Source organism: Ambystoma mexicanum, chromosome 6p (genome assembly GCF_040938575.1).
Source record: "Ambystoma mexicanum isolate Mex_15411 chromosome 6p, UKY_AmexF1_1, whole genome shotgun sequence".
Classification (NCBI taxonomy): Eukaryota; Metazoa; Chordata; class Amphibia; order Caudata; family Ambystomatidae; genus Ambystoma; species Ambystoma mexicanum.
In genome coordinates this window covers 861070715-861141425 of record NC_090935.1, presented here as the reverse complement: position 1 = coordinate 861141425, position 70711 = coordinate 861070715, and positions in this window count along the sequence as shown.

The following is a 70711-nucleotide window of genomic DNA, read 5'->3' as shown; positions in this document are numbered from 1 at the left end:
ATGCCCCATGTCTCCCTGCTGTTGCCCCTCACCCCCCGCTCATGCCCCGTGTCTCCCTGCTGTTGCCCCCCACCCCTGCTCATGCCCCGTGTCTCTCTCATTTTACCCCCAACCCCCGCTCAAGCCCCGTGTCTCTCTCCTGTTGCCCCCCACCCCCCGCTCATGCCCCGTATCTCTCTCCTGTTGTCCCCACCCCCGCTCATGCCCCGTGTCTCTCTCCTGTTACCCCCACCCCCTCTCATGCCCCGTGTCTCCCTGCTGTTGCCCCCACCCTCTGCTCATGCCCCGTGTCTCCCTGCTGTTGACCCCCACCCCCGCTCATGCCCCGTGTCTCCCTGCTGTTGCCCCCCACCCCCTACTCATGCCCAAGTCTCTCTCCTGTTACCCCCCACCCCCCGGTCATGCCGCGTGTCTCCCTGCTGTTGCACTTCACCCCGCGCTCATGCCCCGTGTCTCTCTCCTGTTACCCCCACCCCATTCTCTTGCCCCGTGTCTCTCTCCTGTTGCCCCCCACCCCCCGCTCATGCCCCATGTCTCTCTCCTGTTACCACCCACCCCCTCTCATGCCCTGTGTCTCTCTCCTGTTGCCCCACACCCCCCGGTCTTGCCCCGTGTCTCCCTGCTGTTGCCCTCCAACCCCCGCTCATGCCCCGTGTCTCTCTCCTGTTACCCTCCACCCCCCGGTCATGCCCCGTGTCTCCCTGCTGTTGCCCCCCACCCCCGCTCATGCCCCGTGTCTCTCTCCTGTTGCCCCCACCCCCGCTCATGCCCTGTGTCTCCCTGCTGTTGCACCCCACCCCCGCTCATGCCCGTGTCTCTCTCCTGTTACACCCCACCCCCCTCTCATGCCCCGTGTCTCTCTGCTGTTGCCCCCCACCCCGGTCATGACTCGTGTCTCCCTGCTGTTGCCCCCCACCCCCGCTCATGCCCCGTGTCTCTCTACTGTTGCCCCCACCCCCGCTCATGCCCTGTGTCTCCCTGCTGTTGCCCTACACCCTCCCGCTCATGCCCAGTGTCTCTCTCCTGTTACACCCCACCCCCCGGTCATGCCCCATGTCTCCCTGCTATTGCCCCTCACCCCCCGCTCATGCCCCGTGTCTCCCTGCTGTTGCCCCCACCCCCGCTCATGCCCCGTGTCTCTCTCATTTTCCCCCCAACCCCCGCTCAAGCCCCGTGTCTCTCGCCTGTTGCCCCCCACCCCCCGCTCATGCCCGTGTCTCTCCTCTAACCCCTCACCCCCCTCTCATGACCCGTGTCTCTCTCCTGATACTCCCCCACCCCCCTCTCATGCCCCGTGTCTCTCTCCTGTTGCCCCCCACCCCCTGGTCATGCCCCGTGTCTCCCTGCTGTTGGCCCCACCCCCCGCTCATGCCCCGTGTCTCCCTGCTGTTGCCCCCCACCCCCCACTCATGCCCCGTGTCTCCCTGCTGTTGCCCCCCACCCCCGGCTCATGCCCCGTGTCTCCCTGCTGTTGCCCCCCACCCCCTGGTCATGCCCTGTGTCTCCCTGCTGTTGCCCCCCGCTCATGCCCCGTGTCTCTCTCCTGTTCCCCCCACCCCCCGCTCATGCCTCGTGTCTCCCCTGTTCCCCCCCACCCCCCACTCATGCCCCGTGTCTCCCTGATGTTGCCCCCACCCCCGCTCATGCCTGTCTCTCTCCTGTTACCCCCCACCCCCCTCTCATGCCCCGTGTCTCTCTCCTGTTTCCCCCCACCCCCTCTCATGCCCCGTGTCTCCCTGCTGTTGCCCCCACCCCCCGCTCATGCCCTGTGTCTCTCTCCTGTTACCCCCCACCCCCCTGTCATGCCCCGTGTCTCCCTGCTGTTGCCCCCCACACCCTGCTCATGCCCCGTGTCTCTCTCCTGTTACTCCCACCCCCTCTCATGCCCCGTGTCTCTCTCCTGTTGCCCCCCACCCCCCGCTCATGCCCCGTGTCTTTCTCCTGTTACCCCCCACCCCCCTCTCATGCCCCGTGTCTCTCTCCTGTTACCCCCCACTCCCCTCTCATGCCCCGTGTCTCTCTCCTGTTGCCCCCCACCCCCCGGTCATGGCCCGTGTCTCCCTGCTGTTGCCCCCCACCCCCCGCTCATGCCCCGTGTCTATGTGCTGTTGCCCCCCACCCCCTGCTCATGCCCCATGTCTCCCTGCTGTTGCCCCCCACCCCCCGCTCATGCCCCGCGTCTCCCTGCTGTTCTCCCCACCCCCGGTCATGCCCCTTGTCTCCCTGCTGTTGCCCCCCACCCCCGCTCATGCCCCGTGTCTCTCTCCTGTTACCCCCCCACCCCCGGTCATGCCCCTTGTCTCCCTGCTGTTACCCCCCCACCCCCGGTCATGCCCCGTGTCTCCCTGCTGTTGCCCCCCACCCCCCGCTCATGCCCCGTGTCTCTCCCCTGTTACCCCTGCACATGCCACGTGTCTCCCTGCTGTTGCCACCCACTACCCGGTCATGCCCCGTGCCTCCCTGCTGTTGCCCCCACCCCCGCTCATGCCTGTGTCTCCCTGCTGTAGCCCCCACCCCCCTCTCATGCCCCGTGTCTCTCTCCTGTTACCCCCCACCCCCGCTCATGCCCCGTGTCTCCCTCGTGTGCCCCCCACCCTCTGTTCATGCCCCGTGTCTCCCTGCTGTTGCCCCCCACTCATGCGCCGTGTCTCTCTCCTGTTACCCCCCCCACGCCCCCTCTCATGCCCTGTGTCTCTCTCCTGTTACCCCCCACCCCCCTCTCATGCCCTGTGTCTCTCTCCTGTTGCCCCTCACCCCCCGGTCATGCCCTGTGTCTCCCTGCTGTTGCCCCCCACCCACCACTCATGCCCCGTGTCTCTCTCCTGTTACCCCCAGCCCCCTCTCATGCCCCGTTTCTCTCTCCTGTTGCCCCACAACCCCTGGTCATGCCCCGTGTCTCCCTGCTGTTGCCCCCCAACCCCCGGTCACACCCCATGTCTCTATCCTGTTACCCCCCACCCCGGTCATGCCCTGTGTCTCCCTGCTGTTGCCCACCACCCCCCTCTCATGCCCCGTGTCTCTCTCCTGTTGCCCCCACCCCCGTGTCTCTCTCCTGTTGCCCCCACCCCCCTGGTCATGCCCCGTGTCTCCCTGCTGTTGCCCCCCACCCCCCGCTCATGCCCCGTGTCTCTCTCCTGTTCCCCCACCCCCGGTCATGCCCGTGTCTCCCTGCTGTTGGCCCTCACCCCCCGCTCATGCCCCATGTCTCCCTGCTGTTGCCCCCCACCCCCCGCTCATGCCCCTTGCCTCTCTCCTTTTACCCCCCACCCCCCGCTCATGCCCCGTGTCTCTCTCCTGTTGCCCCCCACCCCCCGCTCATGCCCCGTGTCTCTCTCCTGTATCCCCCACCCCCCGCTCATGCCCCGTGTCCCTCTCCTCTTACTCACCACCCCCCTCTCATGCCCCGTGTCTCCCTGCTTTTGCCCCCCATCCCCCGGTCATGCCCCGTGTCTCCCTGCTGTTGCCCCCCACCCCCGCTAATGCCCGTGTCTCCCTGCTGTTGCCCCCCACCCCCCGCTCATGCCCCGTGTCCCTCTCCTGTTACCCCCACCCCCCTCTCATGCCCCGTGTCTCTCTTCTGTTGCTCCCCACCCCCGGGTCATGCCCCGTGTCTCCCTGCTGTTGCCCCCCCACCCCCCTCTCATGCCCCGTGTCTCTCTCCTGTTACCCCCACCCCTCTCTCATGCCCCGTGTCTCTCTCCTGTTGCCCCCCACCCCTCGGTCATGCCCCCTTGTTCCCTGCTGTTGCCCCCCACCCCCCGCTCATGCCCCGTGTCTCCCTGCTGTTGCCCCCCAGCCCCCGGTCATGCCCCCTTGCCTCCCTGCTGTTGCCCCCACCCTCCGCTCAGGCCCGTGTCTCCCTGCTGTTGCCCCCACCCCCACTCATGCCCCGTGTCTCTCTCCTGTTACCCCCCACCCCCCTCTCATGCCCAGAGTCTCTCTCCTGTTACCCCCCACCCACCTCTCATGCCCCGTGTCTCTCTCCTGTTGCTCCCACCCCCCGCTAAATGCCCCGTGTCTCTCTCCTGTTACCCCCCACTCCCCTCTCATGCCCCGTGTCTCCCTGCTGTTGCCCCCCACCCCCGGTCATGCCCCGTGTCTCGTTGCTGTTGACTCCCACCCCCGCTCATGCCCTGTGTCTCCCTGCTGTTGCCCCCCACCCCCCGCTCATGCCCCGAGTCACCCTGCTGTTCCCCCCACCCCCCCGCTCATGCCCCGTGTCTCTCTCCTTTTACCCCACAGCCCCTCTCTCTTGCCCCGTGTCTCCCTCGTGTTCCCCCACCCCCGCTCATGCCCCATGTCTCCCTGCTGTTGCCCCCAACCCCCTCTCATGACCCGTGTCTCTCTCCTGTTACCCCCACCCCCCTCTTATGCCCCATGTCTCTCTCCTGTTCCCCCACCCCCTGGTCATGCCCCGTGTCTCCCTGCTGTTGCCCCCTACCCCCGCTCATGCCCTGTCTCTCTCTCCTCTTACCCCCACCCCCCTCTCATGCCCCTTTTCTCCCTGCTGTTGCCCCCCACCCCCTGCTCATGCCCCGAGTCACCCTGCTGTTTCCCCCCACCCCCCCGCTCATGCCCCGTGTCTCTCTCCTGTTACCCCACCGCCCCTCTCTCTTGCCCCGTGTCTCCCTGCTGTTGCCCCCCAACCCCCTCTCATGCCCCATATCTCCCTGCTGTTGCCCCCCAACCCCCTCTCATGCCCTGTGTCTCTCTCCTGTTACCCCCACCCCCCTTTATGCCCCGTGTCTCTCTCCTGTTCCCCCACCCCCTGGTCATGCCCCGTGTCTCCCTGCTGTTGCCCCCTACCCCCGCTCATGCCCTGTGTCTCTCTCCTGTTACCCCCACCCCCCTCTCATGCCCCGTGTCTCTCTCCTGTTACCCCCCACCCCCCTCTCATGCCCCGTGTCTCTCTCCTGTTCCCCCACTCCCCGGTCATGCCCCGTGTCTCTCTCCTGTTACCCCACACCGCCCTCTCATGCCCCGTGTCTCTCTCCTGTTGCCCCCCACCCCCTGCTCATGCCCCGTGTCTCTCTCCTGTTACCCCCACCCCCTCTCATGCCCCGTGTCTCTCTCCTGTTGCCCCCCACCCCCGGTCATGCCCTGTGTCTCCCTGCTGCTGCCCCCCAACCCCCGGTCATGCCCCGTGTCTCCCTGCTGTTGACTCCCACCCCCGCTCATGGCCCGTGTCTCCCTGCTGTTGCCCCCCACCCCCCGCTCATGCCCCGTGTCTCCCTGCTGTTGCCCCCACCCCCCGCTCATGCCCCGTGTCTCTCTCCTGTTACCCCCACCCCCCTCTCATGCCCTGTGTCTCCCTCGTGTTCCCCCCACCCCCGCTCATGCCCATGTCTCCCTGCTGTTGCCCCTCAAACCCCTCTCATGCCCCGTGTCTCTCTCCTGTTACCCCCCACTCCCCTCTTATGCCCCGTGTCTCTCTCCTGTTCCCCCACCCCTCGGTCATGCCCCGTGTCTCCCTGCTGTTGCCCCCCATCGCCGCTCATGCCCCGTGTCTCTCTCCTGTTACCCCCACCCCACTCATGCCCTGTGTCTCTCTACTGTTACCCCCCACCCCCTGTCATGCCCCGTGTCTCTCTCCTGTTCCCCCCACCCGCCGCTAATGCCCCGTTTATCTCTCCTGTTGCCCCCCCGCCCCCCGCTCATGCCACGTGTCTCCCTGCTGTTGCCCCCCACCCACCACTCATGCCCTGTGTCTCTCTCCTGTTACCCCCACCCCCTGCTCATGCCCCGTGTCTCTCTCCTGTTACCCCCCATCCCCAGGTCATGCCCCCATGTCTCCCTGCTGTTGCCCCCGACCCCCCGCTCCTGCCCCGTGTCTCTCTCCTGTTACCCCCCACCACCCTCTCATGCCCCGTGTCTCTCTCCTGTTGCCCCCCACCCCCCGGTCATGCCCCGTGTCTCCCTGATGTTGCCCCCAACCCCCTCATGCCCCGTGTCTCTCTCCTGTTACCCCCCACCCCCGGTCATGCCCCGTGTCTCCCTGCTGTTGCCCCCCATCCCCCGCTCATGCCCCATGTCTCCCTGCTGTTGCCCCCCACCCCCGTCATGCCCCGTGTCTCCCTGCTGTTGCCCCCACCCCCGCTCATGCCCCGTGTCTCCCTGCTGTATACCCCCCTCTCATGCCCCGTGTCTCTCTCCTGTTACCCCCCACCCCCCGCTCATGCCCCGTGTCTCCCTCGTGTGCCCCCCACCCTCCGCTCATGCCCCGTGTCTCCCTGCTGTTGCCCCCCACCCCCCACTCATGCCCCGTGTCTCTCTCCTGTTACCCCCCACCCCCCACTCATGTCCTGTGTCTCTTTCCTGTTACCCCCCACCCCCCTCTCATGTCCTGTGTCTCTCTCCTGTTGCCCCCACCCCCGGTCATGACCCGTGTCTCCCTGCTGTTGCCCCCACCCACCACTCATGCCCCGTGTCTCTCTCCTGTTACCCCCACCCCCTTCTCATGCCCCGTCTCTCTCTACTGTTGCCCCACACTCCCCGGTCATGCCCCGTGTCTCCCTGCTGTTGCCCCCCAACCCCCGCTCATGCCCCGTGTCTCTCTCCTGTTACCCCCCACCCCCGGTCATGCCCCGAGTCTCCCTGCTGTTGCCCACCACCCCCCGCTCATGCCCGTGTCTCTCTCCTGTTACCCCCCACCCCCCTCTCATGACCCGTGTCTCTCTCCTGTTGCCTCCACCCCCCGGTCATGCCTTGTGTCTCCCTGCTGTTGCCCCCCACCCCCCGCTCATGCCCCGTGTCTCTCTCCTGTTGCCCCCACCCCCCGGTCATGCCCCGTGTCTCCCTGCTGTTGCCCCCCACTTCCCGCTCATGCCCCGTGTCTCTCTCCTGTTCCCCCCACCCCCCGGTCATGCCCCGTGTCTCCCTGCTGTTGCCCCTCACCCCCCGCTCATGCCCCGTGTCTCCCTGCTGTTGCCCCCACCCTCCGCTCATGCCCCGTGTCTCCCTGCTGTTGCCCCCCGCTCATGCCCCGTGTCGCTCTCCTGTTACCCCCACCCCCCTCTCATGCCCCGTGTCTCTCTCCTGTTACCCCCCACCCCCCGGTCATGCCCTGTGTCTCCCTGCTGTTGCGCCCCACCCCCCGCTCGTGCCCCGTGTCTCTCTCCTGTTACCCCCACCCCCCTCTCATGCCCCGTGTCTCTCTCCTGTTGCTCCCCACCCCCCGGTCATGCCCCGTGTCTCCCTGCTGTTGTCTCCCACCCCCTCTCATAGCCCATGTCTCTCTCCTGTTACCCCACAACCCCCTCTCATGCCCTGTGTCTCTCTCCTGTTGCCCCCCACTGTTAGGCGGAAACCTGTGCAGTTCCCTCTGGGACCACTGCAAAAGATTTAGGACTACAGGCGTTTGGCGGTGAACCCACTTGGTAGCAGTCTGTACCACACAGATTCACTTGGTAGCTGTGGCTGAGCAGTCAGACTTCCCTCAAGAAAAGTTGAGCAGTATGTGGAGTATACAAAATAGGGCAATTCTTCACAGCAAGACAAGCAAACACGCAACAAGGCTTAGTGTAAAGATATTAAGGTATTTATTTATAACAGAACATCTATGAAAAACACTATGGCACTATCACGGCAAACAAATCAAACACAATTTCTCTACGAAGAAGAAAACGATAAATCCCCCTAGCAATATTTCGACAACTCTAGGTTCTACCGGTTCCACTTATTTTCAGACAGAGGTGTATACCTCAACCTAGATGACACTCGAATATTAGTTAGGACGGGAGAGAAAAAGATAGGCAGGTTACGAAATCAACGCAGTTCAATACTTCGCGGGTAAAATGCACGGCAAGAAGGCATGAATCACAATAGATCATGAAGTTCAGAGGCCAGGCCCACTCGGAGAGAGGCAAGGCGCGATGTCCCAAAAAGTCTCTAGTGGAGATGCATTCAAGTCTTTGTAGCAAATTGTTATCGGCAGATTGAACCAGTTCAGAACTATAAATGAGAAAATCTTGGAGGCGACCCAACGGAAAGGAGAGGATTAAGACATCTCACTCAATCCGATCGAAAGGGAAGCCAGGCGGACACGGTACCTTGTTGTGGAGGGCAGCTCCGGCGGGGGCAGTTGTTCCTGGTGGTGGATGCACGTCGGGTCTTTGCCAAGAGTAGAGAGGTTCTCGTCGTTGAAGAAAAGTGAAGTCCGGTGCACCACCAGGGAAGAGACCAGCCGCGGAGTGCTCCGTCACAAGGCACCACCTTTTGGTCGCGGTACAGGGGTAGTGGCTATCCGGTTGCCGAGGTGCTCTGCACGGGCAATTCGACCACTGCGTCCTGAGGCGAATAAAAGCAAAGGGGGGCTGGTTGTTCCCACCAGCCAGGGGAAGAGACTCTCTGGCAGGGAGATCTCCTCTGTCGTCGGGAAGTGGTGAGTCGGCTCAGCAGGGCTCCACCGGAGGTGTCGTCGTTGCAGGTCAGCTCAGCGTTACCCTCGTCGGATTCTTAGGTCCTGTGGTGACTTCTGAAGATCCAGTACCAAAAGCCCTGCTTTTATGCAGAAAACCCCCATTCATTCAGCCTAGCTGTCAATCAACACATGCTAACTGGTGAGCGGGAAGGCTCACCACTTGGGCCAATCACTCCAGAGTGCGACCGGAGTTGGCAAGGCAACTCGGTCCAGGGTGCCTAAACCCCCTCCCACACCCCTGTGGTAACCCAGACAGAATGGCACCACTTTGGAGGGTCTCTGTACAGAGCCCGCCAAAAGTGGAACAAAGGGCTCAACCTTTGGTTTAGGAGTCACAGAGATGAACACAGACTCCATTTTACAGAAAATACCATCCGATAAACCTATTTAAGATAAGTAGATCGGTGGTACGTTAGAGATTAACGAGAAAAAGTATCAATCTCCAACAATGGGACGAATCCCATAGGGTTATGTTCGGGTCGAACATAACAAGTAGTTTCCACTGCCACCAGCCAAAACTCGACGAGGGGGGACGGGACAGTGCCCCCTCGAGTAACAGGTCCAGGAGTAATCGAATTACCCCTACTAGTACGTCCACAATAAGAATGTTTGTACTAGTCCTGTTCGTAAATTTAGGTCTAGTAAAGCCAATGGTGACTTTACATGCCCGGGGAGACAGTAGTCAGTCCCCGGGTATGGAGTCTATGGTGGAGGTCCGCTAGGACGCCCCAGTGTTACGGCATGTCGGGTGCAGTGTAACACACATAGAAAAACATATGAGACCCTATGGAGTAAAAGACCCCATAGCCCATAGAACACATTGACATTCAAAGGAATTACACACGTACATGTCCAAGAGTGGGAGGAAAAGAGTCTCACTCTTGGCAGGATGGAAAAAAACACACTCCCGAAATCCAGCAAAGCTGCTGGGGGACTCACTAGGTTAGGAAATTCAGCCCAAACAGAGAATTCTCCCTAACACTCGCCCCCCCCAGACTAAGGGACAGGAGGATTTAATCCACTCCTGGATGAATCTCATACCTCTAGTCGATGACATACACCCTAGAGAGACCATCAGCATTTTGGTGGTGACATCCTGACCTGTGCTCAATGGTGAAATCAAACCCTTGCAGGCAGATCGACCATCTCAATAGTTTTGGGTTTTCCCCTTTCATTTGCATTAACCATCTGAAGGGTTGGTGGTCAGTCTGAATGACGAAAGTAGAACCATACAAGTACGGCCTAAACTTCTTCAGAGCCCACACGATAGCAAAGCACTCTCTTTCGATTGTTGCCCACCTTGTTTCAGGATCCTTCAGCTTGCGGCTGATGAAGCAAACGGGGTGCTCCCTACCTTTCCCATCCAGTTGACTGAGTACGACACCTATTCCTACATTCAAAGCATCTGTCTGCACAATGAAGTGTTGGCGGTAATCAGGAGCTCTGAGTACTGGGGCTTGGCAAAGAGCCTTTTTCAGGTTTTCAAAAGCCTCATTGCACTCCTCGTTCCATTTAACCTTTTTAGGAAATTTGGACGAGGAGATGACATTCAGTGGAGAAGCTATGGTCCCATAGTTCTCTATGAAATTCCTGTAATACCCAGTGAGGCCTAGGAAGGCTCTCACCTGGGTTTGAGTAGTCGGTGTTGTCCAATTTTGCACAGCTTCAATTTTACTGAGCAAATGCCTTATTTCTCCACCGCCTACCTCATGCCCAAGATAGACTACCTTACTCTGTCCAATTTGGCATTTACTCGCCTTTATGGTCAGATTGGCTCGTCCAAGAGCCTACAAAACATCTCTCAGGTGGGTTACATGTTCTTCCCAGGAATTGCTGAACACTGCGATGTCATCCAAGTATGCCATGCAGAAGTCCTCCATCCCATTCAGAACCTGGTTTACCATCTGTTAGGGAGAATTCTCTGTTTAGGCTGAATTTCCTAACCTAGTGAGTCCCCCAGCAGCTTTGCTGGATTTCTGGAGTTTGTTTTTCTCCATCCTGCCAAGAGTGAGACTCTTTTCTCCCACTCTTGGACATGTATGTGTGTAATTCCTTTGAAATGTCAATGTGTTCGATGGGCTATGGGGTCTTTTACTCCATAGGGTCTCATATGTTTTTCTATGTGTGTTACACCGCACCCTACGTGTCGTAACACGGGGGAGCCCTAGCGGGTCCCCCACCATAGCCTCCATACCTGGGGACTGACTACTGTCTCCCTGGGCATGTAAAGTCACCATTGGCTTTACTAGACCTAAATTTACTAACAGAACTAGTACCAACCATCTTATTGTGGACGTACTAGTAGGGGTAATTCGATTACTCCTGGATCTGTTACTCGAGGGGGCACTGTCCCGTCCCCCCTCGTCGAGTTTTGGCTGGTGGCAGTGGATACTACTTGTTATGTTCGACCCCGAACATAACCCTATGGGATTCGTCCCATTGTTGGAGATTGATACTTTTTCTCATTAATCTCTGACGTACCACCGATCTACTTATCTTAAATAAGTTTATCGAGTGGTATTTTCTGCCAGAACTCGGTTTTAAAATGGCGTCTGTGTTCGTCTCTGTGACTCCTAAACCAAAGGTCGAGCCCTTTGTTCCACTTTTGGCGGGCTCTGTACAGAGACCCTCCAAAGTGGTGCCATTCTGTCTGGGTTACCACAGGGTTGTGGGAGGGGGTTTAGGCACCCTGGACCGAGTTGCCTTGCCAACTCCGGTCGAACTCTGGAGTGATTGGCCCAGGTGGTGAGCCTTCCCGCTCACCACTTAGCATGTGTTGATTGACAACTAGGCTGAATGAATGGGGGTCTTCTGCATAAAAGCAGGGCTTTTGGGACTGGATCTTCAGAAGTCGCCACAGGACCTAAGAATCCGACGAGGGTAACGCTGAGCCGACCTGCACGACGACACCTCCGGTGGAGCCCTGCGGAACCGACTCACCACTTCCCGACGACAGAGGAGATCTCCCTGCCGGAGAGTCTCTTCCCCTGACTGGTGGGAACAACCAGTCCCCTTTGCTTTTTATTCGCCTCAGGACGCAGTGGTCGAATTGCCCCTGCAGAGCACCTCGGCAACCGGATAGCCACTACCCCTGTACCGCGACCAAAAGGTGGTGCCTTGTGACGGAGCACTCCGCGGCTGGTCTCTTCCCTGGTGGTGCACCAGACTTCACTTTCCTTCAACGACGAGATCATCTCTACTCTTGGCAAAGAACCAACGTGCATCCACCACCAGGAACAAGTGCCCCCGCCGGAGCTGCCCTCCACAACAAGGTACAGTGTCTGCCTGGCTTCCCTTTCGTTCGGTTCGAGTGAGGTGTCTTAATCCTCTCCGTTCCGCTGGGTCACCTCCAAGCTTTGCTCATTCTTTGTTCTGAACTGGTTCAATCTGCCGATAACAATTTGCTATAAAGACTTGAATGCATCTCCACTAGAGACTTTTTGGGACATCGCGCCTTGCCTCTCTCCGAGTGGGCCTGGCCTCTGAACTTTATGATCTATTGCGATTCTTGCCTTCCTGCCTTGCATTTTATCCGCGTAGGATTGAACTGTGTTTACTGCATAACCTGCCTATCTTTTTCTCTCCCGTCCTAACTAATATTCGAGTGTCATCTAGGTTGAGGTATACACCTCTGTCTGAAAATAAGTGGTACCGGTAGAACCTAGAGTTGTCGATATTTTGCTAGGGGGATTGATCGTTTTCTACTCCGTAGAGTAATTGTGTTTGATTTGTTTGCAGTGATTTGCCTTAGTGTTTTCCATAGATGTTCTGTTATAAATAAATACCTTAATATCTTTACACTAAGCCTCGTTGCGTGTTTGCTTGTCTTGCTGTGAAGAATTGCCCTATTTTGTATACTCCACATACTGCTCAACTTTTCTTGAGAGAGGTCTGACTGCTCAGCCACAGCTACCAAGTGAATCTGTGTGGTGCAGACTGCTACCAAGTGGGTTCACCGCCAACGCCTGTAGTCCTAAATCTTTTGCAGTGGTCCCAGAGGGAACTGCACAGGTTTCCGCCTAACACTGGTGTACAGCGGTGGGATTTGTATCGAGTATACAGTTTAGAGTGCTTTTCGACACTGTAGGATAACTAACCACAAAACTTTGCACAAAAAGCAACTTTCAAAAAACATGTCTACGATGGAAACTTACAGTCAAGAGTCTTTGTCAGGTGAAAATACTGAGAGTTTGCGAGGTCTCTGTAGACAAGCGAATCTTTCTGTAAGAGGCAAGAAGTTAGAACTAATAGAGAGATTGCTGGCGAACCAAAGTCTGGGTACTGGTTCAGAGGAACCAATCTCCCCAGCGAATGTAGACGACAGTAATGGTGTTGATCTGAATCGTAATTCTGATGATAGTGATGAAGAGGCTGACAAGGACGGAGAGGCTAACGAAACTGTCTCCCCCGCTCCTCTACCTGCCTTACCAGCTGTGCCTATGGGGCCCATACCAGGTCCCACAAGTAACCCTGCTTATTTTGAACTTGAAAAAATGAAGCTCGAATTAGAATATAAACGGTTCTTGGCTCAATCTGAACGAAACCAAGAGCTCGAGTTCAGACGGATGAATGCCCAGGCTGAGCAGAAGCAAGCTGAGTTAAGACTCAGAGAAATAGAACTTAATCACGAGTTAGAGATGAAAAAGTTGTCTATGGAAAATGCTTCTCTCTCCTCTGGTTCCTCTAGGAGCTCCAGTCCCAAAAGACCCCGGATGCCGAAGGAATTAGTGGGTATGTATGAACCGAGATTGGATGTGTTGGATTGGTTGAAACTGTTTGAATACAATCATGGGCTCCAGGACATCACCGGGAATGCGTTGCTTCCCTGGTTGTTCTCTAGGCTCCCTCCTGTTGCGACTGATGTGGTAATGGAGTTGGGGGAGGCGGATAAGACGGATTACGAAAGTGTGAAACTAGCTTTGATAGCTAGATTCGGGAAGACCCCTTCCCAGTATGTTAAGAGGTTTAGAACCCTCAAAAAGCATGATGGTACCCCTTGGGCTACCTGGGTGAGTGAAGGGTTGAAAAACTTAGAGGGATGGATTAAGGGTTACAAAGTGTACACTTATGAGGGCATGAGAAATCTTTTTATGTTGGAGTCTATTTATGATGCCTGTTCTCCTGAGCTCAGACAGCACTTGGCTGATTTGAAGGAATTGGATTCCAGGGCAATAGCTAAGGCTGCTGACTTGTGGGTTGCCAACAGGGCTACTCATAAGGATTCTGGGGCAACTCAGAAAAAGGATGAGGGAAAACAGCCTAAAAAAGACTCAAAAGAGAATTCGAATAACTCACATTCCAAAGAGGGCCCCAAACAAAACCAGAAGGGTAAGCCACCGGGAAACCCACAGCAGAATAGTGTGTCTTCTGGTGCCAAACCAGAAGGAGGTCAGAACAAGCCACCATTCCAGAAAGCATTCGGTAAATGCTTTGCTTGTGGCTCGACTGACCACGTGAAAGGAGATCCCAGATGTAAGGGTAAACCTTCAGGGGTCCAGCTTGTCTCCTTAGCCTTCGCTCCAGAGGAGGAAGTCCAAATGGCAAGTGGAAACTTTCTACTGCTAGCTGACGAACCCATTGGAGTCTCAGCCAGCGTTTCTTTAGTATCTCTGGGGTTGTGGGAACAACAGAATTTAGATGTCTATAATTCTATCCCCGATAATACTAAAGAGTATTATAAGGACAGTGTCCAGGTGAATGGTCAGGAGACTCCTGCCATTAGGGACACTGGGGCCAGCATAACTGTGGTGGATAAATCGTTTTTTCAGGCTGAGGATGTTGCTAAGGCACCCAAACGCCTCACCAAGTTAGCTGGAGGGCCTGTGCAGATGCTTCCCCAATTACCAGTTCTCATCCAGTGTAACGACATGACTGTGAAGATACCTGTCAGCATACAGAGTGAGGTACCAGGACGCGTACTGTTGGGTAACGATTTGAAAACTCTCGGAGTTGTATCGCATACTCCCAGACCTCCTAGTAAACAGTTACAGGAGCTAACCAGACCCGCACGAGAGAGGACCATGCGCGGTACTCTCCAGGAGATGATGAAGAAAGAAATCACTCCTGCTCCACTGGAACTGTCGGCCGCTGTCTCCAAGAAATCAGAAGCGAAGGGGAAACCTAAGACTTCTATCCCGAAACCAGCCGCCAACATTCCAGTGCAGCCGACACGGACTTCCCCGCGGTTGTCCAACGTCACACACGTAACTCCACCTCCAGCCGAGGCTGAGAGGGAGGTACAACCCTGCGTGGTAGAATTAGACTCTGAGGAAGAGCTAATGGAAGGCCAGGAACTCACTGGAGATCTGGATCCTGTTGACCATCCTGAGCTGCAGTCTTTACTGGCAGAAGGTGGACCCAGCAGGGCAGACTTCAGTAAGGGACAGAGAGAATGTCCAACTCTGGAAGGTCTTCGCCATCAGGCAGAAGCTCAGGCTGAAGGCCAAGAGCCTGGGAAATACAGGTTGCACTGGGAAGATGGCCTCTTCTACAGTGAACCGACCGAATCTGCACCTGGAGACTACAAACGACTTGTAGTACCCCAAGAGAACAGACCACAGTTCTTGCAGTTAGCCCACGAGATTCCTTTGGCTGGTCACTTGAGTTTCAAGAAGACTAAGGAAAGGCTCTCACTCTACTTCTATTGGCCAAAGATAGGGGCCGAAGTAGAAAAACACTGCAGGAGCTGCCACACCTGCCAGATCTCTGGTAAGGTTGGATCCAAGAACGTGGCACCTTTAGTGCCTCTCCCAGTCGTGGGAGTCCCATTTGAGAGAGTAGGGATTGACATCGTTGGTCCCCTTGATCCTCCAACCTCCTCAGGCAACAGGTTTATACTTGTTGTAGTAGACCATGCTACTAGGTATCCTGAGGCAATTCCTATGAGGACTGTTACAGCTCCGGCTGTGGCTAAGGCCCTCCTTGGTATTTTTACCAGGGTCGGGTTTCCTAAGGAAGTAATCTCTGACAGGGGATCAAACTTTATGTCCCACTACATGAAAGCCATGTGGAAAACCTGCGGAGTAACTTACAAGTTCTCAACGGCTTACCACCCACAAACCAATGGGTTGGTAGAACGGTTCAACCGAACCATGAAGAGCATGATAGGTGCTCTAGAGGAACCTCTTAAGCATAAGTGGGACCTTCTATTGCCATGCCTTCTCTTTGCTTATAGAGAAGTCCCTCAGGAGGGAGTAGGTTACTCTCCCTTCGAACTACTCTATGGTCATCCCGTCAGAGGACCATTGGCCCTGATTAAGGAGGGGTTGGAGAGTGCTCCTTCCCCCAAGCCAGTCAGAGTGACTGACTACGTGATAGGTCTCCGGAGGAGAATGTCGCACATGATGACGGAAGCAAGCGATAACTTGAAAGCTGGACAAGCATTGGTCAAGCACTGGCACGATCAAAAGGCTAACATGGTTGAGTTCGCTCAAGACCAGCTCGTTCTCGTTATGATCCCAACAAGGCAGAGGGCCTTGCAAGATAAGTGGATGGGACCCTAGCGAGTAGTGGGTAAACTCGGAGAGGTTAACTATCTGGTGGACTTGGGCAATCCCAAGGAGGCTCCGACAGTCTTTCACACCAACCGACTTAAAGCGTATGTCTCGCGACCTGATGTAGGAGCGTTGCTTCTAGCATCATCCGAGGAAGAAGAAGAGAGTGAAGCTCTTCCGGATCTCCTCAGAGGCTTACCTTTAGATGAAAACATTGATGGAGTGAATCTCTCCTCCAATCTGACACCCGAGCAACAAGAAGAGTGCAAATCTATGTTGAATCAGTTTGCCTCTCTGTTCTCGCTTTCACCAGGCTTGACCCCTTGGGGCCAGCACGACATACTCACTGGTGACTGTCTGCCGGTCAAAAGCAGAGGATACCACATGTCAGAAAACGTACGAACCCACATCAAAGGTGAGGTCAGCAAGATGCTTGATCTCGGGGTAATAGAGCCCTCTACTAGTCCATGGTCTAGCCCAGTTGTGTTAGTACCAAAGGCCGGATCTAAAGAACTTAGATTCTGCGTGGATTATCGAGCTCTTAATGCAGTCACCACGACTGATGCCCACCCTTTGCCAAGAACAGATGAGTTGGTGGATAAACTTGGCGCCGCCAAGTTCCTCAGCACATTTGACTTGACGTCAGGCTATTGGCAAATAGCCCTGACAGACCATGCCAAGGAGAAAACTGCATTTTCTACCCCCGTTGGCTTATACCAGTTTAAGGTAATGCCTTTCGGACTGAAGAATGCACCTGCTACGTTTCAACGGATGGTAAACCAGGTTCTGAATGGGATGGAGGACTTCTGCATGGCATACTTGGATGACATCGCAGTGTTCAGCAATTCCTGGGAAGAACATGTAATCCACCTGAGAAATGTTTTGCAGGCTCTTGGACGAGCCAATCTGACCATAAAGGCAAGTAAATGCCAAATTGGACAGAGTAAGGTAGTCTATCTTGGGCATGAGGTAGGCGGTGGAGAAATAAGGCCTTTGCTCAGTAAGATTGAAGCTGTGCAAAATTGGACAACACCGACTACTCAAACCCAGGTGAGAGCCTTCCTAGGCCTCACTGGGTATTACAGGAATTTCATAGAGAACTATGGGACCATAGCTTCTCCACTGAATGTCATCTCCTCGCCCAAATTTCCTAAAAAGGTTAAATGGAACGAGGAGTGCAATCAGGCTTTTGAAAACCTGAAACAGGCTCTTTGCCAAGCCCCAGTACTCAGAGCTCCTGATTACCGCCAACACTTCATTGTGCAGACAGACGCTTCCAATGTAGGGATAGGTGCCGTACTCAGTCAACTGGATGGGAAAGGTAGGGAGCACCCCGTCTGCTTCATCAGCCGCAAGCTGAAGGATCCGGAAACAAGGTGGGCAACAATCGAAAGAGAGTGCTTTGCTATCGTGTGGGCTCTGAAGAAGTTTAGGCCGTACTTGTATGGTTCTACTTTTGTTATTCAGACTGACCACCAACCCTTGAGATGGTTAATGCAAATGAAAGGGGAGAACCCAAAACTATTGAGATGGTCGATCTGCCTGCAAGGGTTTGATTTCACCATTGAGCACAGGTCAGGGTGTCACCACCAAAATGCTGATGGTCTCTCTAGGATGTATGTCATCGACTAGAGGTATGAGATTCATCCAGGAGTGGATTAAATCCTCCTGTCCCTTAGTCTGAGGGGGCGAGTGTTAGGGAGAATTCTCTGTTTAGGCTGAATTTCCTAACCTAGTGAGTCCCCCAGCAGCTTTGCTGGATTTCTGGAGTTTGTTTTTTTCCATCCTGCCAAGAGTGAGACTCTTTTCTCCCACTCTTGGACATACATATGTGTGTAATTCCTTTGAAATGTCAATGTGTTCGATGGGCTATGGGGTCTTTTACTCCATAGGGTCTCATATGTTTTTCTATGTGTGTTACACCGCACCCTACGTGTCGTAACACGGGGGCGCCCTAGCGGGTCCCCCACCATAGACTCCATATCCGGGGACTGACTACTGTCTCCCCGGGCATGTAAAGTCACCATTGGCTTTACTAGACCTAAATTTACTAACAGAACTAGTACCAACCATCTTATTGTGGACGTACTAGTAGGGGTAATTCGATTACTCCTGGATCTGTTACTCGAGGGGGGCACTGTCCCGTTCCCCCTCGTCGAGTTTTGGCTGGTGGCAGTGGAAACTACTTGTTATGTTCGACCCCGAACATAACCCTATGGGATTCGTCCCATTGTTGGAGATTGATACTTTTTCTCATTAATCTCTGACGTACCACCGATCTACTTATCTTAAATAAGTTTATCGAGTGGTATTTTCTGCCAGAACTCGGTTTTAAAATGGCGTCTGTGTTCGTCTCTGTGACTCCTAAACTAAAGGTCGAGCCCTTTGTTCCACTTTTGGCGGGCTCTGTACAGAGACCCTCCAAAGTGGTGCCATTCTGTCTGGGTTACCACAGGGTTGTGGGAGGGGGTTTAGGCACCCTGGACCGAGTTGCCTTGCCAACTCCGGTCGAACTCTGGAGTGATTGGCCCAGGTGGTGAGCCTTCCCGCTCACCACTTAGCATGTGTTGATTGACAACTAGGCTGAATGAATGGGGGTCTTCTGCATAAAAGCAGGGCTTTTGGGACTGGATCTTCAGAAGTCGCCACAGGACCTAAGAATCCGACGAGGGTAACGCTGAGCCGACCTGCACGACGACACCTCCGGTGGAGCCCTGCGGAACCGACTCACCACTTCCCGACGACAGAGGAGATCTCCCTGCCGGAGAGTCTCTTCCCCTGACTGGTGGGAACAACCAGTCCCCTTTGCTTTTTATTCGCCTCAGGACGCAGTGGTCGAATTGCCCCTGCAGAGCACCTCGGCAACCGGAGAGCCACTACCCCTGTACCGCGACCAAAAGGTGGTGCCTTGTGACGGAGCACTCCGCGGCTGGTCTCTTCCCTGGTGGTGCACCGGACTTCACTTTCCTTCAACGACGAGATCATCTCTACTCTTGGCAAAGAACCAACGTGCATCCACCACCAGGAACAACTGCCCCCGCCGGAGCTGCCCTCCACAACAAGGTACAGTGTCTGCCTGGCTTCCCTTTCGTTCGGTTCGAGTGAGGTGTCTTAATCCTCTCCGTTCCGCTGGGTCACCTCCAAGCTTTGCTCATTCTTTGTTCTGAACTGGTTCAATCTGCCGATAACAATTTGCTATAAAGACTTGAATGCATCTCCACTAGAGACTTTTTGGGACATCGCGCCTTGCCTCTCTCCGAGTGGGCCTGGCCTCTGAACTTTATGATCTATTGCGATTCTTGCCTTCCTGCCTTGCATTTTATCCGCGTAGGATTGAACTGTGTTTACTGCATAACCTGCCTATCTTTTTCTCTCCCGTCCTAACTAATATTCGAGTGTCATCTAGGTTGAGGTATACACCTCTGTCTGAAAATAAGTGGTACCGGTAGAACCTAGAGTTGTCGATATTTTGCTAGGGGGATTGATCGTTTTCTACTCCGTAGAGTAATTGTGTTTGATTTGTTTGCAGTGATTTGCCTTAGTGTTTTCCATAGATGTTCTGTTATAAATAAATACCTTAATATCTTTACACTAAGCCTCGTTGCGTGTTTGCTTGTCTTGCTGTGAAGAATTGCCCTATTTTGTATACTCCACATACTGCTCAACTTTTCTTGAGAGAGGTCTGACTGCTCAGCCACAGCTACCAAGTGAATCTGTGTGGTGCAGACTGCTACCAAGTGGGTTCACCGCCAACGCCTGTAGTCCTAAATCTTTTGCAGTGGTCCCAGAGGGAACTGCACAGGTTTCCGCCTAACACTGGTGTACAGCGGTGGGATTTGTATCGAGTATACAGTTTAGAGTGCTTTTCGACACTGTAGGATAACTAACCACAAAACTTTGCACAAAAAGCAACTTTCAAAAAACATGTCTACGATGGAAACTTACAGTCAAGAGTCTTTGTCAGGTGAAAATACTGAGAGTTTGCGAGGTCTCTGTAGACAAGCGAATCTTTCTGTAAGAGGCAAGAAGTTAGAACTAATAGAGAGATTGCTGGCGAACCAAAGTCTGGGTACTGGTTCAGAGGAACCAATCTCCCCAGCGAATGTAGACGACAGTAATGGTGTTGATCTGAATCGTAATTCTGATGATAGTGATGAAGAGGCTGACAAGGACGGAGAGGCTAACGAAACTGTCTCCCCCGCTCCTCTACCTGCCTTACCAGCTGTGCCTATGGGGCCCATACCAGGTCCCACAAGTAACCCTGCTTATTTTGAACTTGAAAAAATGAAGCTCGAATTAGAATATAAACGGTTCTTGGCTCAATCTGAACGAAACCAAGAGCTCGAGTTCAGACGGATGAATGCCCAGGCTGAGCAGAAGCAAGCTGAGTTAAGACTCAGAGAAATAGAACTTAATCACGAGTTAGAGATGAAAAAGTTGTCTATGGAAAATGCTTCTCTCTCCTCTGGTTCCTCTAGGAGCTCCAGTCCCAAAAGACCCCGGATGCCGAAGGAATTAGTGGGTATGTATGAACCGAGATTGGATGTGTTGGATTGGTTGAAACTGTTTGAATACAATCATGGGCTCCAGGACATCACCGGGAATGCGTTGCTTCCCTGGTTGTTCTCTAGGCTCCCTCCTGTTGCGACTGATGTGGTAATGGAGTTGGGGGAGGCGGATAAGACGGATTACGAAAGTGTGAAACTAGCTTTGATAGCTAGATTCGGGAAGACCCCTTCCCAGTATGTTAAGAGGTTTAGAACCCTCAAAAAGCATGATGGTACCCCTTGGGCTACCTGGGTGAGTGAAGGGTTGAAAAACTTAGAGGGATGGATTAAGGGTTACAAAGTGTACACTTATGAGGGCATGAGAAATCTTTTTATGTTGGAGTCTATTTATGATGCCTGTTCTCCTGAGCTCAGACAGCACTTGGCTGATTTGAAGGAATTGGATTCCAGGGCACTAGCTAAGGCTGCTGACTTGTGGGTTGCCAACAGGGCTACTCATAAGGATTCTGGGGCAACTCAGAAAAAGGATGAGGGAAAACAGCCTAAAAAAGACTCAAAAGAGAATTCGAATAACTCACATTCCAAAGAGGGCCCCAAACAAAACCAGAAGGGTAAGCCACCGGGAAAACCACAGCAGAATAGTGTGTCTTCTGGTGCCAAACCAGAAGGAGGTCAGAACAAGCCACCATTCCAGAAAGCATTCGGTAAATGCTTTGTTTGTGGCTCGACTGACCACGTGAAAGGAGATCCCAGATGTAAGGGTAAACCTTCAGGGGTCCAGCTTGTCTCCTTAGCCTTCGCTCCAGAGGAGGAAGTCCAAATGGCAAGTGGAAACTTTCTACTGCTAGCTGACGAACCCATTGGAGTCTCAGCCAGCGTTTCTTTAGTATCTCTGGGGTTGTGGGAACAACAGAATTTAGATGTCTATAATTCTATCCCCGATAATACTAAAGAGTATTATAAGGACAGTGTCCAGGTGAATGGTCAGGAGACTCCTGCCATTAGGGACACTGGGGCCAGCATAACTGTGGTGGATAAATCGTTTTTTCAGGCTGAGGATGTTGCTAAGGCACCCAAACGCCTCACCAAGTTAGCTGGAGGGCCTGTGCAGATGCTTCCCCAATTACCAGTTCTCATCCAGTGTAACGACATGACTGTGAAGATACCTGTCAGCATACAGAGTGAGGTACCAGGACGCGTACTGTTGGGTAACGATTTGAAAACTCTCGGAGTTGTATCGCATACTCCCAGACCTCCTAGTAAACAGTTACAGGAGCTAACCAGACCCGCACGAGAGAGGACCATGCGCGGTACTCTCCAGGAGATGATGAAGAAAGAAATCACTCCTGCTCCACTGGAACTGTCGGCCGCTGTCTCCAAGAAATCAGAAGCGAAGGGGAAACCTAAGACTTCTATCCCGAAACCAGCCGCCAACATTCCAGTGCAGCCGACACGGACTTCCCCGCGGTTGTCCAACGTCACACACGTAACTCCACCTCCAGCCGAGGCTGAGAGGGAGGTACAACCCTGCGTGGTAGAATTAGACTCTGAGGAAGAGCTAATGGAAGGCCAGGAACTCACTGGAGATCTGGATCCTGTTGACCATCCTGAGCTGCAGTCTTTACTGGCAGAAGGTGGACCCAGCAGGGCAGACTTCAGTAAGGGACAGAGAGAATGTCCAACTCTGGAAGGTCTTCGCCATCAGGCAGAAGCTCAGGCTGAAGGGCAAGAGCCTGGGAAATACAGGTTGCACTGGGAAGATGGCCTCTTCTACAGTGAACCGACCGAATCTGCACCTGGAGACTACAAACGACTTGTAGTACCCCAAGAGAACAGACCACAGTTCTTGCAGTTAGCCCACGAGATTCCTTTGGCTGGTCACTTGAGTTTCAAGAAGACTAAGGAAAGGCTCTCACTCTACTTCTATTGGCCAAAGATAGGGGCCGAAGTAGAAAAACACTGCAGGAGCTGCCACACCTGCCAGATCTCTGGTAAGGTTGGATCCAAGAACGTGGCACCTTTAGTGCCTCTCCCAGTCGTGGGAGTCCCATTTGAGAGAGTAGGGATTGACATCGTTGGTCCCCTTGATCCTCCAACCTCCTCAGGCAACAGGTTTATACTTGTTGTAGTAGACCATGCTACTAGGTATCCTGAGGCAATTCCTATGAGGACTGTTACAGCTCCGGCTGTGGCTAAGGCCCTCCTTGGTATTTTTACCAGGGTCGGGTTTCCTAAGGAAGTAATCTCTGACAGGGGATCAAACTTTATGTCCCACTACATGAAAGCCATGTGGAAAACCTGCGGAGTAACTTACAAGTTCTCAACGGCTTACCACCCACAAACCAATGGGTTGGTAGAACGGTTCAACCGAACCATGAAGAGCATGATAGGTGCTCTAGAGGAACCTCTTAAGCGTAAGTGGGACCTTCTATTGCCATGCCTTCTCTTTGCTTATAGAGAAGTCCCTCAGGAGGGAGTAGGTTACTCTCCCTTCGAACTACTCTATGGTCATCCCGTCAGAGGACCATTGGCCCTGATTAAGGAGGGGTTGGAGAGTGCTCCTTCCCCCAAGCCAGTCAGAGTGACTGACTACGTGATAGGTCTCCGGAGGAGAATGTCGCACATGATGACGGAAGCAAGCGATAACTTGAAAGCTGGACAAGCATTGGTCAAGCACTGGCACGATCAAAAGGCTAACATGGTTGAGTTCGCTCAAGACCAGCTCGTTCTCGTTATGATCCCAACAAGGCAGAGGGCCTTGCAAGATAAGTGGATGGGACCCTAGCGAGTAGTGGGTAAACTCGGAGAGGTTAACTATCTGGTGGACTTGGGCAATCCCAAGGAGGCTCCGACAGTCTTTCACACCAACCGACTTAAAGCGTATGTCTCGCGACCTGATGTAGGAGCGTTGCTTCTAGCATCATCCGAGGAAGAAGAAGAGAGTGAAGCTCTTCCGGATCTCCTCAGAGGCTTACCTTTAGATGAAAACATTGATGGAGTGAATCTCTCCTCCAATCTGACACCCGAGCAAAAAGAAGAGTGCAAATCTATGTTGAATCAGTTTGCCTCTCTGTTCTCGCTTTCACCAGGCTTGACCCCTTGGGGCCAGCACGACATACTCACTGGTGACTGTCTGCCGGTCAAAAGCAGAGGATACCACATGTCAGAAAACGTACGAACCCACATCAAAGGTGAGGTCAGCAAGATGCTTGATCTCGGGGTAATAGAGCCCTCTACTAGTCCATGGTCTAGCCCAGTTGTGTTAGTACCAAAGGCCGGATCTAAAGAACTTAGATTCTGCGTGGATTATCGAGCTCTTAATGCAGTCACCACGACTGATGCCCACCCTTTGCCAAGAACAGATGAGTTGGTGGATAAACTTGGCGCCGCCAAGTTCCTCAGCACATTTGACTTGACGTCAGGCTATTGGCAAATAGCCCTGACAGACCATGCCAAGGAGAAAACTGCATTTTCTACCCCCGTTGGCTTATACCAGTTTAAGGTAATGCCTTTCGGACTGAAGAATGCACCTGCTACGTTTCAACGGATGGTAAACCAGGTTCTGAATGGGATGGAGGACTTCTGCATGGCATACTTGGATGACATGCAGTGTTCAGCAATTCCTGGGAAGAACATGTAATCCACCTGAGAAATGTTTTGCAGGCTCTTGGACGAGCCAATCTGACCATAAAGGCAAGTAAATGCCAAATTGGACAGAGTAAGGTAGTCTATCTTGGGCATGAGGTAGGCGGTGGAGAAATAAGGCCTTTGCTCAGTAAGATTGAAGCTGTGCAAAATTGGACAACACCGACTACTCAAACCCAGGTGAGAGCCTTCCTAGGCCTCACTGGGTATTACAGGAATTTCATAGAGAACTATGGGACCATAGCTTCTCCACTGAATGTCATCTCCTCGCCCAAATTTCCTAAAAAGGTTAAATGGAACGAGGAGTGCAATCAGGCTTTTGAAAACCTGAAACAGGCTCTTTGCCAAGCCCCAGTACTCAGAGCTCCTGATTACCGCCAACACTTCATTGTGCAGACAGACGCTTCCAATGTAGGGATAGGTGCCGTACTCAGTCAACTGGATGGGAAAGGTAGGGAGCACCCCGTCTGCTTCATCAGCCGCAAGCTGAAGGATCCGGAAACAAGGTGGGCAACAATCGAAAGAGAGTGCTTTGCTATCGTGTGGGCTCTGAAGAAGTTTAGGCCGTACTTGTATGGTTCTACTTTTGTTATTCAGACTGACCACCAACCCTTGAGATGGTTAATGCAAATGAAAGGGGAGAACCCAAAACTATTGAGATGGTCGATCTGCCTGCAAGGGTTTGATTTCACCATTGAGCACAGGTCAGGGTGTCACCACCAAAATGCTGATGGTCTCTCTAGGATGTATGTCATCGACTAGAGGTATGAGATTCATCCAGGAGTGGATTAAATCCTCCTGTCCCTTAGTCTGAGGGGGCGAGTGTTAGGGAGAATTCTCTGTTTAGGCTGAATTTCCTAACCTAGTGAGTCCCCCAGCAGCTTTGCTGGATTTCTGGAGTTTGTTTTTTTCCATCCTGCCAAGAGTGAGACTCTTTTCTCCCACTCTTGGACATACATATGTGTGTAATTCCTTTGAAATGTCAATGTGTTCGATGGGCTATGGGGTCTTTTACTCCATAGGGTCTCATATGTTTTTCTATGTGTGTTACACCGCACCCTACGTGTCGTAACACGGGGGCGCCCTAGCGGGTCCCCCACCATAGACTCCATATCCGGGGACTGACTACTGTCTCCCCGGGCATGTAAAGTCACCATTGGCTTTACTAGACCTAAATTTACTAACAGAACTAGTACCAACCATCTTATTGTGGACGTACTAGTAGGGGTAATTCGATTACTCCTGGATCTGTTACTCGAGGGGGGCACTGTCCCGTTCCCCCTCGTCGAGTTTTGGCTGGTGGCAGTGGAAACTACTTGTTATGTTCGACCCCGAACATAACCCTATGGGATTCGTCCCATTGTTGGAGATTGATACTTTTTCTCATTAATCTCTGACGTACCACCGATCTACTTATCTTAAATAAGTTTATCGAGTGGTATTTTCTGCCAGAACTCGGTTTTAAAATGGCGTCTGTGTTCGTCTCTGTGACTCCTAAACCAAAGGTCGAGCCCTTTGTTCCACTTTTGGCGGGCTCTGTACAGAGACCCTCCAAAGTGGTGCCATTCTGTCTGGGTTACCACAGGGGTGTGGGAGGGGGTTTAGGCACCCTGGACCGAGTTGCCTTGCCAACTCCGGTCGCACTCGGGAGTGATTGGCCCAGGTGGTGAGCCTTCCCGCTCACCACTTAGCATGTGTTGATTGACAGCTAGGCTGAATGAATGGGGGTCTTCTGCATAAAAGCAGGGCTTTTGGGACTGGATCTTCAGAAGTCGCCACAGGACCTAAGAATCCGACGAGGGTAACGCTGAGCCGACCTGCACGACGAAACCTCCGGTGGAGCCCTGCGGAACCGACTCACCACTTCCCGACGACAGAAGAGATCTCCCTGCCGGAGATTCTCTTCCCCTGACTGGTGGGAACAACCAGTCCCCTTTGCTTTTTATTCGCCTCAGGACGCAGTGGTCGAATTGCCCGTGCAGTGCACCTCGGCAACCGGATAGCCACTACCCCTGTACCGCGACCAAAAGGTGGTGCCTTGTGACGGAGCACTCCGCGGCTGGTCTCTTCCCTGGTGGTGCACCGGACTTCACTTTCCTTTGACGACGAGATCATCTCTACTCTTGGCAAAGAACCAACGTGCATCCACCACCAGGAACAACTGCCCCCGCCGGAGCTGCCCTCCACAACAAGGTAACGTGTCCGCCTGGCTTCCCTTTCGTTCGGTTCGAGTGAGGTGTCTTAATCCTCTCCGTTCCGCTGGGTCGCCTCCAAGCTTTGCTCATTCTTTGTTCTGAACTGGTTCAATCTGCCGATAACAATTTGCTATAAAGACTTGAATGCATCTCCACTAGAGACTTTTTGGGACATCGCGCCTTGCCTCTCTCCGAGAGGGCCTGGCCTCTGAACTTTATGATCTATTGCGATTCTTGCCTTCCTGCCTTGCATTTTATCCGCGTAGGATTGAACTGTGTTGACTGCATAACCTGCCATCTTTTTCTCTCCCGCCCTAACTAATATTCGAGTGTCATCTAGGTTGAGGTATACACCTCTGTCTGAAAATAAGTGGTACCGGTAGAACCTAGAGTTGTCGATATTTTGCTAGGGGGATTGATCGTTTTCTACTCCGTAGAGTAATTGTGTTTGATTTGTTTGCAGTGATTTGCCTTAGTGTTTTCCATAGATGTTCTGTTATAAATAAATACCTTAATATCTTTACACTAAGCCTCGTTGCGTGTTTGCTTGTCTTGCTGTGAAGAATTGCCCTATTTTGTATACTCCACATACTGCTCAACTTTTCTTGAGAGAGGTCTGACTGCTCAGCCACAGCTACCAAGTGAATCTGTGTGGTGCAGACTGCTACCAAGTAGGTTCACCGCCAACGCTGGTAGTCCTAAATCTTTTGCAGTGGTCCCAGAGGGAACTGCACAGGTTTCCTCCTAACACCATCCATTGAAACGTAGCAGGTGCATTCTTCAATCCGAAAGGCATTACCTTAAACTGGTATAAGCCAACGGGGGTAGAAAATGCAGTTTTCTCCTTGGCATGGTCTGTCAGGGCTATTTGCCAATAGCCTGACGTCAAGTCAAATGTGCTGAGGAACTTGGCGGCGCCAAGTTTATCCACCAACTCATCTGTTCTTGGCAAAGGGTGGGCATCAGTCTTGGTGACTGCATTAAGAGCTCTATAATCCACGCAGAATCTAAGTTCTTTAGATCCGGCCTTTGGTACTAACACAACTGGGCTAGACCATGGACTAGTAGAGGGCTCTATTACCCCGAGATCAAGCATCTTGCTGACCTCACCTTTGATGTGGGTTCGTACGTTTTCTGACATGCGGTATCCTCTGCTTTTGACTGGAAGACAGTCACCAGTGAGTATGTCGTGCTGGCCCCAAGGGGTCAAGCCTGGTGAAAGCGAGAACAGAGGGGCAAACTGATTCAACATCGATTTGCACTTGTCTTGTTGCTCGGGTGTCAGATTGGAGGAGAGATTTACTTCTTCAATTTTTTCGTCTAAAGGCAAGCCTCTGAGGAGATCCGGAAGAGCTTCACTCTCTTCTTCTTCCTCCGATGATGCTAGAAGCAACGCTCCTACATCAGGTCGTGAGACATACGCTTTAAGTCGGTTGGTGTGAAAGACTGTCGGAGCCTCCTTGGGATTGCCCAAGTCCACCAGATAGTTAACCTCTCCGAGTTTACCCACTACTCGGAAGGGACCCATCCACTTATCTTGCAAGGCCCTCTGCCTTGTTGGGATCATAACGAGAACGAGCTGGTCTTGAGCGAACTCAACCATGTTAGCCTTTTGATCGTGCCAGTGCTTGACCAATGCTTGTCCAGCTTTCAAGTTATCGCTTGCTCCCGTCATCATGTGCGACATTCTCCTCCGGAGACCTATCACTCTGACTGGCTTGGGGGAAGGAGCACTCTCCAACCCCTCCTTAATCAGGGCCAATGGACCTCTGACGGGATGACCATAGAAGAGTCCGAAGGGAGAGTAACCTACGCCCTCCTGAGGGACTTCTCTATAAGCAAAGAGAAGGCATGGCAGTAGAAGGTCCCACTTGCGCTTAAGGGGTTCCTCTAAAGCACCTATCATGCTCTTCATGGTTCGGTTGAACCGTTCTACCAACCCATTGGTTTGTGGGTGGTAAGCCGTTGAGAACTTGTAAGTAACTCTGCAGGTTTTCCACATGGCTTTCATGGAGTGGGACATAAAGTTTGACCCCCTGTCAGAGATTACTTCCTTCGGAAACCCGACCCTAGTAAAAATACCAAGGAGGGCCTTAGCCACAGCCGCAGCTGTAACAGTCCTCATAGCAATTGCCTCAGGATACCTAGTAGCATGGTCTACTACAACAAGTATAAACCTGTTGCCTGAGGAGGTTGGAGGATCAAGGGGACCAACGATGTCAATCCCTACTCTCTCAAATGGGACTCCCACGACTGGGAGAGGCACTAAAGGTGCCACATTCTTGGAACCAACCTTACCAGAGATCTGGCAGGTGTGGCAGCTTCTGCAGTGTTTTTCTACTTCGGCCCCCATCTTCGGCCAGTAGAAGTAGAGAGAGAGCCTTTCCTTAGTCTTCTTGAAACTCAAGTGACCAGCCAAAGGAATCTCGTGGGCTAACTGCAATAACTGTGGTCTGTTCTCTTGGGGTACTACAAGTCGTTTGTAGTCTCCAGGTGCAGATTCGGTCGGTTCACTGTAGAAGAGGCCATCTTCCCAGTGCAACCTGTATTTCCCAGGCTCTTGCCCTTCAGCCTGAGCTTCTGCCTGGTGGCGAAGACCTTCCAGAGTTGGACATTCTCTCTGTCCCTTACTGAAGTCTGCCCTGCTGGGTCCCCCTTCTGCCAGTAAAGACTGCAGCTCAGGATGGTCAACAGGATCCAGATCTCCAATGAGTTCCTGGCCTTCCATTAGCTCTTCCTCAGAGTCTAATTCTACCACACAGGGTTGTACCTCCCTCTCAGCCTCGGCTGGAGGTGGAGCTACGGGTGTAACTGTGGACAACCGCGGGGAAGTCCGTGTTGGCTGCACTGGAATGCGGGCTGCTGGTTTCGGGGTAGAAGCCTTAGGTTTCCCTTTCACTTCTGATTTCTTGGAGACAGCGGCCGACAATTCCAGTGGAGCAGGAGTGATATCTTTCTTCATCATCTCCTGGAGAGTACCGCGCATGGTCCTCTCTCTTGCAGGTCTGGTTAGCTCCTGTAACCATTTACTAGGAGGTCTGGGAGTATGCGATACAACTCCGAGAGTTTTCAAATCGTTACCCAACAGTACGCGTCCTGGTACCTTACTCTGTATGCTGACAGGTATCTTCACAGTCATGTCGTTACACTGGATGAGAACTGGTAATTGGGGAAGCATCTGCACAGGCCCTCCAGCTAACTTGGTGAGGCGTTTGGGTGCCTTAGCAACATCCTCAGCCTGAAAAAACGATTTATCCACCACAGTTATGCTGGCCCCAGTGTCCCTAATGGCAGGAGTCTACTGACCATTCACCTGGGCACTGTCCTTATAATACTCTTTAGTATTATCGGGGATAGAATTATAGACATCTAAATTCTGTTGTTCCCACAACCCCAGAGATACTAAAGAAACGCTGGCTGAGACTCCAATGGGTTCGTCAGCTAGCAGTAGAAAGTTTCCACTTTCCATTTGGACTTCCTCCTCTGGAGCGAAGGCTAAGGAGACAAGCTGGACCCCTGAAGGTTTACCCTTACATCTGGGATCTCCTTTCACGTGGTCAGTCGAGCCACAAACAAAGCATTTACCAAATGCTTTCTGGAATGGTGGCTTGTTCTGACCTCCTTCCGGTTTGGCACCAGAAGGCACACTATTCTGCTGTGGTTTTCCCGGTGGCTTACCCTTCTGGTTTTGTTTGGGGCCCTCTTTGGAATGTGAGTTATTAGAATTCTCTTTTGAGGCTTTTTTAGGCTGTTTTCCCTCATCCTTTTTCTGAGTTGCCCCAGAATCCTTATGAGTAGCCCTGTTGGCAACCCACAAGTCAGCAGCCTTAGCTAGCTCCCTGGAATCCAATTCCTTCGAATCAGCCAAGTGCTGTCTGAGCTCAGGAGAACAGGCATCATAAATAGACTCCAACATAAAAAGATTCCTCATACCCTCATAAGTGTTCACTTTGTAACCTTTAATCCATCCCTCTAAGTTTTTCAACCCTTCACTCACCCAGGTAGCCCAAGGGGTACCATCATGCTTTTTGAGGGTTCTAAACCTCTTAAGATACTGGAAAGGGGTCTTCCCGAATCTAGCTATTAAAGCTAGTTTCACACTTTCGTAATCCGTCTTATTCGCCTCCCCCAACTCCATTACCACATCAGTCGCAACAGGAGGGAGCCTAGAGAACAACCAGGGAAGCAAAGCATTCCCGGTGATGTCCTGGAGCCCATGATTGTATTCAAACAGTTTCAACCAATCCAACACATCCAATCTTGGTTCATACATACCCACTAATTCCTTCGGCATCCAGGGTCTTTTGGGACTGGAGCTCCTAGAGGAACCAGAGGAGAGAGAAGCATTTTCCATAGACAACTTTTTCATCTCTAACTCGTGATTAAGTTCTATTTCCCTGAGTCTTAACTCAGCCTGCTTCTGCTCAGCCTGGGCATTCATCCGTCTGAACTCGAGCTCTTGGTTTCGTTCAGATTGAGCCAAGAACCGTTTGTATTCTAGTCGAGCTTCATTTTTTCAAGTTCAAAATAAGCAGGGTTACTTGTGGGACCTGGTATGGGCCCCGTAGGCACAGCTGGTAAGGCGGGTAGAGGAGCAGGGGAGACAGTTTCGTTAGCCTCGCCGTCCTCGTCAGCCTCTTCATCGCTATCATCAGAATTACGATTCAGATCAACACCATCACTGTTATCTACAGTCGCTGGAGGGATTGGTTCCTCTGAACCAGTACCCAGACTTTGGTTCGCCAGCAATCTCTCGATTAGTTCTAACTTCTTGCCTCTTACAGAAAGATTCGCTTGCCTACAGAGAGCTCGCAAACTCTCAGTATTTTCACCTGACAATGACTCTTGACTGTAAGTTTCCATCGTAGACATGTTTTTTGAAAGTTGCTTTTTTTGAAAAGTTTTGTGGTTAGTTATCCTACAGTGTCGAAAAGCACTCTAAACTGTATACTCAATACAAATCCCACCGCTGTACACCAGTGTTAGGCGGAAACCTGTGCAGTTCCCTCTGGGACCACTGCAAAAGATTTAGGACTACAGGCGTTTGGCGGTGAACCCACTTGGTAGCAGTCTGTACCACACAGATTCACTTGGTAGCTGTGGCTGAGCAGTCAGACTTCCCTCAAGAAAAGTTGAGCAGTATGTGGAGTATACAAAATAGGGCAATTCTTCACAGCAAGACAAGCAAACACGCAACGAGGCTTAGTGTAAAGATATTAAGGTATTTATTTATAACAGAACATCTATGAAAAACACTATGGCACTATCACGGCAAACAAATCAAACACAATTTCTCTACGAAGAAGAAAACGATCAATCCCCCTAGCAATATTTCAACAACTCTAGGTTCTACCGGTACCACTTATTTTCAGACAGAGGTGTATACTCAACCTAGATGACACTCGAATATTAGTTAGGTCGGGAGAGAAAAAGATAGGCAGGTTACGAAATCAACGCAGTTCAATACTTCGCGGGTAAAATGCACGGCAAGAAGGCAAGAATCACAATAGATCATGAAGTTCAGAGGCCAGGCCCACTCGGAGAGAGGCAAGGCGCGATGTCCCAAAAAGTCTCTAGTGGAGATGCATTCAAGTCTTTGTAGCAAATTGTTATCGGCAGATTGAACCAGTTCAGAACTATAAATGAGAAAAGCTTGGAGGCGACCCAACGGAAAGGAGAGGATTAAGACACCTCACTCAATCCGATCGAAAGGGAAGCCAGGCGGACACAGTACTGTCACGATGCCCGCTCCCGGGGAGCCGGCTCAGGCCCTGCGTCCCCGAAAGCGGACATCAAGTCCCCGGGGAAGGTCCCAGCAACCCCTTATAGGGGCCCTTTGGACAGCGTCCTGGCGCCTACGGCGCCAGGCTCATAGAAAACGTCAGTCCTGGTGCCATAGGCGCCAGGCTCATTATGAAAGTGTTTGGGTGCACTTACCTGATGCAGACCATGCTGCAGAATCCCGGCCTCCTTGAGGCCTGAAAGGAACTACTTTACCTGTGGGACTCATTTACCACCCGGGCGTGGTCGGGGAAGAATACATACCTGATTGGAGGAAGGACACATTCTAGGAACTTCTTCCAAGGCTATTTAAACCACACCCGATCAGCCACACGTGCTTCGCGTTGTTCTGCATCTAGCAGCTGGACGCTCACCGTGTCTGCTCCTGCATCTTGACTTCTGCCACACCTGCCAGCATCCTGAATCACCTGCAAAGGAAGGGAACAAGAGAACAGAAGAAGGAAAAGGCCTCACCTGCTAAATCTGCATCCCAGAGACATTTCGCCGACAATCCTGAAAAGGAAGACATTTATTTTTAAAAGCACATCGCATCGATCGCTGCAGCGCCTCATTCTACTCACCTTTACAGGGCGCCTCCATGTTCAGCAGCGATCATCCGGATTCGCAGTCGCGCCCCCGCGCCTAGGGAGAAAAAGACAAGAACAAAGGTGAGAGAAAGAAGGGAAAATGGAAGCTAAAACTCCATGTCAAGACTTACCTGTTGGGTCATTCCCTTTTCATTTCGGGTCCGCGCCGCATCCAGGCATTTTCGGACCCCGGCCCCTAAGGGGAAAAAGACATCAGCGTTATTGAGTGAATGAAAAGACATTACCAAAACACTCATTAAAGACTTACCTGATTTCCACAAGGATTTCACCGCTCCCCTCGGGTCGGTGCCTGTTCCCCGGCATTCGGTACCCCGGCCCCTATGGGGAAAAAGACACTAGCATTAGAACATTAATGCATGGACACAAGGGGAACCACTTATAGAAAAACTTACCTGGAAGCCAAGCAAGTTTGGTTCTCACCCATCCGAAAATCCAGTGACGTAACTGGATACCAACACGGCCCTGCATCAGAAGCAGGATGGAGAGCTCGTCCTTCCAGACCCTAAGGTGAGACGCTACGGGGAAGCACAGAAGGGTTTTGAGGAGGGTGAGAGGGGTAAGTGGGAGGCCGATTGCATTACCCCGCAGACAGTTAACCCCCTATTCTCACCTACAGAAGGATACTTCTGCGAGTCAGACAAGCCAGATCTGGGGCCCGGTCTAGTCCGTCTTCCGAACCCTGCGCATCACCTTAGACGAGTTCACAGCAGCGCGAACCAGGCCAGCGCCCCCGTGGGAGTCAGGTGAGCGTTACTGAAAGCGAAGCCATCCTACAAATTCCCACCCAGGCGCTATGGAAACTTCTGAGACTGATCAGTTGGCCCAATTACTGGGGGAATTACGGGCCGAAGTTCATGCCGCTCGTCAAGAGACTAATGCCCTCAAGAGGGAATTAATAATATCAAAGGAAAGAACTGATGACCTGGCCAGACAGCTTTTGCAAGGTCAAGCTGGACAAACTCCTCTACCCTGTTACGGAGGGAACCCCGCTCCTGTGGTTCCCAGTAACCCTGTGCAGATTAATCTACCTGGAAACATGCCGCTGGCCCCACCTGAACGCTTTGCTGGGTTCCCCAAACGATTCGCCGTATTCATGAATCAGTGTTGTTTGCACTTCCTATGCAGACCTGGGGCCTTCCCTAATGATCAGACCAAAGTAGCCTTTGTATTGTCATATCTCAGCGGCTGCGCTGCCGATTGGTCAGTTCCACTGGTTAGTCAAGATGACCCGATTCTCCGTGATTTTCAAGGATTTCAAGCAAGCATGGAAAGGTTATTTGCTCGACACTCTCAGGGGCAGGCTCTGGAGGACGAACTTCTATCCCTGCGACAGGGCAATCAGGACCTCCTATCCTATATTGCAACCTTTAATAGACTAATTGTGGAAACTGGATGGCCAGAGGATAAAAGAGTCACGTTATTTTATCAAGGTCTATGCGGAGAACTTAAAGATGTCTTGGCCCAAGTTGTAAATCCGCCCCAAGAATGCACAGAATATATAGACTTAGTGGTCCAATTGGATCACAGACTTCAAAACAGAAAAACAGATCGGTCCAGGTTTGAGACCCGGGTGTTGGTCAAGACCCACGCTAACCCCAAGGGAGTTGATGTCTCTGAGCCTATGCAAATTGGAGGGGTTAAAGAACCCTTAACTCAAAAGGAACGTGAAAGGAGGCGGCAGTTAAAATTATGTCTTTATTGTGGGAACTCTGGACACTTTCTACGAGATTGCCCGGCAAAACCGCCCTGAAAAGCGGTAGGAGCCGCTGATAAAAACCATGAAGACTCTGTTTCGGGAAACGACTCAGCCCGACAAGCGTAGGGGTCCGCTTGCCGAGCTTGAAAACTAACTCTCAGACCTCGCATTTCATTGTGCCAATGGTTCCCGTAGATCCAGAAAAGCCTAAGCGGTTGCATGCAATAAAGGCATACATCGATAGTGGGGCTATTGGAAACTATGTGGATCGTGAATTGGCCTCTAGGATTAACCTCCCTCTCCGTCCTAAAACCAGCAAAGATGTCATCACCACAGTCGATGGAACTGAAATTGCCTCTGGACCGGTAACACATTCCACTACTGAGGTGACTCTTATTGGTCTTGACGGCCATCGGGAGGCAGTTGTGTTTGATGTAATCAAGGCTCCACAGTTTCAGGTTATTCTTGGAATTCCTTGGTTAGAGACACATAATCCTCAAATTGATTGGCGAGCTAAGAGAATAACCTTCCCGGATTGTGCACAAACATGCTACCCAGAAAACCTGAAGATTAATCTAGCATCTGTAACCTCTGCCTCCATGCAATTACCTCCGGAATACCAGGACTTTCAGGACGTCTTCCAAAAGGAACAGGCCAACACTTTACCTTCTCACCGATCGTACGATTGCCAAATCGATCTGTTGCCCGGTGCACAACCCCCTTGTAGCAGGATTTATGCCCTTACCGAACCTGAGAACCTGCATTTGAGACAATATTTGGATCAATACCTCGCCAATGGTTTTATTCGACCGTCAAAGTCCCCGGCATCCTCGGCTTTGTTCTTCGTGCCTAAAAAAGAAGGCGACCTTAGAACTTGTATCGATTACCGCGCATTGAACCAGATAACGGTTAAAAACCGTTATCCTCTGCCTCTGATTCCTGAACTCCTTGACCAGGTGAAGGACGCTTGCATATACACCAAGTTAGATCTCCGGGGACATATCATCTGGTGCGAGTAAAAGAAGGCGACGAATGGAAAACAGCCTTCCGTACAAAATATGGATTATTTGAATACCAGGTAATGCCTTTCGGGTTGTGCAATGCGCCTGCTGCCTTCCAATTCTTCATGAATGATGTCCTTCGGGAACTCATCGATGTTTGTGTTGTCGTCTATATCGATGACATTCTAGTGTACTCCTCTTCGGAATCTGATCACAGAAAACACGTTAGGGCAGTTCTGGAAAAACTGCGCCAACACAAACTATTTGCTAAACTGGAGAAATGTGTTTTCCATACCACAGAAGTTGAGTTTCTCGGTTTCATCCTGACACCCAAAGGAGTCCGAATGGACTCAAGAAAAGTGGTGCCATCTTCAAATGGCCATCACCTAGCTCTGTAAAAGGGGTTCAAAGCATGCTCGGCTTTGCCAATTTCTATCGCAGGTTTATCCCGGAATTTTCACGCATAGTACAACCCATTACTGCCCTCTTGAGGAAAAATAAACGTTTTGAATGGTCTGAAGAAGCCGAGCAGGCCTTCCAGGATTTAAAAGCTAAGTTTACCTCCGCACCTATATTGAAACACCCACGTCCAGATCTCCCGTATGTCGTCGAAACTGACGCATCCAGCCTAGCCATGGGAGCAGTTCTGTCTCAAAGAGATCCTGAAACCAACCAACTGCATCCCGTAGCATTTTGGTCCAGAAAATTCTCGGCACCAGAGATTAATTACGCAATCACTGACAAAGAACTGTTAGCCATAAAGTCCGCTTTTAAAGCCTGGCGGCATTACCTGCTTGGCGCTCGACATACCATCACGGTGATCACTGATCACCGGAATTTACAGTATTTGAAAACCGCCAAGGCTCAGTCATCACGGCAGCTCCGATGGGCTTTGTTTTTCGCTGAATTTGATTTCGTGATTACCTATCGACCTGGCTGCAAGAACGGCAAAGCAGACGCCTTATCCCGAATTGGAATGGGAGAATCTGATACAAACTCAGAACCAGTACCAATAATTCCCGAACAGAGAATTCTAGGCATGACTTCGTTACAGACGCTTGAAGACATTCAAGTCAGAGTGAAACAACTCCTGGACCCTACAGTCCTACAGGATTGGATACAAAAGGGATCAGACTTTACCATAGATAATGGTTTACCTTATTACCAAGGACGCTTATTCCTGCCGCACAAGGATTTACACGAACTAGTTATTTCAGGTTATCATGATACATTAATAGAGGGACACCCCGGTATTGCCAAGACAATGGAAAAGGTGAAACGACAATTCTGGTGGCCCTCTTGGCGAAAAGATGTTAAATCTTTTGTGATGTCCTGTGGTGTTTGCGCCCGAAATAAAGGTCAAAAGAAAAGACCAGCCGGTCTCCTTCAACCTCTAGACATACCGCCAGCACCCTGGCACACCCTATCAATGGATTGTATTACGGACTTGCCTCCTTGTTCGGGATACAATACCATTCTGGTAATTGTGGATTTGTTTTCCAAAATGGCCCACTTCATTCCTTTGAAAGGTTTACCTTCAGCTTCTGTCCTAGCCAAAGAATTCCTCGAAAATATTGTTCGGCTACATGGATTCCCATCTATACTAATCTCTGACCGGGGAAGCCAATTCATTTCCCACTTCTGGAGCAAATGTTGTCAAATGGCACAAATCGACGTAAGATTATCGACCAGTCACCACCCTCAGACCGATGGTCAGACCGAGAGGACAAATCAGACCCTTGAGCAGTACTTACGGTTTATGTTACAGCAATCTGAAAGCAACTGGAAAGACATTCTTTGGATAGCCGAATACGCATATAATAATTCGGTACACTCTGGAACTGGCCATAGTCCTTTTTATACCTTGTTTGGACATCACCCTCGAACCTCAAACCTCGACTCACCTCAGAACCTCGGAGTGCCCGCAGTAGAACATCTGCATTCTACCATTACCCGAGCCTTCAAAGAGGCAACCACGCATTTACAACAAGCCAAGAGAAAATACAAGGAGAATGCTGACCTACATCGGAGTGAAGCACCTCCGTATCAGATTGGGGATCAAGTGTGGTTAGCTACCAGACATTTACCGCTCAAAGGGCCTCGAACTTTTAACCCAAAATATCTGGGACCTTATTCTATTACGGCAATAATTAACCCAGTAGCGGTTAAACTTGATTTACCAGCTAATATGCAAATTCACCCTGTTTTTCATGTGTCACTTCTGAAACCAGTGGTCCCCGGAACCCGAATACTCAAACCTCCAGAACCTATTCAAATAGATGGGGAACCCGAATTCGAAGTGAAGAACATTTTAGATTCAAAAATGTTTAGGTCAAAACTTTTCTACCTAATTGATTGGAAGGGGTACGGACCTCAGGAGAGGTCGTGGGAACCGAGTGACCATGTGCATGCACCTCGATTAGTCAGGAAATTCCACCGACTCTTCCCAAACAAACCAAAACCCCCGGAGGGAACAACCTTGGGAGGGGCCTTGGGGGGGAATGCTGTCACGATGCCCGCTCCCGGGGAGCCGGCTCAGGCCCTGCGTCCCCGAAAGCGGACATCAAGTCCCCGGGGAAGGTCCCAGCAACCCCTTATAGGGGCCCTTTGGACAGCGTCCTGGTGCCTACGGCGCCAGGCTCATAGAAAACGTCAGTCCTGGCACCATAGGCGCCAGGCTCATTATGAAAGTGTTTGGGTGCACTTACCTGATGCAGACCATGCTGCAGAACCCCAGCCTCCTTGAGGCCTGAAAGGAACTACTTTACCTGTGGGACTCATTTACCACCCGGGCGTGGTCGGGGAAGGATACATACCTGATTGGAGGAAGGACACATTCTAGGAACTTCTTCCAAGGCTATTTAAACCACACCCGATCAGCCACACGTGCTTCGCGTTGTTCTGCATCTAGCACCTGGATGCTCACCGTGTCTGCTCCTGCATCTTGACTTCTGCCACACCTGCCAGCATCCTGAATCACCTGCAAAGGAAGGGAACAAGAGAACAGAAGAAGGAAAAGGCCTCACCTGCTAAATCTGCATCCCAGAGACATTTCGCCGACAATCCTGAAAAGGAAGACATTTATTTTTAAAAGCACATCACATCGATCGCTGCAGCGCCGCATTCTACTCACCTTTACAGGGCGCCTCCATGTTCAGCAGCGACCATCCGGATTCGCAGTCGCGCCCCCGCGCCGAGGGAGCAAAAGACAAGAAAAAAGGTGAGAGAAAGAAGGGAAAAGGGAAGCTAAAACTCCATGTCAAGACTTACGTGTTGGGTCATTCCCTTTTCATTTCGGGTCCGCGCCGCATCCAGGCATTTTCGGACCCCGGCCCCTAAGGGGAAAAAGACATCAGCGTTAATGAGTGAATGAAAAGACATTACCAAAACACTCATTAAAGACTTACCTGATTTCCACAAGGATTTCACCGCTCACTTGGGGTCAGTGCCTGTTTCCCGGCATTCCGTACCCCGGCCCCTATGGGGAAAAAGACACTAGCATTAGAACATTAATGCATGGACACAAGGGGAACCACTTATAGAAAAACTTACCTGGAAGCCAAGCAAGTTTGGTTCTCACAAGGCACCACCTTTTGGTCGCGGTACAGGGGTAGTGGCTATCCGGTTGCCGAGGTGCTCTGCACGGGCAATTCGACCACTGCGTCCTGAGGCGAATAAAAAGCAAAGGGGGGCTGGTTGTTCCCACCAGCCAGGGGAAGAGACTCTCCGGCAGGGAGATCTCCTCTGTCGTCGGGAAGTGGTGAGTCGGCTCAGCAGGGCTCCACCGGAGGTGTCGTCGTTGCAGGTCGGCTCAGCGTTACCCTCGTCGGATTCTTAGGTCCTGTGGCGACTTCTGAAGATCCAGTCCCAAAAGCCCTGCTTTTATGCAGAAAACCCCCATTCATTCAGCCTAGCTGTCAATCAACACATGCTAAGTGGTGAGCGGGAAGGCTCACCACTTGGGCCAATCACTCCAGAGTGCGACCGGAGTTGGCAAGGCAACTCGGTCCAGGGTGCCCAAACCCCTTCCCACACCCCTGTGGTAACCCAGACAGAATGGCACCACTTTGGAGGGTCTCTGTACAGAGCCCGCCAAAAGTGGAACAAAGCGCTCAACCTTTGGTTTAGGAGTCACAGAGATGAACACAGACGCCATTTTACAAACCGAGTTCTGGCAGAAAATACCACTCGATAAACTTATTTAAGATAAGTAGATTGGTGGTACGTCAGAGATTAATGAGAAAAAGTATCAATCTCCAACAATGGGACGAATCCGATAGGGTTATGTTCGGGGTCGAACATAACAAGTAGTTTCCACTGCCACCAGCCAAAACTCGACGAGTGGGGACGGGACAGTGCCCCCTCGAGTAACAGGTCCAGGAGTAATCAAATTACCCCTACTAGTACGTCCACAATAAGATGGTTTGTACTAGTCCTGTACTAGTAATGTTAGTAAATTTAGGTCTAGTAAAGCCAACGGTGACTTTACATGCCCGGGGAGACAGTAGTCAGTCCCCGGGTATGGAGTCTATGGTGGAGGTCCGCTAGGAAGCCCCAGTGTTACGGCACGGTGGGTGCAGTGTAACACACATAGAAAAACATATGAGACCCTATGGAGTAAAAGACCCCATAGCCCATAGAACACATTGACATTCAAAGGAATTTACACACGTACATGTCCAAGAGTGGGAGGAAAAGAGTCTCACTCTTGGCAGGATGGAAAAAAACAAACTCCCGAAATCCAGCAAAGTTGCTGGGGGACTCACTAGGTTAGGAAATTCAGCCCAAACAGAGAATTCTCCGTAACACCCAACCACCGGTCATGCCCTCTTGTCTCCCTGCTGTTGCCCCCCACCCCCCGGTCATGCCCCGTGTCTCCCTGCTGTTGCCCCCCACCCCCACTCATGCCCCATGCCTCTCTCCTGTTACCCCCACCCCTGGTCATGCCCTGTGTCTCCCTGCTGTTGCCCCCCTCCCCCCGCTCATGCCCTGTCTCCCTCCTGTTACCCCCCACCCCCCTCTCATGCCCTGTGTCTCTCTCCTGTTGCCCCCCACCCCCCGCTCATGCCCCGTGTCTCTCTCCTGTTACCCCCACCCCCTCTCATGCCCTGTGTCTCCTGTTACCCCGCACCCCCTCTCATACCCCGTGTCTCTCTCCTGTTGCCCCCCACCCAGGGTCATGCCCTGTGTCTCCCTGCTGTTGCCCCCCACCCCCCGCTCATGTCCCGTGTCTCCCTGCTGTTGCCCCCCACCCCCCGCTCATGTCCTGTGTCCCCCTGCTGTTGCCCCCCACCCCCCGCTCATGCCCCGTGTCTCCCTGCTGTTGCCCCCCACCCCCCGCTCATGCCCCGTGTCTCTCTCCTGTTACCCCCACCCCCTCTAATGCCCCAAGTCTCCCTCGTGTTCCCCCCACGCCCGCTCATGCCCCGTGTCTCCCTGCTGGCGCCCCCCAACCTCCTCTCATGCCCCATGTCTCTCTCCTGCTACCCCCACCCCCTGGTCATGCCCGTGTCTCCCTGCTGTTGCCCCCCACCCCCGCTCATGCCCCGTGTCTCTCTCCTGTTACCCCCACCCCCTGGTCATGCCCCGTGTCTCCCTGCTGTTGCCCCCACCCCCTGGTCATGCCCCGTGTCTCCCTGCTGTTGCCCCCACCCCCGGTCATGCCCCGTCTCTACCTGCTGTTGCCCCCCACCCCCGCTCATGCCCCGTGTCTCTCTCCTGTTACCCCCATCCCCTCTCATGCCCTGTGTCTCTCTCCTGTTGCCCCCAGCCCCCGCTCACGCCCCGTGTCTCTCTCCTGTTGCCCCTCACGCCCCGCTCATGCCCCGTGTCTCTCTCCTGTTACCCACCACCCCCCAGTCATGCCCCGTGTCTCCCTGCTGTTGCCCCCCACCTCCCGCTCATGCCCCGTGTCTCTCTCCTGTTACCCCCCACCCCCTCTCATGCCCTGTGTCTCTTTCCTGTTGCGCCCACCCCCGCGTGTCTCCCTGCTGTTGCCCCCACCCCCCGCTCATGCCCCGTGTCTCTCTCCTGTTACCCCCCACCCCCAAGTCATGCCCCGTGTCTTCCTGCTGTTGCCCCCACCCCCCGCTCATGCCCCGTGTCTCTCTCCTGTTACCCCCCACCCCCTCTCATGCCCTGTGTCTCTCTCCTGTTGCCCCCACCCCCCGCTCATGCCCCGTGTCTCTCTCCTGTTACCCTCCACCCCCGCTCATGCCCTGTGTCTCTCTCCTGTTACCCCCACCCCCTCTCATGCCCCGTGTCTCTCTCCTGTTGCCCCCCCACCCCCGGTCATGCCCCGTGTCTCCCTGCCGTTGCCCCCCCACCCCCCGCTCATGCCCTGTGTCTCTCTCCTGTTACCCCCGACCCCCCTCTCATGCCCCGTGTCTCTCTCCTGTTGCCCCAAACCCCCCGCTCATGACCCCTGTTCTCTCCTGTTACCCCCCTCCCCCCTCTCATGCCCCGTGTCTCTCTCCTGTTACCCCCCACCCCCTCTCATGCTCTGTGTCTCTCTCCTGTTACCCCCACCCCACTCTCATGCCCCGTGTCTCTCTCCTTTTGCCCCCCACCACCCGGTCATGCCCCGTGTCTCCCTGCTGTTGCCCCCCACCCCCCGCTCATGCCCCGTGTCTCCCTGATGTTGCCCCCCACCCCCCGCTCATGCCCCGTGTCTCTCTACTGTTACCCCCCACCGCCCTCTCATGCCCCGTGTCTCCCTCGTGTTCCCCCAACCCCCGCTCATGCCCCGTGTCTCTCTCCTGTTACCCCCCACCCCCACGTCATGCCCCGTGTCTTCCTGCTGTTGCCCCCACCCCCCGCTCATGCCCCGTGTCTCTCTCCTGTTACCCCCCCACCCCCTCTCATGCCCTGTGTCTCTCTCCTGTTGCCCCCACCCCCCGCTCATGCCCCGTGTCTCTCTCCTGTTACCCCCCACCCCCCGCTCATGCCTGTGTCTCTCTCCTGATACCCCCCACCCCCCAGTCATGCCCCGTGTCTACATGCTGTTGCCCCCCACCCCCCGCTCATGCCCCGTGTCTCTCTCCTGTTACCCCCCACCCCCTCTCATGCCCCGTGTCTCTCTCCTGTTGCCCCCCACCCCCGGTCATGCCCCGTGTCTCCCTGCCGTTGCCCCCCCACCCCCCACTCATGCCCTGTGTCTCTCTCCTGTTACCCCCGACCCCCCTCTCATGCCCCGTGTCTCTCTCCTGTTGCCCCAAACCCCCCGCTCATGCCCCCTGTCTCTCTCCTGTTACCCCCCTCCCCCCTCCCATGCCCCGTGTCTCTCTCCTGTTACCCCCCACCCCCTCTCATGCCCTGTGTCTCTCTCCTGTTACCCCCACCCCACTCTCATGCCCCGTGTCTCTCTCCTTTTGCCCCCCACCCCCCGCTCATGCCCCGTGTCTCCCTGATGTTGCCCCCCACCCCCCGCTCATGCCCCGTGTCTCTCTACTGTTACCCCCCACCACCCTCTCATGCCCCGTGTCTCCCTCGTGTTCCCCCAACCCCCGCTCATGCCCCGTGTCTCTCTCCTGTTACCCCCACCCCCTCTCATGCCCTGTGTCTCTCTCCTGTTACCCCCACCCCACTCTCATGCCCCGTGTCTCCCTGCTGTTGCCCCTCCACCCCCCGCTCTTGCCCCGTGTCTCCCTGATGTTGCCCCCCACCCCCCGCTCATGCCCCGTGTCTCTCTACTGTTACCCCCCACCGCCCTCTCATGTCCCGTGTCTCCCTCGTGTTCCCCCAACCCCCGCTCATGCCCCGTGTCTCTCTCCTGTTACCCACCACCCCCCTCTCATGCCCTGTGTCTCCGTGCTGTTGCCCCCACCCCCTGGTCATGCCCCGTGTGTCCCTTCTGTTGCCCCTCACCCCCCGCTCATGCCTCGTGCCTCCCTGCTGTTGCCCCCACCCCCGCTCATGCCCCGTGTCTCTCTTCTGTTACCCCCACCCCCCTCTCATGCCCCGTGTCTCTCTCCTGTTGCCCCCAATCATGCCCTGTGTCTCCCTGCTGTTGCCCCCACCCTCCGCTCATGCCTCGTGCCTCCCTGCTGTTGCCCCCCACCCCCGCTCATGCCCCATGTCTCTCTCCTGTTACCCCCACCCCCCTCTCATGCCCCGTGTCTCTCTCCTGTTGCCCCCGCTCATGCCCTGTGTCTCCCTGCTGTTGCCCCACCCCCGCTCATGCCCTGTGTCTCTCTCCTGTTGCCCCCCACCCCCACTCCTGCCCCGTGTCTCTCTCCTGTTACCCCCACCCCCCTCTCATGCCCCGTGTCTCCCTGCTGTTGCCCCCACCCTCCGCTCATGCCCCATGTCTCCCTGCTGTTGCCCCCCACCCCCGCTCATGCCCCGTGTCTCCCTCCTGTTACCCCCCACCCCCTCTCATGCCCCGTGCCTCTCTCCTGTTACCCCCCAGCCCCCACTCATGCCCGTGTCTCTCTCCTGTTACCCCCCACCCCCCGGTCATGCCCCGTGTCTCCCTGCTGTTGCACCCCACCCCCGCTCATGCCCCGTGTCTTCTCCTGTTACCCCCCACCCCCCTCTCATGCCCCGTGTCTCTATCCTGTTGCCCCCCACCCCCCGCTCATGCCCCGTGTCTCTCTCCTGTAACCCCTCACCCCCCTCTCATGCCCTGTGTTTCCTGTTACCCCCACGACCTTCTCATGCCCCGTGTCTCTCTCCTGTTGCCCCCCACCCCGGTCATGCCCTGTGTCTCCCTGCTGTTGCCCCCCACTCCTCGCTCATGCCCCGTGTCTCTCTCCTGTAACCCCTCACCCCCCTCTCATGCCCTTTGTTTCCTGTTACCCCCACCCCCTTCTCATGCCCCGTGTCTCTCTCCTGTTGCCCACCTTCACCCCCGGTCATGCCCTGTGTCTCCCTGCTGTTGCCCCCCACTCCCCGCTCATGCCCTGTGTCTCCCTGCTGTTGCCCCTCACCCCCGCTCATGCCCCGTGTCTCTCTCCTGTTGCCCCCCACCCTCCTCTCATGCCCCGTGTCTCCCTCGTGTTCCCCCCACCCCCGCTCATGCCCTGTGTCTCCCTGCTCTTGCCCCCCACCCCCCTCTCATGCCATGTGTCTCTCTCCTGTTACCCCCACCCCCGGTCATGCCCCGTGTCTCCCTGCTGTTGCCCCCCACCCCCGCTCATGCCCCGTGTCTCTCTCCTGTTACCCCCACCCCCCTCTCATGCCCGTGTCTCTCTCCTGTTGCCCCCCACCCCCTCTCATGCCCTGTGTCTCTCTCCTGTTACCCCCCACCCTCCTCTCATGCCCCGTGTCTCTCTCCTGTTACCCCCCACCCCCTCTCATGCCCTGTGTCTCTCTCCTGTTGCCCCCCACCCCCCGGTCATGCCCTGTGTCTCCCTGCTGTTGACCCCCACCCCCCGCTCATGCCCCGTTTCTCTCCCCTGTTACCGCCCAACCCCTGCTCATGCCCTGTGTCTCCCTGCTGTTGCCCCCCAACCGCCGTTCATGCCCCGTGTCTCCCTGCTGTTGCCCCCACCCCCCCGCTCATGCCCCGTGTCACTCTCCTGTTACCCCTCACCCCCGGTCATGCCCCGTGTCTCCCTGCTGTTGCCCCCCACACCCTGCTCATGCCCCGTGTCTCTCTCCTGTTACCCCCACCCACTCTCATGCCCCGTGTCTCTCTCCTGTTGCCCCCCACCCCCCGCTCATGCCCCGTGACTTTCTCCTGTTACCCCCCACCCCCCTCTCATGCCCCGTGTCTCTCTCCTGTTGCCCCCCACCCCCGGTCATGCCCCATGTCTCCCTGCTGTTGCTCCCCACCCCCCGCTCATGCCCCGTGTCTACCTGCTGTTGCCCCCCACCCCCGCTCATGCCCCGTGTCTCCCTGCTGTTGCCCCCCACCCCCCGGTCATGCCCCATGTCTCCCTGCTGTTGCCCCCCACCCCCGCTCATGCCCCGTTTCTCTCTCCTGTTAGCCCCCCACCCCCGGTCATGCCCCTTGTCTCCCTGCTGTTGCCCCCCCACCCCCTGCTCATGCCCTGTGTCTCTCTCCTGTTCCCTCCACCCCCCGCTCATGCCTCGTGTCTCCCCTGTTCCCCCCACCCCACGCTCATGCCCCGTGTCTCCCAGCTGTTGCCCCCCACCCCCCGCTCATGCCCCGTGTCTCTCCCCTGTAACCCCCACCACCCTCTCATGCCCCGTGTCTCTCTCCTGTTACCCCCCACCCCCTCTCATGCCCCCTGTCTCTCTCCTGTTGCCCCACACTCCCCGGTCATGCCCCGTGTCTCCCTGCTGTTGCCCCCCACCCCCGCTCATGCCCCGTGTCTCTCCCCTGTTACCCCTGCACATGCCACGTGTCTCCCTGCTGTTGCCCCCCACTACCCGGTCATGCCCCGTGTCTCCCTGCTGTTGCCCCCACCCCCGCTCATGCCCCGTGTCTCCCTGCTGTAGCCCCCACCCCCCTCTCATGCCCCGTGTCTCTCTCCTGTTACCCCCCACCCCTCGCTCATGCCCCGTGTCTCCCTCGTGTGCCCCCCACCCTCTGTTCATGCCCTGTGTCTCACTGCTGTTGCCCCCCACCCCCCACTCATGCCCCGTGTCTCTCTCCTGTTACCCCCCACTCCCCCTCTCATGCCCTGTGTCTCTCTCCTGTTACCCCCCACCCCCCTCTCATGCCCTGTGTCTCTCTCCTGTTGCCCCCCACCCCCCGGTCATGCCCTGTGTCTCCCTGCTGTTGCCCCCCACCCACCACTCATGCCCCGTGTCTCTCTCCTGTTACCCCCACCCCCCTCTCATGCCCCGTTTCTCTCTCCTGTTGCCCCACAACCCCCGGTCATGCCCCATGTCTCCCTGCTGTTGCCCCCCAACCCCCGGTCATGCCCCGTGTCTCTATCCTGTTACCCCCCACCCCCGGTCATGCCCTGTGTCTCCCTGCTGTTGCCCCCCACCCCCTGCTCATGCCCCGTGCCTCTCTCCTGTTGCCCCCACCCCCCTGGTCATGCCCTGTGTCTCCCTGCTGTTGCCCCCCACCCCCCGCTCATGCCCCATGTCTCTCTCCTGTTCCCCCACCCCGGTCATGCCCCGTGTCTCCCTGCTGTTGGCCCTCACCCCCCGCTCATGCCCCATGTCTCCCTGCTGTTGCCCCCCCTGCTCATGCCCCTTGCCTCTCTCCTTTTACCCCCCACCCCTAGCTCATGCCCGGTGTCTCTCTCCTGTTGCCCCCCACCCCCCACTCATGCCCTGTGTCTCTCTCCTGTATCCCCCACCCCCGGTCATGCCCCGTGTCGCTCTCCTGTTACCCCCCTACCCCCTCTCATGCCCCGTGTCTCCCTGCTGTTGCCCCCACCCTCCGCTCATGCCCGGTGTCTCCCTGCTGTTGCCCCCCACCCCCGCTCATGCCCCGTGTCTCTCTCCTGTTACCCCCCCAGCCCCCTCTCATGCCCTGTGTCTCTCTCCTGTTACCCCCACCCCCTCTCATGCCCAGTATCCCTCTCCTCTTACTCCCCACCCCCCTCTCATGCCCGTGTCTCCCTGCTGTTGCCCCCCATCCCCCAGTCATGCCCCATGTCTCCCTGCTGTTGCCCCCCACACCCCGCTCATGCCCCGTGTCTCCCTGCTGTTGCCCCCACCCCCTGCTCAAGCCCCGTGTCTCTCTAGTGTTACCCCCACCCCCCTCTCATGGCCCGTGTCTCTCTCCTGTTGCCCCCCGCCCCCCTCTCATGCCCCGTGTCTCTCTCCTGTTACCCCCCACCCACCTCTCATGCCCATGTCTCTCTCCTGTTGACCACCACCCCTCGGTTATGCCACCTTTTTCCCTGCTGTTGCCCCCCACCCCCCGCTCATGCCCCGTGTCTCTCTCCTGTTACCCCCCACCCCCGCTCATGCCCCTTGTCTCTCTCCTGTTACCCCCCACCCCCCTCTCATGCCCCGAGTCTCTCTCCTGTTACCCCCCACCCACCTCTCATGCCCTGTGTCTCTCTCCTGTTGCCCCCACCCCCCGCTCATGCCCCGTGTCTCTCTCCTGTTACTCCCCACCACCCTCTCACGCCCCGTGTCTCTCTCTCCTGTTACCCCCCACCCCCATCTCATGCCCCGTGTCTCTCTCCTGTTACCCCCCACCCCCTCTCATGCCCGTGTCTCTCTCCTGTTGCCCCCCACCCCCCGTCATGCCCTGTGTCTCCCTGCTGTTGCCCCCCACCCCCTGCTCATGCCCCGTTTCTCTCCCCTGTTACCCCCCACCCCCCGCTCATGCCCTGTGTCTCCCTGCTGTTGCCCCCCACCCCACGGTCATGCCCCTTGTCTCCCTGCTGTTGCCCCCCACCCCACGGTCATGCCCCTTGTCTCGTTGCTGTTGACTCCCACCCCCGCTCATGCCCCGTGTCTCCCTGCTGTTGCCCCCCACCCCCGCTCATGCCCCGAGTCACCCTGCTGTTTCCCCCCAACCCCCCGCTCATGCCCCGTGTCTCTCTCCTGTTACCCCACCGCCCCTCTCATGCCCCGTGTCTCCCTCGTGTTCCCCCCACCCCCGCTCATGCCCCATGTCTCCCTGCTGTTGCCCCCAAACCCCTCTCATGCCCCGTGTCTCTCTCCTGTTACCCCCACCCCCCTCTCATGACCCGTGTCTCTCTCCTGTTGCCCCTCACCCCGGGTCATGCCCCGTGTCTTCCTGCTGTTGCCCCCCACCCCCCTCTCATGCCCCGTGTCTCTCTCCTGTTACCCCCCACCCACCTCTAATGCCCTGTGTCTCTCTCCTGTTGACCCCCACCCCTCGGTCATGCGCCCTTGTTCCGCTGTTGCCCCCCACCCCCGCTCATGCCCCGTGTCTCCCTGCTGTTGCCCCCCAGCCCCCGGTCATGCCCCCTTGTCTCCCTGCTGTTGCCCCCACCCTCCGCTCATGCCCCATGTCTCCCTGCTGTTTCCCCCCACCCCCGCTCATGCCCCGTTTCTCTCTCCTGTTACCCCCCACCCCCTCTCATGCCCCAAGTCTCTCTCCTGTTATCCCCCACCCACCTCTCATGCCCCGTGTCTCTCTCCTGTTGCCCCCACTCCCTGCTCATGCCCCGTGTCTCTCTCCTGTTACCCCCCACCACCCTCTCATGCCCCGTGTCTCTCTCCTGTTACCCCCCACCCCCATCTCATGCCCCGTGTCTCTCTCCTGTTACCCCCCACCCCCTCTCATGCCCGTGTCTCTCTCCTGTTGCCCCCCACCCCCGATCATGCCCTGTGTCTCCCTGCTGTTGCCCCCCACCCCCCGCTCATGCCCCATTTCTCTCCCCTGTTACCCCCCGCTCATGCCCTGTGTCTCCCTGCTGTTGCCCCCCACCCCCCGGTCATGACCCGTGTCTCGTTGCTGTTGACTCCCACCCCCGCTCATGCCCCGTGTCTCCCTGCTGTTGCCCCCCGCTCATGCCCCGAGTCACCCTGCTGTTTCCCCCCAACCCCCCGCTCATGCCCCGTGTCTCTCTCCTGCTACCCCACCGCCCCTTTCTCTTGCCCCGTGTCTCCCTCATGTTCCCCCCACCCCCGCTCATGCCCCATGTCTCCCTGCTGTTGCCCCCCAACACCCTCTCATGCCCAGTGTCTCTCTCCTGTTACCCCCACCCCCCTCTTATGCCCCATGTCTCTCTCCTGTTCCCCCACCCCCTGGTCATGCCCCGTGTCTCCCTGCTTTTGCCCCCTACCCCCGCTCATGCCCTGTGTCTCTCTCCTGTTAGCCCCCATCCCCCTCTCATGCCCCGTGTCTCTCTCCTGTTACCCCCCACCCCCCTCTCATGCCCCGTGTCTCTCTCCTGTTCCCCCACCCCCCGGTCATGCCCCGTGTCTCTCTCCTGTTACTCCCCACCCCCTCACATGCCCCGTGACTCTCTCCTGTTACCCCACACCGCCCTCTCATGCCCCGTGTCTCTCTCCTATTGCCCCCCACCCCCTGCTCATGCCCCGTGTCTCTCTCCTTTTACCCCCACCACCTCTCATGCCCTGTGTCTCTCTCCTGTTGCCCCCCACCCCCCGGTCATGCCCTGTGTCTCCCTGCTGTTGCCCCCCAAACCCCGGTCATGCCCCGTGTCTCCCTGCTGTTGACTCCCACCCACGCTCATGGCCCGTGTCTCCCTGCTGTTGCCCCCCCACCCCCCGCTCATGCCCTGTGTCTCTCTCTTGTTGCCCCCCACCCCCCTTCCTGCCCCGTGTCTCTCTCCTGTTACCCCCCACCCCCTCTCATGCCCCGTGTCTCCCTTCTGTTGCCCCCACCCTTCTCTCATGCCCCGTGTCTCCCTGCTGTTGCCCCCCACCCCCGCTCATGCCCCGTGTCTCCCTCCTGTTACCCCCCACCCCCTCTCATGCCCCGGTTCTCTCTCCTGTTACCCCCCAGCCCCCACTCATGCCCGTGTCTCTCTCCTGTTACCCCCCACCCCCCGGTCATGCCCCGTGTCTACCTGCTGTTGCACCCCACCCCCGCTCATGCCCCGTGTCTTCTCCTGTTACCCCTCACCCCCCTCTCATGCCCCGTGTCTCTATCCTGTTGCCCCCCACCCCCCGCTCATGCCCTGTGTTTCCTGTTACCCCCACCCCCTTCTCATGCCCCGTGTCTCTCTCCTGTTGCCCCCCACCCCCGGTCATGCCCTGTGTCTCCCTGCTGTTGCCCCCCACTCCCCGCTCATGCCCAGTGTCTCCCTGCTGTTGCCCCCCACCCCCTGCTCATGCCCTGTGTCTCCCTGCTGTTGCCCCTCACCCCCCGCTCATGCCCCGTGTCTCTCTCCTGTTACCCCCCACCCTCCTCTCATGCCCCGAGTCTCCCTCGTGTTCCCCCCACCCCCGCTCATGCCCTGTGTCTCCCTGCTCTTGCCCCCCACACCCCTCTCATGCCCTGTGTCTCTCTCCTGTTACCCCCACCCCCGGTCATGCCCCGTGTCTCCCTGCTGTTGCCCCCCACCCCCGCTCATGCTCCGTGTCTCTCTCCTGTTACCCCCACCCCCTCTCATGCCTGTGTCTCTCTCCTGTTGCCCCCCACCCCCTCTCATGCCCCGTGTCTCTCTCCTGTTACCCCCACCCTCCTCTCATGCCCCGTGTCTCTCTCCTGTTACCCCCCACCCCCTCTCATGCCCTGTGTCTCTCTCCTGTTGCCCCCCACCCCCCAGTCATGCCCTGTGTCTCCCTGCTGTTGACCCCCACCCCCCGCTCATGCCCCGTGTCTCTCTACTGTTACCCCCCACTGCCCTCTCATGCCCCGTGTCTCCCTCGTGTTCCTCCAACCCCCGCTCATGCCCCGTGTCTCTCTCCTGTTACCCACCACCCCCCTCTCATGCCCTGTGTCTCCGTGCTGTTGCCCCGCACCCCCCACTCATGCCCTGTGTCTCTCTACTGTTACCCCCCACCGCCCTCTCATGCCCCGTGTCTCCCTCGTGTTCCCCCAACCCCCGCTCATGCCCCGTGTCTCTCTCCTGTTACCCACCACCCCCCTCTCATGCCCTGTGTCTCCGTGCTGTTGCCCCCACCCCCTGGTCATGCCCCGTGTGTCCCTTCTGTTGCCCCTCACCCCCCGCTCATGCCTCGTGCCTCCCTGCTGTTGCCCCCACCCCCGCTCATGCCCCGTGTCTCTCTTCTGTTACCCCCACCCCCCTCTCATGCCCCGTGTCTCTCTCCTGTTGCCCCCGATCATGCCCTGTGTCTCCCTGCTGTTGCCCCCACCCTCCGCTCATGCCTTGTGCCTCCCTGCTGTTGCCCCCCACCCCCGCTCATGCCTCGTGTCTCTCTCCTGTTACCCCCACCCCCCTCTCATGCCCCGTGTCTCTCTCCTGTTGCCCCCGCTCATGCCCTGTGTCTCCCTGCTGTTGCCCCACCCCCCGCTCATGCCCTGTGTCTCTCTCCTGTTGCCCCCCACCCCCCCTCCTGCCCCGTGTCTCTCTCCTGTTACCCCCACCCCCTCTCATGCCCCGTGTCTCCCTGCTGTTGCCCCCACCCTCCGCTCATGCCCCGTGTCTCCCTGCTGTTGCCCCCCACCCCCGCTCATGCCCCGTGTCTCCCTCCTGTTACCCCCCACCCCCTCTCATGCCCCGTGCCACTCTCCTGTTACCCCCCAGCCCCCACTCATGCCCGTGTCTCTCTCCTGTTACCCCCCACCCCCCGGTCATGCCCCGTGTCTCCCTGCTGTTGCACCCCACCCCCGCTCATGCCCCGTGTCTTCTCCTGTTACCCCCCACCCCCCTCTCATGCCCCGTGTCTCTATCCTGTTGCCCCCCACCCCCCGCTCATGCCCCGTGTCTCTCTCCTGTAACCCCTCACCCCCCTCTCATGCCCTGTGTTTCCTGTTACCCCCACGACCTTCTCATGCCCCGTGTCTCTCTCCTGTTGCCCCCCACCCCGGTCATGCCCTGTGTCTCCCTGCTGTTGCCCCCCACTCCTCGCTCATGCCCCGTGTCTCTCTCCTGTAACCCCTCACCCCCCTCTCATGCCCTTTGTTTCCTGTTACCCCCACCCCCTTCTCATGCCCCGTGTCTCTCTCCTGTTGCCCACCTTCACCCCCGGTCATGCCCTGTGTCTCCCTGCTGTTGCCCCCCACTCCCCGCTCATGCCCTGTGTCTCCCTGCTGTTGCCCCTCACCCCCGCTCATGCCCCGTGTCTCTCTCCTGTTGCCCCCCACCCTCCTCTCATGCCCCGTGTCTCCCTCGTGTTCCCCCCACCCCCGCTCATGCCCTGTGTCTCCCTGCTCTTGCCCCCCACCCCCCTCTCATGCCATGTGTCTCTCTCCTGTTACCCCCACCCCCGGTCATGCCCCGTGTCTCCCTGCTGTTGCCCCCCACCCCCGCTCATGCCCCGTGTCTCTCTCCTGTTACCCCCACCCCCCTCTCATGCCCGTGTCTCTCTCCTGTTGCCCCCCACCCCCTCTCATGCCCTGTGTCTCTCTCCTGTTACCCCCCACCCTCCTCTCATGCCCCGTGTCTCTCTCCTGTTACCCCCCACCCCCTCTCATGCCCTGTGTCTCTCTCCTGTTGCCCCCCACCCCCCGGTCATGCCCTGTGTCTCCCTGCTGTTGACCCCCACCCCCCGCTCATGCCCCGTTTCTCTCCCCTGTTACCGCCCAACCCCTGCTCATGCCCTGTGTCTCCCTGCTGTTGCCCCCCAACCGCCGTTCATGCCCCGTGTCTCCCTGCTGTTGCCCCCACCCCCCCGCTCATGCCCCGTGTCACTCTCCTGTTACCCCTCACCCCCGGTCATGCCCCGTGTCTCCCTGCTGTTGCCCCCCACACCCTGCTCATGCCCCGTGTCTCTCTCCTGTTACCCCCACCCACTCTCATGCCCCGTGTCTCTCTCCTGTTGCCCCCCACCCCCCGCTCATGCCCCGTGACTTTCTCCTGTTACCCCCCACCCCCCTCTCATGCCCCGTGTCTCTCTCCTGTTGCCCCCCACCCCCGGTCATGCCCCATGTCTCCCTGCTGTTGCTCCCCACCCCCCGCTCATGCCCCGTGTCTACCTGCTGTTGCCCCCCACCCCCGCTCATGCCCCGTGTCTCCCTGCTGTTGCCCCCCACCCCCCGGTCATGCCCCATGTCTCCCTGCTGTTGCCCCCCACCCCCGCTCATGCCCCGTTTCTCTCTCCTGTTAGCCCCCCACCCCCGGTCATGCCCCTTGTCTCCCTGCTGTTGCCCCCCCACCCCCTGCTCATGCCCTGTGTCTCTCTCCTGTTCCCTCCACCCCCCGCTCATGCCTCGTGTCTCCCCTGTTCCCCCCACCCCACGCTCATGCCCCGTGTCTCCCAGCTGTTGCCCCCCACCCCCCGCTCATGCCCCGTGTCTCTCCCCTGTAACCCCCACCACCCTCTCATGCCCCGTGTCTCTCTCCTGTTACCCCCCACCCCCTCTCATGCCCCCTGTCTCTCTCCTGTTGCCCCACACTCCCCGGTCATGCCCCGTGTCTCCCTGCTGTTGCCCCCCACCCCCGCTCATGCCCCGTGTCTCTCCCCTGTTACCCCTGCACATGCCACGTGTCTCCCTGCTGTTGCCCCCCACTACCCGGTCATGCCCCGTGTCTCCCTGCTGTTGCCCCCACCCCCGCTCATGCCCCGTGTCTCCCTGCTGTAGCCCCCACCCCCCTCTCATGCCCCGTGTCTCTCTCCTGTTACCCCCCACCCCTCGCTCATGCCCCGTGTCTCCCTCGTGTGCCCCCCACCCTCTGTTCATGCCCTGTGTCTCACTGCTGTTGCCCCCCACCCCCCACTCATGCCCCGTGTCTCTCTCCTGTTACCCCCCACTCCCCCTCTCATGCCCTGTGTCTCTCTCCTGTTACCCCCCACCCCCCTCTCATGCCCTGTGTCTCTCTCCTGTTGCCCCCCACCCCCCGGTCATGCCCTGTGTCTCCCTGCTGTTGCCCCCCACCCACCACTCATGCCCCGTGTCTCTCTCCTGTTACCCCCACCCCCCTCTCATGCCCCGTTTCTCTCTCCTGTTGCCCCACAACCCCCGGTCATGCCCCATGTCTCCCTGCTGTTGCCCCCCAACCCCCGGTCATGCCCCGTGTCTCTATCCTGTTACCCCCCACCCCCGGTCATGCCCTGTGTCTCCCTGCTGTTGCCCCCCACCCCCTGCTCATGCCCCGTGCCTCTCTCCTGTTGCCCCCACCCCCCTGGTCATGCCCTGTGTCTCCCTGCTGTTGCCCCCCACCCCCCGCTCATGCCCCATGTCTCTCTCCTGTTCCCCCACCCCGGTCATGCCCCGTGTCTCCCTGCTGTTGGCCCTCACCCCCCGCTCATGCCCCATGTCTCCCTGCTGTTGCCCCCCCTGCTCATGCCCCTTGCCTCTCTCCTTTTACCCCCCACCCCTAGCTCATGCCCGGTGTCTCTCTCCTGTTGCCCCCCACCCCCCACTCATGCCCTGTGTCTCTCTCCTGTATCCCCCACCCCCGGTCATGCCCCGTGTCGCTCTCCTGTTACCCCCCTACCCCCTCTCATGCCCCGTGTCTCCCTGCTGTTGCCCCCACCCTCCGCTCATGCCCGGTGTCTCCCTGCTGTTGCCCCCCACCCCCGCTCATGCCCCGTGTCTCTCTCCTGTTACCCCCCCAGCCCCCTCTCATGCCCTGTGTCTCTCTCCTGTTACCCCCACCCCCTCTCATGCCCAGTATCCCTCTCCTCTTACTCCCCACCCCCCTCTCATGCCCGTGTCTCCCTGCTGTTGCCCCCCATCCCCCAGTCATGCCCCATGTCTCCCTGCTGTTGCCCCCCACACCCCGCTCATGCCCCGTGTCTCCCTGCTGTTGCCCCCACCCCCTGCTCAAGCCCCGTGTCTCTCTAGTGTTACCCCCACCCCCCTCTCATGGCCCGTGTCTCTCTCCTGTTGCCCCCCGCCCCCCTCTCATGCCCCGTGTCTCTCTCCTGTTACCCCCCACCCACCTCTCATGCCCATGTCTCTCTCCTGTTGACCACCACCCCTCGGTTATGCCACCTTTTTCCCTGCTGTTGCCCCCCACCCCCCGCTCATGCCCCGTGTCTCTCTCCTGTTACCCCCCACCCCCGCTCATGCCCCTTGTCTCTCTCCTGTTACCCCCCACCCCCCTCTCATGCCCCGAGTCTCTCTCCTGTTACCCCCCACCCACCTCTCATGCCCTGTGTCTCTCTCCTGTTGCCCCCACCCCCCGCTCATGCCCCGTGTCTCTCTCCTGTTACTCCCCACCACCCTCTCACGCCCCGTGTCTCTCTCTCCTGTTACCCCCCACCCCCATCTCATGCCCCGTGTCTCTCTCCTGTTACCCCCCACCCCCTCTCATGCCCGTGTCTCTCTCCTGTTGCCCCCCACCCCCCGTCATGCCCTGTGTCTCCCTGCTGTTGCCCCCCACCCCCTGCTCATGCCCCGTTTCTCTCCCCTGTTACCCCCCACCCCCCGCTCATGCCCTGTGTCTCCCTGCTGTTGCCCCCCACCCCACGGTCATGCCCCTTGTCTCCCTGCTGTTGCCCCCCACCCCACGGTCATGCCCCTTGTCTCGTTGCTGTTGACTCCCACCCCCGCTCATGCCCCGTGTCTCCCTGCTGTTGCCCCCCACCCCCGCTCATGCCCCGAGTCACCCTGCTGTTTCCCCCCAACCCCCCGCTCATGCCCCGTGTCTCTCTCCTGTTACCCCACCGCCCCTCTCATGCCCCGTGTCTCCCTCGTGTTCCCCCCACCCCCGCTCATGCCCCATGTCTCCCTGCTGTTGCCCCCAAACCCCTCTCATGCCCCGTGTCTCTCTCCTGTTACCCCCACCCCCCTCTCATGACCCGTGTCTCTCTCCTGTTGCCCCTCACCCCGGGTCATGCCCCGTGTCTTCCTGCTGTTGCCCCCCACCCCCCTCTCATGCCCCGTGTCTCTCTCCTGTTACCCCCCACCCACCTCTAATGCCCTGTGTCTCTCTCCTGTTGACCCCCACCCCTCGGTCATGCGCCCTTGTTCCGCTGTTGCCCCCCACCCCCGCTCATGCCCCGTGTCTCCCTGCTGTTGCCCCCCAGCCCCCGGTCATGCCCCCTTGTCTCCCTGCTGTTGCCCCCACCCTCCGCTCATGCCCCATGTCTCCCTGCTGTTTCCCCCCACCCCCGCTCATGCCCCGTTTCTCTCTCCTGTTACCCCCCACCCCCTCTCATGCCCCAAGTCTCTCTCCTGTTATCCCCCACCCACCTCTCATGCCCCGTGTCTCTCTCCTGTTGCCCCCACTCCCTGCTCATGCCCCGTGTCTCTCTCCTGTTACCCCCCACCACCCTCTCATGCCCCGTGTCTCTCTCCTGTTACCCCCCACCCCCATCTCATGCCCCGTGTCTCTCTCCTGTTACCCCCCACCCCCTCTCATGCCCGTGTCTCTCTCCTGTTGCCCCCCACCCCCGATCATGCCCTGTGTCTCCCTGCTGTTGCCCCCCACCCCCCGCTCATGCCCCATTTCTCTCCCCTGTTACCCCCCGCTCATGCCCTGTGTCTCCCTGCTGTTGCCCCCCACCCCCCGGTCATGACCCGTGTCTCGTTGCTGTTGACTCCCACCCCCGCTCATGCCCCGTGTCTCCCTGCTGTTGCCCCCCGCTCATGCCCCGAGTCACCCTGCTGTTTCCCCCCAACCCCCCGCTCATGCCCCGTGTCTCTCTCCTGCTACCCCACCGCCCCTTTCTCTTGCCCCGTGTCTCCCTCATGTTCCCCCCACCCCCGCTCATGCCCCATGTCTCCCTGCTGTTGCCCCCCAACACCCTCTCATGCCCAGTGTCTCTCTCCTGTTACCCCCACCCCCCTCTTATGCCCCATGTCTCTCTCCTGTTCCCCCACCCCCTGGTCATGCCCCGTGTCTCCCTGCTTTTGCCCCCTACCCCCGCTCATGCCCTGTGTCTCTCTCCTGTTAGCCCCCATCCCCCTCTCATGCCCCGTGTCTCTCTCCTGTTACCCCCCACCCCCCTCTCATGCCCCGTGTCTCTCTCCTGTTCCCCCACCCCCCGGTCATGCCCCGTGTCTCTCTCCTGTTACTCCCCACCCCCTCACATGCCCCGTGACTCTCTCCTGTTACCCCACACCGCCCTCTCATGCCCCGTGTCTCTCTCCTATTGCCCCCCACCCCCTGCTCATGCCCCGTGTCTCTCTCCTTTTACCCCCACCACCTCTCATGCCCTGTGTCTCTCTCCTGTTGCCCCCCACCCCCCGGTCATGCCCTGTGTCTCCCTGCTGTTGCCCCCCAAACCCCGGTCATGCCCCGTGTCTCCCTGCTGTTGACTCCCACCCACGCTCATGGCCCGTGTCTCCCTGCTGTTGCCCCCCCACCCCCCGCTCATGCCCTGTGTCTCTCTCTTGTTGCCCCCCACCCCCCTTCCTGCCCCGTGTCTCTCTCCTGTTACCCCCCACCCCCTCTCATGCCCCGTGTCTCCCTTCTGTTGCCCCCACCCTTCTCTCATGCCCCGTGTCTCCCTGCTGTTGCCCCCCACCCCCGCTCATGCCCCGTGTCTCCCTCCTGTTACCCCCCACCCCCTCTCATGCCCCGGTTCTCTCTCCTGTTACCCCCCAGCCCCCACTCATGCCCGTGTCTCTCTCCTGTTACCCCCCACCCCCCGGTCATGCCCCGTGTCTACCTGCTGTTGCACCCCACCCCCGCTCATGCCCCGTGTCTTCTCCTGTTACCCCTCACCCCCCTCTCATGCCCCGTGTCTCTATCCTGTTGCCCCCCACCCCCCGCTCATGCCCTGTGTTTCCTGTTACCCCCACCCCCTTCTCATGCCCCGTGTCTCTCTCCTGTTGCCCCCCACCCCCGGTCATGCCCTGTGTCTCCCTGCTGTTGCCCCCCACTCCCCGCTCATGCCCAGTGTCTCCCTGCTGTTGCCCCCCACCCCCTGCTCATGCCCTGTGTCTCCCTGCTGTTGCCCCTCACCCCCCGCTCATGCCCCGTGTCTCTCTCCTGTTACCCCCCACCCTCCTCTCATGCCCCGAGTCTCCCTCGTGTTCCCCCCACCCCCGCTCATGCCCTGTGTCTCCCTGCTCTTGCCCCCCACACCCCTCTCATGCCCTGTGTCTCTCTCCTGTTACCCCCACCCCCGGTCATGCCCCGTGTCTCCCTGCTGTTGCCCCCCACCCCCGCTCATGCTCCGTGTCTCTCTCCTGTTACCCCCACCCCCTCTCATGCCTGTGTCTCTCTCCTGTTGCCCCCCACCCCCTCTCATGCCCCGTGTCTCTCTCCTGTTACCCCCACCCTCCTCTCATGCCCCGTGTCTCTCTCCTGTTACCCCCCACCCCCTCTCATGCCCTGTGTCTCTCTCCTGTTGCCCCCCACCCCCCAGTCATGCCCTGTGTCTCCCTGCTGTTGACCCCCACCCCCCGCTCATGCCCCGTGTCTCTCTACTGTTACCCCCCACTGCCCTCTCATGCCCCGTGTCTCCCTCGTGTTCCTCCAACCCCCGCTCATGCCCCGTGTCTCTCTCCTGTTACCCACCACCCCCCTCTCATGCCCTGTGTCTCCGTGCTGTTGCCCCGCACCCCCCACTCATGCCCTGTGTCTCTCTACTGTTACCCCCCACCGCCCTCTCATGCCCCGTGTCTCCCTCGTGTTCCCCCAACCCCCGCTCATGCCCCGTGTCTCTCTCCTGTTACCCACCACCCCCCTCTCATGCCCTGTGTCTCCGTGCTGTTGCCCCCACCCCCTGGTCATGCCCCGTGTGTCCCTTCTGTTGCCCCTCACCCCCCGCTCATGCCTCGTGCCTCCCTGCTGTTGCCCCCACCCCCGCTCATGCCCCGTGTCTCTCTTCTGTTACCCCCACCCCCCTCTCATGCCCCGTGTCTCTCTCCTGTTGCCCCCGATCATGCCCTGTGTCTCCCTGCTGTTGCCCCCACCCTCCGCTCATGCCTTGTGCCTCCCTGCTGTTGCCCCCCACCCCCGCTCATGCCTCGTGTCTCTCTCCTGTTACCCCCACCCCCCTCTCATGCCCCGTGTCTCTCTCCTGTTGCCCCCGCTCATGCCCTGTGTCTCCCTGCTGTTGCCCCACCCCCCGCTCATGCCCTGTGTCTCTCTCCTGTTGCCCCCCACCCCCCCTCCTGCCCCGTGTCTCTCTCCTGTTACCCCCACCCCCTCTCATGCCCCGTGTCTCCCTGCTGTTGCCCCCACCCTCCGCTCATGCCCCGTGTCTCCCTGCTGTTGCCCCCCACCCCCGCTCATGCCCCGTGTCTCCCTCCTGTTACCCCCCACCCCCTCTCATGCCCCGTGCCACTCTCCTGTTACCCCCCAGCCCCCACTCATGCCCGTGTCTCTCTCCTGTTACCCCCCACCCCCCGGTCATGCCCCGTGTCTCCCTGCTGTTGCACCCCACCCCCGCTCATGCCCAGTGTCTTCTCCTGTAACCCCTGACCCCCCTCTCATGCCCTGTGTTTCGTGTTACCCCCACGACCTTCTCATGCCCCGTGTCTCTCTCCTGTTGCCCCCCACCCCCGGTCATGCCCTGTGTCTCCCTGCTGTTGCCCCCCACTCCCCGCTCATGCCCCGTGTCTCTCTCCTGTAACCCCTCACCCCCCTCTCATGCCCTGTGTTTCCTGTTACCCCCACCCCCTTCTCATGCCCCGTGTCTCTCTCCTGTTGCCCCCCACCCCCGGTCATGCCCTGTGTCTCCCTGCTGTTGCCCCCCACTCCCCGCTCATGCCCTGTGTCTCCCTGCTGTTGCCCCTCACCCCCCGCTCATGCCCCGTGTCTCTCTCCTGTTGCCCCCCACCCTCCTCTCATGCCCCGTGTCTCCCTCGTGTTCCCCCCACCCCCGCTCATGCCCTGTGTCTCCCTGCTCTTGCCCCCCACCCCCCTCTCATGCCATGTGTCTCTCTCCTGTTACCCCCACCCCCGGTCATGCCCCGTGTCTCCCTGCTGTTGCCCCCCACCCCCGCTCATGCCCCGTGTCTCTCTCCTGTTACCCCCACCCCCCTCTCATGCCCGTGTCTCTCTCCTGTTGCCCCCCACCCCCTCTCATGCCCCGTGTCTCTCTCCTGTTACCCCCCACCCTCCTCTCATGCCCCGTGTCTCTCTCCTGTTACCCCCCCACCCCCTCTCATGCCCTGTGTCTCTCTCCTGTTGCCCCCCACCCCCCGGTCATGCCCTGTGTCTCCCTGCTGTTGACCCCCACCCCCCACTCATGCCCCATTTCTCTCCCCTGTTACCGCCCAACCCCTGCTCATGCCCTGTGTCTCCCTGCTGTTGCCCCCCAACCCCCGTTCATGCCCCGTGTCTCCCTGCTGTTGCCCCCGCCCCCCCGCTCATGCCCCGTGTCTCTCTCCTGTTACCCCTCACCCCCGGTCATGCCCCGTGTCTCCCTGCTGTTGCCCCCCCTCACCCCGCTCATGCCCCGTGTCTCTCTCCTGTTACCCCCACCCACTCTCATGCCCCATGTCTCTCTCCTGTTGCCCCCCACACCCCGCTCATGCCCCGTGTCTTTCTCCTGTTACCCCCCACCCCCCTCTCATGCCCCGTGTCTCTCTCCTGTTGCCCCCCACCCCCGGTCATGCCCCGTGTCTCCCTGCTGTTGCCCCCCACCCCCCGCTCATGCCCCGTGTCTACCTGCTGTTGCCACCCACCCCCGCTGATGCCCCGTGTCTCCCTGCTGTTGCCCCCACCCCCCGCTCATGCCCTGTGTCTCCCTGCTGTTGCCCCCCACCCCCCGGTCATGCCCCATGTCTCCCTGCTGTTGCCCTCCATCCCCGCTCATGCCCCGTTTCTCTCTCCTGTTACCCCCCCACCCCCGGTCATGCCCCTTGTCTCCCTGCTGTTGCCCCCCCACCCCCTGCTCATGCCCTGTGTCTCTCTCCTGTTCCCTCCACCCCCCGCTCATGCCTCGTGTCTCCCCTGTTCCCCCCACCCCACGCTCATGCCCCGTGTCTCCCAGCTGTTGCCCCCCACCCCCCGCTCATGCCCCGTGTCTCTCTCCTGTAACCCCCACCACCCTCTCATGCCCCGTGTCTCTCTCCTGTTACCCCCCACCCCCTCTCATGCCCCGTGTCTCTCTCCTGTTGCCCCACACTCCCCGGTCATGCCCCGTGTCTCCCTGCTGTTGCCCCCCACCCCCGCTCATGCCCCGTGTCTCTCCCCTGTTACCCCTGCACATGCCACGTGTCTCCCTGCTGTTGCCCCCCACTACCCGGTCATGCCCCGTATCTCCCTGCTGTTGCCCCCACCCCCGCTCATGCCCCGTGTCTCCCTGCTGTAGCCCCCACCCCCCTCTCATGCCCCGTGTCTCTCTCCTGTTACCCCCCACCCCCCGCTCATGCCCCGTGTCTCCCTCGTGTGCCCCCCACCCTCTGTTCATGCCCCGTGTCTCCCTGCTGTTGCCCCCCACCCCCCACTCATGCCCCGTGTCCCTCTCCTGTTACCCCCCACTCCCCCTCTCATGCCCTGTGTCTCTCTCCTGTTACCCCCCACCCCCCTCTCATGCCCTGTGTCTCTCTCCTGTTGCCCCCCACCCCCCGGTCATGCCCTGTGTCTCCCTGCTGTTGCCCCCCGCCCACCACTCATGCCCCGTGTCTCTCTCCTGTTACCCCCACCCCCTCTCATGCCCTGTTTCTCTCTCCTGTTGCCCCACAACCCCCGGTCATGCGCCGTGTCTCCCTGCTGTTGCCCCCCAACCCCCGGTCATGCCCCGTGTCTCTATCCTGTTACCCCCCACCCCCGGTCATGCCCTGTGTCTCTCTCCTGTTCCCTCCACCCCCCGCTCATGCCTCGTGTCTCCCCTGTTCCCCCCACCCCACGCTCATGCCCCGTGTCTCCCAGCTGTTGCCCCCCACCCCCTACTCATGCCCCGTGTCTCTCTCCTGTAACCCCCACCACCCTCTCATGCCCCGTGTCTCTCTCCTGTTACCCCCCACCCCTTCTCATGCCCCGTGTCTCTCTCCTGTTGCCCCATACTCCCCGGTCATGCCCCGTGTCTCCCTGCTGTTGCCCCCCACCCCCGCTCATGCCCCGTGTCTCTCCCCTGTTACCCCTGCACATGCCACGTGTCTCCCTGCTGTTGCCCCCCACTACCCGGTCATGCCCCGTGTCTCCCTGCTGTTGCCCCCACCCCCGCTCATGCCCCATGTCTCCCTGCTGTAGCCCCCACCCCCCTCTCATGCCCCGTGTCTCTCTCCTGTTACCCCCCACCCCCCGCTCATGCCCCGTGTCTCCCTCGTGTGCCCCCCACCCTCTGTTCATGCCCCGTGTCTCCCTGCTGTTGCCCCCCACCCCCCACTCATGCCCCGTGTCTCTCTCCTGTTACCCCCCACTCCCCCTCTCATGCCCTGTGTCTCTCTCCTGTTACCCCCCACCCCCCTCTCATGCCCTGTGTCTCTCTCCTGTTGCCCCCCACCCCCCGGTCATGCCCTGTGTCTCCCTGCTGTTGCCCCCCACCCACCACTCATGCCCCGTGTCTCTCTCCTGTTACCCCCACCCCCCTCTCATGCCCCGTTTCTCTCTCCTGTTGCCCCACAACCCCCGGTCATGCGCCGTGTCTCCCTGCTGTTGCCCCCCAACCGCCGGTCATGCCCCGTGTCTCTATCCTGTTACCCCCCACCCCCGGTCATGCCCTGTGTCTCCCTGCTGTTGCCCACCACCCCCCTCTCATGCCCCGTGTCTCTCTCCTGTTGCCCCCACCCCCGGTCATGCCTCGTGTCTCCCTGCTGTTGCCCCCCACCCCTTGCTCATGCCCCGTGCCTCTCTCCTGTTGCCCCCACCCCCCTGGTCATGCCCTGTGTCTCCCTGCTGTTGCCCCCCACCTCCCGCTCATGCCCCATGTCTCTCTCCTGTTCCCCCACCCCGGTCATGCCCCGTGTCTCCCTGCTGTTGGCCCTCACCCCCCGCTCATGCCCCATGTCTCCCTGCTGTTGCCCCCACCCCCTGCTCATGCCCCTTGCCTCTCTCCTTTTACCCCTCACCCACCTCTCATGCCCGTGTCTCTCTCCTGTTGACCCCCACCCCTCGGTCATGCCCCCTTTTTCCCTGCTGTTGCCCCCCACCCCCCGCTCATGCCCCGTGCCTCTCTCCTGTTACCCCCCACCCCCGCTCATGCCCCGTGTCTCTCTCCTGTTACCCCCCATCCCCCTCTCATGCCCCGAGTCTCTCTCCTGTTACCCCCCACCCACCTTTCATGCCCCGTGTCTCTCTCCTGTTGCCCCCACCCCCCGCTCATGCCCCGTGTCTCTCTCCTGTTAATTCCCACCACCCTCTCATGCCCCGTGTCTCTCTCTCCTGTTACCCCCCACCCCCATCTCATGCCCCGTGTCTCTCTCCTGTTACCCCCCACCCCCTCTCATGCCCGTGTCTCTCTCCTGTTGCCCCCCACCCCCCGTCATGCCCTGTGTCTCCCTGCTGTTACCCCCCACCCCCCGCTCATGCCCTGTGTCTCCCTGCTGTTGCCCCCCACCCCACGGTCATGCCCCTTGTCTCCCTGCTGTTGCCCCCCACCCCACGGTCATGCCCCTTGTCTCGTTGCTGTTGACTCCCACCCCCGCTCATGCCCCGTGTCTCCCTGCTGTTGCCCCCCACCCCCGCTCATGCCCCGAGTCACCCTGCTGTTTCCCCCCAACCCCCCGCTCATGCCCCGTGTCTCTCTCCTGTTACCCCACCGCCCCTCTCATGCCCCGTGTCTCCCTCGTGTTCCCCCCACCCCTGCACATGCCCCATGTCTCCCTGCTGTTGCCCCCAAACCCCTCTCATGCCCCGTGTCTCTCTCCTGTTACCCCCACCCCCCTCTCATGACCCGTGTCTCTCTCCTGTTGCCCCTCACCCCGGGTCATGCCCCGTGTCTCCCTGCTGTTGCCCCCCACCCCCCTCTCATGCCCCGTGTCTCTCTCCTGTTACCCCCCACCCACCTCTAACGCCCCGTGTCTCTCTCCTGTTGACCCCCACCCCTCGGTCATGCCCCCTTGTTCCCTGCTGTTGCCCCCCACCCACCGCTCATGCCCCGTGTCTCCCTGCTGTTGCCCCCCAGCCCCCGGTCATGCCCCCTTGTCTCCCTGCTGTTGCCCCCACCCTCCGCTCATGCCCCATGTCTCCCTGCTGTTTCCCCCCACCCCCGCTCATGCCCCGTGTCTCTCTCCTGTTGCCCCCACCCCCTGCTCATGCCCCGTGTCTCTCTCCTGTTACCCCCCACCACCCTCTCATGCCCCGTGTCTCTCTCCTGTTACCCCCCACCCCATCTCATGCCCCGTGTCTCTCTCCTGTTACCCCCCACCCCCTCTCATGCCCGTGTCTCTCTCCTGTTGCCCCCCACCCCCGGTCATGCCCTGTTTCTCCCTGCTGTTGCCCCCCACCCACCGCTCATGCCCCATTTCTCTCCCCTGTTACCCCCCGCTCATGCCCTGTGTCTCCCTGCTGTTGCCCCCCACCCCCCGGTCATGACCCGTGTCTCGTTGCTGTTGACTCCCACCCCCGCTCATGCCCCGTGTCTCCCTGCTGTTGCCCCCCACCCCCCGCTCATGCCCCGAGTCACCCTGCTGTTTCCCCCAACCCCCCGCTCATGCCCCGTGTCTCTCTCCTGTTACCCCACCGCCCCTCTCTCTTGCCCCGTGTCTCCCTCATGTTCCCCCCACCCCCGCTCATGCCCCATGTCTCCCTGCTGTTGCCCCCCAACCCCCTCTCATGCCCAGTGTCTCTCTCCTGTTACCCCCACCCCCCTCTTATGCCCCATGTCTCTCTCCTGTTCCCCCACCCCCTGGTCATGCCCCGTGTCTCCCTGCTTTTGCCCCCTACCCCCGCTCATGCCCTGTGTCTCTCTCCTGTTACCCCCCATCCCCCTCTCATGCCCGTGTCTCTCTCCTGTTACCCCCCACCCCGCTCTCATGCCCCGTGTCTCTCTCCTGTTCCCCCACCCCCCGGTCATGCCCCGTGTCTCTCTCCTGTTACTCCCCACCCCCCTCACATGCCCCGTGTCTCTCTCCTGTTACCCCACACCGCCCTCTCATGCCCTGTGTCTCTCTCCTGTTGCCCCCCACCCCCTGCTCATGCCGCGTGTCTCTCTCCTTTTACCCCACCACCTCTCATGCCCTGTGTCTCTCTCCTGTTGCCCCCCACTCCCCCGTCATGCCCTGTGTCTCCCTGCTGTTGCCCCCCAAACCCCGGTCATGCCCCGTGTCTCCCTGCTGTTGACTCCCACCCCCGCTCATGGCCCGTGTCTCCCTGCTGTTGCCCCCCCACCCCCCGCTCATGCCCTGTGTCTTTCTCTTGTTGCCCCCCACCCCCCTTCCTGCCCCGTGTCTCTCTCCTGTTACCCCCCACCCCCTCTCATGCCCCGTGTCTCCCTGCTGTTGCCCCCACCCTTCTCTCATGCCCCGTGTCTCCCTGCTGTTGCCCCCCACCCCCGCTCATGCCCCGTGTCTCCCTCCTGTTACCCCCCACCCCCTCTCATGCCCCGTGCCTCTCTCCTGTTACCTCCCAGCCCCCACTCATGCCCGTGTCTCTCTCCTGTTACCCCCCACCCCCCGGTCATGCCCCGTGTCTCCCTGCTGTTGCACCCCACCCCCGCTCATGCCCCGTGTCTTCTCCTGTTACCCCCACCCCCCTCTCATGCCTCGTGTCTCTATCCTGTTGCCCCCCACCCCCCGCTCATGCCCTGTGTTTCCTGTTACCCCCACCCCCTTCACATGCCCCATGTCTCTCTCCTGTTGCCCCCCACCCCCGGTCATGCCCTGTGTCTCCCTGCTGTTGCCCCCCACTCCCCGCTCATGCCCAGTGTCTCCCTGCTGTTGCCCCCCACCCCCTGCTCATGCCCTGTGTCTCCCTGCTGTTGCCCCTCACCCCCCGCTCATGCCCCGTGTCTCTCTCCTGTTACCCCCCACCCTCCTCTCATGCCCCGTGTCTCCCTCGTGTTCCCCCCACCCCCGCTCATGCCCTGTGTCTCCCTGCTCTTTCCCCCCACACCCCTCTCATGCCCTGTGTCTCTCTCCTGTTACCCCCACCCCCGGTCATGCCCCGTGTCTCCCTGCTGTTGCCCCCACCCCCGCTCATGCTCCGTGTCTCTCTCCTGTTACCCCCACCCCACTCTCATGCCCGTGTCTCTCTCCTGTTGCCCCCCACCCCCTCTCATGCCCCGTGTCTCTCTCCTGTTACCCCCACCCTCCTCTCATGCCCCGTGTCTCTCGCCTGTTACCCCCCACCCCCTCTCATGCCCTGTGTCTCTCTCCTGTTGCCCCCCACCCCCCGGTCATGCCCTGTGTCTTCCTGCTGTTGACCCCCACCCCCCGCTCATGCCCCGTTTCTCTCCCCTGTTACCGCCCAACCCCTGCTCATGCCCCGTGTCTCCCTGCTGTTGCCCCCCAACCCCCGTTCATGCCCTGTGTCTCCCTGCTGTTGCCCCCACCCCCCCGCTCATGCCCCGTGTCTCTCTCCTGTTACCCCTCACCCCTGGTCATGCCCCGTGTCTCCCTGCTGTTGCCCCCCACACCCCGCTCATGCCCCGTGTCTCTCTCCTGTTACCCCCCACCCACTCTCATGCCCCGTGTCTCTCCCCTTTTGCCCCCCACCCCCCGCTCATGCCCCGTGTCTTTCTCCTGTTACCCCCCACCCCCCTCTCATGCCCCGTGTCTCTCTCCTGTGGCCCCCCACCCCCCGGTCATGCCCCGTGTCTCCCTGCTGTTGCCCCCCACCCCCCGCTCATGCCCCGTGTCTACCTGCTGTTGCCCCCCACCCCCCGCTCATGCCCCGTGTCTCCCTGCTGTTGCCCCCCACCCCCCGCTCATGCCCCGTGTCTCCCTGCTGTTGCCCCCCACCCCCCGGTCATGCCCCATGTCTCCCTGCTGTTGCCCCCCACCCCCGCTCATGCCCCGTGTCTCTCTCCTGTTACCGCCCCACCCCCGGTCATGCCCCTTGTCTCCCTGCTGTTGCCCCCCCACCCCCTGCTCATGCCCTGTGTCTCTCTCCTGTTCCCTCCACCCCCTGCTCATGCCTCGTGTCTCCCCTGTTCCCCCCACCCCACGCTCATGCCCCAAGTCTCCCAGCTGTTGCCCCCCACCCCCCGCTCATGCCCCGTGTCTCTCTCCTGTAACCCCCACCACCCTCTCATGCCCCGTGTCTCTCTCCTGTTACCCCCCACCCCCTCTCATGCCCCGTGTCTCTCTCCTGTTGCCCCACACTCCCCGGTCATGCCCCGTGTCTCCCTGCTGTTGCCCCCCACCCCCGCTCATGCCCCATGTCTCTCCCCTGTTACCCCTGCACATGCCACGTGTCTCCCTGCTGTTGCCCCCCACTACCCAGTCATGCCCCGTGTCTCCCTGCTGTTGCCCCCACCCCCCGCTCATGCCCCGTGTCTCCCTGCTGTAGCCCCCACCCCCCTCTCATGCCCCGTGTCTCTCTCCTGTTACCCCCCACCCCCCGCTCATGCCCCGTGTCTCCCTCGTGTGCCCCCCACCCTCTGTTCATGCCCCGTGTCTCCCTGCTGTTGCCCCCCACCCCCCACTCATGCCCCGTGTCTCTCTCCTGTTACCCCCCACTCCCCCTCTCATGCCCTGTGTCTCTCTCCTGTTACCCCCCACCCCCCTCTCATGCCCTGTGTCTCTCTCCTGTTGCCCCCCACCCCCCGGTCATGCCCTGTGTCTCCCTGCTGTTGCCCCCCACCCACCACTCATGCCCCGTGTCTCTCTCCTGTTACCCCCACCCCCCTCTCATGACCCGTTTCTCTCTCCTGTTGCCCCACAACCCCCTGTCATGCCCCGTGTCTCCCTGCTGTTGCCCCCCCACACCCGGTCATGCCCCGTGTCTCTATCCTGTTACCCCCCACCCCCGGTCATGCCCTGTGTCTCCCTGCTGTTGCCCACCACCCCCCTCTCATGCCCCGTGTCTCTCTCCTGTTGCCCCCACCCCCGGTCATGCCTCGTTTCTCCCTGCTGTTGCCCCCCACCCCCTGCTCATGCCCCGTGTCTCTCTCCTGTTGCCCCCACCCCCCTGGTCATGCCCTGTGTCTCCCTGCTGTTGCCCCCAACCCCCCGCTCATGCCCCATGTCTCTCTCCTGTTACCCCACCCCGGTCATGCCCCGTGTCTCTATCCTGTTACCCCCCACCCCCGGTCATGCCCTGTGTCTCCCTGCTGTTGCCCACCACCCCCCTCTCATGCCCCGTGTCTCTCTCCTGTTGCCCCCACCCCCGGTCATGCCTCGTGTCTCCCTGCTGTTGCCCCCCACCCCCTGCTCATGCCCCGTGTCTCTCTCCTGTTGCCCCCACCCCCCTGGTCATGCCCTGTGTCTCCCTGCTGTTGCCCCCCACCCACCACTCATGCCCTGTGTCTCTCTCCTGTTACCCCCACCCCCTCTCATGACCCGTTTCTCTCTCCTGTTGCCCCACAACCCCCTGTCATGCCCCGTGTCTCCCTGCTGTTGCCCCCCCACACCCGGTCATGCCCCGTGTCTCTATCCTGTTACCCCCCACCCCCGGTCATGCCCTGTGTCTCCCTGCTGTTGCCCACCACCCCCCTCTCATGCCCCGTGTCTCTCTCCTGTTGCCCCCACCCCCGGTCATGCCTCGTGTCTCCCTGCTGTTGCCCCCCACCCCCTGCTCATGCCCCGTGTCTCTCTCCTGTTGCCCCCACCCCCCTGGTCATGCCCTGTGTCTCCCTGCTGTTGCCCTCACCCCCCGCTCATGCCCCATGTCTCCCTGCTGTTGCCCCCCACCCCACGGTCATGCCCCTTGTCTCGTTGCTGTTGACTCCCACCCCCGCTCATGCCCCGTGTCTCCCTGCTGTTGCCCCCCACCCCCCGCTCATGCCCCGAGTCACCCTGCTGTTTCCCCCAACCCCCCGCTCATGCCCCGTGTCTCTCTCCTGTTACCCCACCGCCCCTCTCATGCTCCGTGTCTACCTCGTGTTCCCCCCACCCCCGCTCATGCCCCATGTCTCCCTGCTGTTGCCCCCCAAACCCCTCTCATGCCCCGTGTCTCTCTCCTGTTACCCCCACCCCCCTCTCATGACCCGTGTCTCTCTCCTGTTGCCCCTCACCCCGGGTCATGCCCCGTGTCTCCCTGCTGTTGCCCCCCACCCCCCTCTCATGCCCCGTGTCTCTCTCCTGTTACCCCCCACCCACCTCTCATGCCCCGTGTCTCTCTCCTGTTGACCCCCACCCCTCGGTCATGCCCCCTTGTTCCCTGCTGTTGCCCCCCACCCCCCGCTCATGCGCCGTGTCTCCCTGCTTTTGCCCCCAGCCCCCGGTCATGCGCCCTTGTCTCCCTACTGTTGCCCCCACCCTCCGCTCATGCCCCATGTCTCCCTGCTGTTGCCCCCCACCCCCGCTCATGCCCCGTGTCTCTCTCCTGTTACTCCCGCCCCCTCTCATGCCCAGAGTCTCTCTCCTGTTATCCCCCACCCACCTCTCATGCCCCGTGTCTCTCTCCTGTTGCCCCCACCCCCTGCTCATGCCCCGTGTCTCTCTCCTGTTACCCCCCACCACCCTCTCATGCCCCGTGTCTCTCTCCTGTTACCCCCCACCCCCATCTCATGCCCCGTGTCTCTCTCCTGTTACCCCCCACCCCCTCTCATGCCGTGTCTCTCTCCTGTTGCCCCCCACCCCCGGTCATGCCCTGTGTCTCCCTGCTGTTGCCCCCCACCCCCGCTCATGCCCCATTTCTCTCCCCTGTTACCCCCCGCTCATGCCCTGTGTCTCCCTGCTGTTGCCCCCCACCCCCCGGTCATGACCCGTGTCTCGTTGCTGTTGACTCCCACCCCCGCTCATGCCCCGTGTCTGCCTGCTGTTGCCCCCCACCCCCGCTCATGCCCCGAGTCACCCTGCTGTTTCCCCCCAACTCCCCACTCATGCCCCGTGTCTCTCTCCTGTTACCCCACCGCCCCTCTCTCTTGCCCCGTGTCTCTCTCATGTTCCCCCCACCCCCGCTCATGCCCCATGTCTCCCTGCTGTTGCCCCCCAACCCCCTCTCATGCCCAGTGTCTCTCTCCTGTTACCCCCACCCCCCTCTTATGCCCCATGTCTCTCTCCTGTTCCCCCACCCCCTGGTCATGCCCCGTGTCTCCCTGCTTTTGCCCCCTACCCCCGCTCATGCCCTGTGTCTCTCTCCTGTTACCCCATCCCCCTCTCATGCCCCGTGTCTCTCTCCTGTTACCCCCCACCCCCCTCTCATGCCCCGTGTCTATCTCCTGTTCCCCCACCCCCCGGTCATGCCCCGTGTCTCTCTCCTGTTACTCCCCAACCCCCTCACATGCCCCGTGTCTCTCTCCTGTTACCCCACACCGCCCTCTCATGCCCCGTGTCTCTCTCCTGTTGCCCCCCACCCCCTGCTCATGCCCCGTGTCTCTCTCCTTTTACCCCCACCCCCTCTCATGCCCTGTGTCTCTCTCCTGTTGCCCCCCACCCCCGGTCATGCCCTGTGTCTCCCTGCTGTTGCCCACCACCCCCCTCTCATGCCCCGTGTCTCTCTCCTGTTGCCCCCACCCCCGGTCATGCCTCGTGTCTCCCTGCTGTTGCCCCCCACCCCCTGCTCATGCCCCGTGTCTCTCTCCTGTTGCCCCCACCCCCCTGGTCATGCCCTGTGTCTCCCTGCTGTTGCCCCCCACCCACCACTCATGCCCTGTGTCTCTCTCCTGTTACCCCCACCCCCTCTCATGACCCGTTTCTCTCTCCTGTTGCCCCACAACCCCCTGTCATGCCCCGTGTCTCCCTGCTGTTGCCCCCCCACACCCGGTCATGCCCCGTGTCTCTATCCTGTTACCCCCCACCCCCGGTCATGCCCTGTGTCTCCCTGCTGTTGCCCACCACCCCCCTCTCATGCCCCGTGTCTCTCTCCTGTTGCCCCCACCCCCGGTCATGCCTCGTGTCTCCCTGCTGTTGCCCCCCACCCCCTGCTCATGCCCCGTGTCTCTCTCCTGTTGCCCCCACCCCCCTGGTCATGCCCTGTGTCTCCCTGCTGTTGCCCTCACCCCCCGCTCATGCCCCATGTCTCCCTGCTGTTGCCCCCCACCCCACGGTCATGCCCCTTGTCTCGTTGCTGTTGACTCCCAC